Here is a 72,089-nt window from a genome sequence, read left to right as displayed (position 1 = left end):
TTTTCACAGTTGCATGTTTTTTGATGTAAGGTTTTCATACAAAATAATAGAAAATCTACATTAGGAAAATTTAATCCTAAATCAGATGAAGGAAATTTTCTTGGATACTATAGTGTTGAAAAATATTATAAAGTATTTAACAAAAGAACATTGATAATTGAGGAGACCACACATATTGTATTTGATTAATCTAGAATTTTGGAAGAACCAAATTTGGAAGAGGATGAAATATAAAATAACTCCCAAAGGATTGAGAAAGTTAATTTGAAAGAAAAGTTGGAGTTAGAAATCCCGTTTCCTAGAGATTTGAGATTTTCTAAAAATCACCCTAAGGAATTGATTTTAGGTGAACCTAGAGAAAGTGTTAGGACTAGGCATGAACTAAATAAAGAAGTCAATCATTATGCATTTATTTCAATGATAGAACCCACAAATATAATTCAAGCAGTTTAAGATGAATTTTGGATTTTGGCAATGCAAGAAGAATTAAACTAATTTGTGAGAAATAATGTTTGAGAATTGATTGCAAGGCCAAAGGATCAAAGTCTAGTTGGAACTAAGTGGGTATTCAAAAATAAAATGAATGACTCAAGAGTTTTCGTTAGAAATAAGACTAAATTGGGGGCTAAGGGGTATAATGAGATTGAAGGGATTGATTTTGAGAAGACTTTTGCCCCTGTAGCAAAAGTTGAAGCAATTAGGGTTTTTTTAGCCTTTTTCTATTTTAGAGGATTCAAATTATTTGAAATGGATGTTAAAAGTGCCTTTTTAATGGGGTGATTCAAGAGGATATTTATGTTGAACAACCTTTAGGTTTTGAAAATTCAAAATGCCCAAATCATATTTTTAAATTAAAAAAGGCATTATATGAATTGAAACAAGCACCTAGGGTTTGGTATGAAAGGTTAAGCACTTTCCTACTTGAGATATCTTTTGAAAATGGAAGTGTGGACACCACTCTCTTTTTGAAAAAATTGAGAGATGATATACTCATTGTACAAATTTATGTTGATGATATCATCTTTAGATCTACAAATAAAATTCTTTATGATGATTTTTCTAAAATAATGAGTAGTGAATTGAGATGAGTATAATAAGATATTTGAGTTACTTTCTAGGTTTTATCATTAAGTAAATTGAGGAAGGAATATTTCTTAATCTATCGAAGTATATTAAGGATATCCTCAAAAAATATAAAATAGATAATGCTAAACCTGTTAGTACATATATGAGTTCCTTAATTCAGTTGGATAAAGACCCAAAGAGAAAATCTCTTGATCAAAAGAAATTTAGGAGAATAAATAGATCTTTGATTTACTTGACAGCTAACAGACCTGATATTATGTTCAATTTTTGTTTGTGTGCTAGATTTCAATCAGATCTAACAAATCATATTTAATAGTAATAAAAAGGATTTTGAGATATATCTTGGGAACTTAGAACTTAGGGATTTTGTATCCTAAGTTTAGCTCTTCTTTTGAAATAATTGGATATTCAGATTTGAACTTTACAAGTTGTATGGTTGATAGAAATAGTACTTCTGAAACTTATCAATTTATAAGAAATTCTTTAGCTTCTTGGTCTAGTAGAAAATAAAATTTCGTAGCCCTATCTACTACTGAAGCTGAATACATTACCTTAGGAGGTTGTGTGGCATAAGTTCTTTGGTTGAAACAATAGTTGATTGACTTAGGATTTATAATAGTCACAGTTCCAATTTATAATGGTAACACTAGAGCCATTTGTATTTCAAAAAATCCTATTCAACATTCTAGAACCAAACATATAGACATAAGGTATCATTTCATAAGCGATCATATATCCAAAGGAGAAATTGAACTGAACCATGTCTCAACTGAAAATCAACTTGTAGATATTTTTACAAAACGACTAGCCTTTGATACTTTTAGCAGATTAAGAATAAGGCTTGCTGTGATTGATCTTAATGCTTAATTAAATTTTTCTGCAAACTTGATATGTGTTTTTGTTTTTGATTTTCTGTTTTCTTATTTTTTATTTTTGTTTTTGTGTGTTTTGGTCATGTTATTTTTCACATCGAATTTCCTATTTCTAAATGATCATGATGATTTTCTAAGTGTTCTATTTGTACTATACTAAATTACTTTCATCATGTACGAATTCTGTAGCATGTCGATTGTTGTTTTAAACTGATTGTGTAAAGTTTTTAATTTTCCAATACCTATATTATTGTACAATATTTATATCATCCTGGATGATTTGTATTACTTCGTCTATACGCATGCAGACGATTATACGAGCAGAATCAGTTATTATAGCTGATCATAAATACGAACCTGTAGTTTGTACATACAAACCACATGTCATTCGCTGTAGGGGATGAATCTAACCATCATTAAAATAAACTTGAATAATCGATCATCCCGAGCGAACACCTGTTCATCTTTACGATCGTTTGGTCAAAAAGACTATATGAAAGGATGCCTCGTAACTTGCGTGATTACAAAAAGTTATTTCATTTCGAATATATTCATTCGTACATTCAAAATTTATTTTGTCATGTACGAACCATCAATCGTATAATATGAACCCATTTTTGTATGTATGAAAGATTGTTTTTCTTTAAATAGGAGGGCTTTGGAATTCATTTTCATTCACTTTAATAGCCTTTTTTAATCCTTCAAATCTTAGCAATGGCTAGTTCTAGCAAGAGGGATATACTCAGTAAGGGACCATCTTCTAGGGGTAGAGATGATAACTTTCTATCTAGGTCTAATGAGGATTCTTTTATTAGGTTTGTTTCTGCCAAGATTACTCTTTATAGAATCCAACTTCAAGAGGATATCCGCTTCCAAGTGATGCCTCTTTTCGCTACCACTCAATTTATTTTTATCCTTACCTTGATTCATGCCTATAACAAAGAAACATTTCACTACTTTATGAAAAACATGTCATTTAGTGAGGATGAGAGTAGGATCAGATCTTTTATTTTTAAGAAGAGGGTAGAAATAACTAAGGAATATTTGAGAACCTTTTTGAATTTAAGACCTAAAGGAGTTAGAGCCCACACTTTCTTCTAAATCTGATTTTAACTAGATTGAAATAAATAAAGTTATTAGAGGGATTGAACAAGTATGTTATTTGCCTAGGGTCTACTCCTTAAACCAAAATGCAAGGGTCATTCAACATGTCCTTAGAACCTCTGTTTTTCCTAAAGCTGGTGACCGAATTAACATTACTCCTCTTCTATCCACTATTACTTACCTTATCATGACTGGTCAACCTATAGATGAAGCCCAACTTATTAATGATTATATTCATGGCCTTTCTGAAATTGGACATGTTTTTCATAAGAGGAAGAAGAATATTTCTTTAGGACACCTAGTGACATCCTTGAGAAGAAATACAATCTTGTTCATCCTGATCCTCTACTTGAATTACATATCTACTTCACTGATGCCTCATTTTTAACACTTTTTAAAGGTGATAATATAAGTAAGGATTCTAAGGGAGAAGGGGGAACACCAGCTCCTGCATGAGCACCAGCACCTACACCTATGCTTGCTCATGGACCTGACTTCTAGGAGATGGTCCAGCGCTTTGACCGCTAGAGAGCCATTTTGATTAATGCTTTGATCAAATTCAGACTCATCTAAATTAGTAGGATGCACAATGCCGACATGATATGGGTTAGATTCGAGGTTAGTTTGACTTGGTGAACACCAACGTGGCTATGATGAATAACTATTTTTTTATCTTCGACCAGCCACCTCCTCTAGACCAAGGCCCCTCATATTTATAGATGTACTTCTTGTGTATTGTCTTTGTCAGTCTTTAGATATGTGATGTGATGATTTCTATAGTTTCAGTACTTGTGTTTGTTTAGTATTTTCTGTACTTGTCTTGTTTTAGATCTTTGATGTTGTTATGTTTTTTTTTTTTTTATGAATTGAGATAAATATATTGATATCAAATGTGCTTTATTGTATCACTTCTTAAATTGATATCAATAAAAAATATCTTGTTTTGTTTAGTTGTTTTTGTTCTTTGTTTGAAATATTAGTTTGCCTATATGATAATCCTGACTTAATTGATCTAAAAAGTCTTATAATATGAACAACAATACAAAAATTAATTTCATTTGGAAATCTATTTTTTCAAAATTGTAAGTTAATTTATTACTCAATCAAGTTAAGGCTATCAATCTCATGTTCTTTTTAGACATACATAATTTTAGTATTATTATTGCAATTTTGATGTCTTGTTATTTTTTATTTTTCTTTTCAATATAATTATCTTTGTACTTAGAGAAGTTTAAGTTTTTAGATTATTGATTTTGAAAAGATCCATTAAAAAAATGGAGAAATATACAAGTGTACAAAAATCAAAAGAATGCTAATTATTGACAAATTGAAAAGAGGCACAAAATTAGCCCAAATACAAAAAGATCAAAGTGTGCCACAAATATTTAAAAAGATGTGCAATGTCACCAAACAATGTATTGATAATGTTCTTTCCTCTGTCTTTTAATCTTCAATTTCAAACCAATCTAATATTCAATTATATTTTGTATTGGAAATTGACTTAAATTAATTTTCATTTTGTCACTTTTGCAATAATTCTCCTTATCTATTTGTCTAGATTATTTCATGAATTTGATATATTTATCTTGTCTATGTTATATTTTAATTTAAATGTTATGAATCTGTATTTTTCTCTAATGAACATTAATCTTGTTATTGTAATTATAATTCAATCTCTTTCATGATCAATTATCAAAGGTTTCTTATTTGACGTCTTTCATTTCTTTGGTTTTCTTTTTCTTTATTTTTGTTATTGTTAAAAAGGGGGAGAAATATTATTTGTTTGCTTTTGATTTTTCATTTTAGTTTTCGTTAAAGTTGTTCTATTTTTTCCATTTGAAGTGTTTTGTGAGTTTATACCAAATTTTAAAAAATTGATTTGTTTCTTAATAGAAATTCCCTTAAATTCACATGCTTATTCATTTAGGGGGAAGTTAAGTGAAAATTTAGGATTTTCAATTTTATTCAAACAATAATTATTTTGTCATCATCAAAAAAGGGGGAGATTGTTGGGATAGTTGCTACTTACTTTTGCATGTTTGATATTCTTGCAACTTGTATGTTTTTAATGATTCCAAATATTATTGATTTGATTATTATTTCTCTTAACGTATTTTGGAATAATTATTTTGCTCTTGTGTGTACTAACATTTCATAGAAATTATACTCTAAAATATTAAAAACTTCAAATCAAGATCAGTTTAGAGTTTATTGTAATTGAAGTCTGTATTTTTATTTTATTAAGTCTGAGAGAGTGTGATTGTAATTAAGTAACTGAGCACACACACATCAGGGGAGAGTTTAAAATTCATATTTTTTAAACTGATCATACTGTATGATATTACTTCGTATGGGATGATCTAGTCAGTTAATTTTTCCATCGAGTAGTCGAACAAATAGAAATGAATTTTTTTTTTAAGTATGGATCGTACATGATGATCCCAGTTTATATATGGTTTCACGAGTACAAACGTCTCGGGTTTTTTCAAGTTGCAAAAATTTAATTTTTTTAAGTATGGATCGTACTGTACGAACCTAGTTCGTACATGCTTTCACGAGTACAAACGTCTTAGGTCCATCCTCACTCAAAAAATTTTATCTAAGTATGGATCGTATGAGACGAACCTAGTTCGTACATGCTTTCACGAGTATGAATGTCTCGGTTCCGTCCTCGCTCAAATTTTTTTTCTAAGTATGGATCATACGGAATAAACACAATTCGACATGCTTTTGTGAGTAAGATCTTCTCGGGTCCTAGGTTGCACAAAAATAGTTTTTCTAAGTATGGATCATACTGTACGAACCTAATTCGTACATGCTTTCATGAGTACATCTTCTCGAGTTCCAGGTTGTCGCATAAAAATAATTTTTCTAAGTATGGATCATACTGTACGAACCTACTTCGTACATGCTTTCATGAGTATGATCTTCGCGGGTTCCATTTCATCCTGACGTTTCATATAGACGAATTTTGAAATTTTCTAATTATTCATCCCGGATAAACTTGGTTCGTATCAGACGATGATCGGGTACAAAATGATTTCATATCAATTCACAACATGTTCGTATGCAGCATTATTTGAACTGTCATTTGTATGAAACACGATCGTACTGTACGATTGTGTATGCTCAAAATTGAAATATTCAATTTTTTGGACGATTTTTCGTGTCTTTTGTATAAAAGGTCCATAAAAAACTAACGTAAAAAATTTTTTACTTCGTGATTTTTCATGGGAATTTAAAGGAGAGAGTATGAGAGAGTGTTTGAGAGAGATTTTTTGCTAGTGGAGTGTGAAAGATTCATAAGGTTACTCAAAGGTAATGATTTATGTGTGATTTTTGTTTTTCACTCTTCCTCTTATCTTTCTAGATTGCTCGTTAGAAGATCTTTGGAGAAAAATTTAGTTCTCTACCGACACTTGGAGAGTGTGAACATCAGACGGTTCTCTATCAACACTTCGAGAGTGTGAACAGCTGACGGTTCTATGCTGACAATTAAAGAGTGTGAACAGTTGAAGGTACTCTGCCTACACTTATAGGGTTTGAAAGGATGAAGGTCCTCTGCCTATACTTAAAGGGTATTGAAGGATGAAGGTTCTTTATCTACACTTAGAGGGTGAACAGCTGACGGTTCTCTGCTTACAATTAAAGAGTGTGAACAGTTGAAGGTACTCTGCCTACTCTTATAGGGTTTGAAAGGATGAGGTCCTCTGCCTATACTTAAAGGGTATTGAAGGATGAAGGTTCTTTACCTACACTTAGAGGGTATGAAAGGACGAAGATTCTCTACCTACACTTAGAGGGTGTGAGAGGATGAAGGTTCTCTGCCTACACTTGGAGGGTGTGAAAGGATGATGGTTCTCTGCCACACCGATGATTGGTGGATGAGAGTTTTTGTAAAGGTTTCTCTGCCTTGCTGTGGGGGCAAAAGGAGAGTCACTTTTGGTAATAGTGCAATACCTGAAGAGGGAGTCTTCAAGGAGTGGATGTAGGTCGTGTTTCACCGAACTACTATAAATCTTTATGTCATTTAAATTTTCGCTAGTTAATACAAGTTTTTAATTCTATGGTTGAAAAGTTTTATTTTTAAACTTTAATTAACTTATTTTGTGAATCAATCAATTTCAAATTTTAAAATAGAAGAGAATTTAAAAAATTACCAATTCACCTCCTCCCCCCCCCCCCCCCCCCCCCCCCCCCCCCCCCCCTCTTGGTTAGCCTTGGGACATAAGCTTAGGTTTAACAACCTATTCAAGATTAAACAAGAATCAACACACAAAATAAACCAAAGTATCATAGAATTAGGAGAAAGCAGTAGCAGGCACAATAATGTTTGTTATCTTTAAAATCATAATGTTTGGATCAAGTTTATAATAATCTCTCCCTTTTTTATGATAGTAAACATTATTGTTTTTTTTATTTTCAAAAAGTTTCTTTCCTCTAAACTCTCCCTTAGATGAAAATCAATTATAACAAAAAGGTGTATAACTTTTTAAAATTTTAAATTGTATGCCAACAACAACAACAACAACAACAACAAAATAATAAAATAATACTCCCCCTTTTGACATCATAAAAAGAGGGAAAATAATAGGAATAAAAAATAGAAAACATAAATAAGAAATGCATAAAACAAACAGACAAAAAATGACTAGCAACTCAAGGAAAGGAATGAAACATCACAGACATGAGAACTCTCATGGGCATTTTTCAAAATGTAATAAACTTATTCTACAAACATAAAATACCAAATAAGATAAGTGTTGACTTTATTGTAACCAAAGGATTTGGATTCTAGAGTTTGCACACCCAACTTACATCTTCATAGGCTAAAATCATTTATTTAAACATAAATTTTATTCAATAATTATAATTAGAAAGAAAATTTTAAACTTTTCAGACTGATATTATGAAATATATCAAATAGAATATTACTATAAAAGTGATTAATGAAGAACCATAATTTTTTAAAATCATGTATTAAACATATTATGAAACAGAAGAATTTTTTAAGATTTAAAGTTTGCCATAAAGAAAAGCTAATTTATGTTAGGCTCATTTTGTGCCTCTTTTATCAATTTTCGGCGTACATTATGCATCTTTTATTTTTGATACTCTTAGTGCATCTTTACCTTTGGTGTCATTGTGCATCTTTTGATTCTGAGCTCATTTTATACCTCTTTTAAATTTTTTGCAAATTACTTCCTTTCTAAATCTTTAAGAATCTCAATGTAAAGATTATCTCCCAAATAGAAGAGAAGAGTAACTCACTCTCTTATATAGGGAGAAATAATCTATAAAGAAGACCCAATATTTCTAATAGAAATAAATAACTTGATTTATTAAAAATAATGAATCTTATTTATCAAATTACATAATATATTAATGATATAAAAAAATGTTGTAGATTGAAAATGTTTTTATTTCAAGCATCTCAACTTCAATTCAATTTAGATTTTTAAGTTCACACAAGGAATTAACATGTTAATGAAATAAGAAAGGATATGTCAAATCATAAATTTTTATCATTTTAGTTTTAATCATGTCAGCAATTTCTTATCTAACCTTTAAGCAAGAGTAGAAGTAATTTTATTACAACGAGAAAAGAGCATTGTAGTAAGAGTTCATTTGTATAGTATGATATAAGCCACACTATATGATTTAGTTTCTATAGTACAAGTATAATTCATAAAGTATGATCAACAGAAACAATATGTTACTTGACTGAAAATTTCTCAAGTAAAGGACAGAAAATAACCCAACATTTAAAGAAATACAAGAGCCTACTTGAAAGAAAAATAAATATCACTTGAAAGTGAAGAAATAAAAACAAAGTAAAAAATATATATTTTTTTAAATTTAAAAGGATAACAACATAAGAGGTGTTGGAAAGAAAAATGCGATACATAAACAAATTTATAAAACACAAAAGGAAAATATATACTTAAAAAAGAAAAGTATAAACACGAATAAACTAGAACAAAGGTGGATCCTGATCAGAAGATGGATGTGGAGGTAGTTGAATGAACTGGCTAAAGCTGTCATACTGCTGTTGGATGGAGGTGATGAACTATTGTTGAATATTTCCAAATTGTTCCCTAAACAAACCCACGTCATTACCATGTTGGGTTTGTTATTTTTCCAAGCAAGTCTAAAGTCAATCAAACCTCTGAATCAACTCCTCATATGAGTAACGGTGAGGAGGTGGTGTGGGTGCAGGATCAGCTGTAGGGGTAGCATCCCCTTATTCATCAAGTGGAGGGTCTTCTAGCTCTAATTCTCAAGAAGAAGATTGGAGTGTGGTCAAGACGAGCAGGATATGTGATGTTATATATCTTATCCAAGATATACCCAATCACATATCCTAAAGCAATGTTTTGCTTTCTCATAGTAGCTGGGAGTCAAATGGAAGTAAGATTTTGGATGTAATCAATTAGAATTTAGGCTTCATCCATTTAGGTATTTAACATTATGAGGTAGGTCATAATTGAAAATAGGGGAGTGATGTTTACCTAGTCTCCAACTTTAGTGATGATAGATATTATCAAAATATGGTGAATAACCCTAGCATTCTGATTTAGAGTGTGAACCAAGGGTTGGTGGTAGTTAAGAGAAGCATTTCTTAGCAGGAGATTTATATCACTCCAATTAAAATTGGATTTGGAGGCCATAGCAAGGGGTCTGTTTTCGTTGCTGTTTAATTGAAGATGGATTGCTATGTCCTCCTTGATTATTATAACATTCTGACAACAAATACAAGAAGATATAATAATGGCATCCTCACTTATCCTATGATTTGCGAGGAACTCGTTTAGGCTTTTAGAGTGGAAGGGATAGGCCAAAATTAGAAGAAATTGAAGTGCAATGGAATTGAAGAGGTTCATTATAGAAAAGTTTAAAGCCTATTGATTAAGAAGTTTGGAAGGTGTCATCTTGCCTTCTTTGTATTTATGGTAGGCAGCTTCATCAGAAGCCATTAGAAATCAATCATCGGTAGGGTTGTAAGAGGAGGAAGCACCTTGGGTTTGATGACTATGCTTTTCACTGTAAGCCATTGCACATATTAGATTGAAAAAAAGGAGGATTAGAATGGTTGTGTAAAGAATTTGAATGAATTGGGGCTACTTAAATAAAATTTCAATGGATCACATAATATGATCATGAGATCATACATGATGATCGTGAGCAATCAGTTCAACCAAAGGATTAGTCAAAAAGATTGTTTGATCATACAATATGATCAGACATTATATGGGATGATTAGAGATAGGGAGATCATCCCGAGGAGTTAGGCAGTATGACTTTGACAAAAAGGTTTGTATAGTACGAACAGGTGTTCTTATAGTATAATCAACAATAAATATCATACCAACCAAAATGAATTCATCCCAATCTAGATTGACACGTGGATATTCCAAATGAATAGGTATCCATACAGTACGATTGTCAATCATAGATTTAATCTTGCTCATCCATTGAGTTAAGGGTTGTGATCAAAGCAATGATGTGCAGATCATATAGTACAAAGATGGTTCATACAATATGATAGAGGATAATTTTTTTAGCAGGAAAAAATAGTGAGGTTCAAAAAAGTGGTTTGTGTGATGATCATGATACAATCATAAAGAATGACAACAACAAAGATAAAAGAACAAAAAATAAGAATAAAAATAAAATCATCAACAAAAATAAATTAAGAACTAAAAAGAAAACTTAAATAAAGTCACAAATAAATAAAATTACAAGATAAAACACATACGTTGAGAAGCTCATGAATACTGATTTCAAGTGATAGGAATTAAATATCAAGCCCAAAAATCACATGCTCCCACTAGGTATTTTGTGAGATCCCTTAAATATAAAGATCATGGAAGAACAGTTTTGGGAGCCCAATTGAGTTTGGGCCCCTTCTTAAATTTGGATAAATCATCAAAATGCATGCCATGCTGTATTTGAAACAACTTTGGTCTCCACACCAAGTGTGTTCTATGGTGAATAATGCAAGTGTGGTTAATATGTCCTAGCATGCTTCAACAATAACATCTAACCTCAGGAAAAGGGTTATGATTCATACAGTAAGGCGGAGAAGCCTGTATAAACCTCCTTTCCACCGACACCAGTGAGGTAGAGAACCCAACTCCTTTTGCTTCCTCATAAAGCAGGTAGAGAACCTGGCTCCTTTTGCTTCCTCCTGAAGCAGGCAGAGAACCTCGATTAATTACTGAAGTAGACCTCTCTTGAACCACCAAGGAATAAGGGATGATGACCGGAGAAGATGACTTGGATCCTTACTTGGAAAAACCTTTGTGAAACCCCTCATAAACTCCCCCTCATAAGATCCTCTCTTTCTCCCCCTTACTCTCCCTCTCCTCTTGGCTCTCTCAGGTTAAGACAGCAGCAAGAGATACAATCATGAGTAAACAAGAGGTCTTAAATAGAAGAACTCCAAATTTGCTCTTAATTACAACAAATTGACTTTATCATCCAAGATAATCGAATGATCGTCTTGTACGATTAGTTCAAATCATTGAGAATCATCCAAAACATCACCCTGAATGCATGTCTCGATGATGGAAAAGTAAACTAATTATCCAGGATGATTTAACGATCAGCCCAGATGATTAGTTTAAAATGACAAATATCGTCCAACACACTGCCTTGATTGCATGTCTGGATAATGAAAAAAATAAATGATCGTCCAGGATAATTTGGGATCATCCCGGATGATTAGTTAAAAAATAATGCACATCATCCAAAATATCGTGTTGGTCGTCTAAAAAGAAACTAAGGTTTGTTTAACTGATTGTCCAGGATAATCCTGCGATAATCTAGGACGATATGATTGTGCAATCAAACCTTAATTGTTTTTCTTAATTAACACACTAATTTAGACATAATTGCACTGTATCTTCCAGGATAATGTCCTAAAGGATGTCAAAAAATAAAATAACATAAATATATAGCGGCTTATTCTTTCTAATTTGAACCTATCATCCCAGATGATGCTAATATCGTCCAGGATGATTTGCTTAATTGTGACTACCTTAATTAGGATGCCCTAATTAGGGTTTCTATTTTTAATTAATCATCCAGGATGATTTTGGATTGTCCAGGATGATATAATCAAAAATAGAAAACTCTAAAAATAGATAGAATTTCTTCCCCGAGTGTGTGTGCAAGGTTACTTAGCATCAGGACCCACATCGATACAATTGACTCAAAAAAAAGATAAAAGTCACTTGACGTACATTACAAACTGACTCATCCCCAATCTTGAGCTGGTTTGATTTGCAATTTGATCGTATGGACCTAAAATGTTAGTAGGCAAGGCAGTCGAGAAATTAGAATTATTATAAATGTTTTCTTTCATCAAAATTATAATTTTTGAAACCAGATTCGTAATAATCTCCTCCTTTTTTATGATGACAAACAAAAACAATTTAAGCAGTTTGACACCAAAATTTAAATTTTACTAAAAGGCAAACTAATGGTACAAACAAAAACTAAATAGAAATAATAAAATGAAAATAACATAAAACACTAAAATGCTACCACTACTCCCCCTTTTGACATCTAAAAAAGTAGGAGAGAATTATAAAAGAAAAAACATAATAGAAACTAAAAAGGAGAGAAACTACATCATAGAAAAAATAACACAAGAAAACAAAGTAAAAGATAAAGAAAAATGAAAAAAAAAAGACAAAAGGAACAAAAATAAGGTTTTTTTTTATCAAAGCATGAATATAATAAATTCTTCATGTGATTGAATTAAAAATTTGTATGAATCAATCAGTTAACATCGTCGAAATCTGAATAACGGTAGGATAGCCGATCCTGTTAGCCATAGCTCGGACTTCACTCAGGGAAACTTATCTTTTGAAAATAAAGATCTAACTCAGAAAAACTAATTGGATAAGAAAAGAGATTTGTTCAAAACTTGGTTCCAAAAAAATATCTTATAAAATAATATATCAAAGTAATTAGTCTCTATCATGAATTTTGAGCACAAGCCTTTAAAAATATTAAGTGATACATGAATTTTTCTAAGATTTAAAGGTTTGAAAGAGAAAGAAGCTTACTTTTTATGAGCTCATTTTATGTCACTTATCAATTGATTGGTGCACTTTACGCATCTTTTGATTTTTGATATGCTGTGTGTATCTTTCAATTTTTTGGCGGTTATTGCGCATCTTTTCAATTTTTCTTCTTTTTGGGCTTATTTTATGCCATTGTCTTTTCTTTTTCTTATAAGCTAGATCCCTTTTGAAACTTAAATACTCTCAGTTGTACATGAGTGTATCTTTCAGATATTAGAGAAAAAAACTCACACTCTAATTTTAAGAAGAATAAATCATAAAATAGAATCAAATTCATATGATAAATGCAACGATAAGATTACAAAAATTTGGCAGTAATATAAAGACTTTAAACATTATATATATAATATAGATTAATGTAGCAACATAAATGAAAAAAAAAACACGAAAAATAATTGCAAGTAAAAAGTGAAGCAAACAAGTCTGAAATAAACAAGCATAAAATTCAAAATTCAGTAAACATCAAGTTCAAGCATTTATGTTTATCATACCCAATCTGGTCCGTAAGATGCTAAAAGTGTTAAAAGCCAATTTTTTAGTACAAATGTCAGCCAATTGATTGTCAATTGTAATATGGTATAGCTCAATGTCTCCTTTGGTCACATGGTCTCTAATAAAGTGATGTCTTATATCAATGCTTTTGGTTATTGAATGTTGGATAGGATTCGTAGAGATGCAGATGGCACTAATATTGTCACAAAGGATTGAAATTGTGCCTATAGGTAATCCTAAATCGAGAATTTATTGCTTCAACTAAAGGACTTGGACCACACAACTTCCTAAGGCAATGTACTCAGCTTCAGTAGTGGAAAGTGCAACAGAGTTTTGTTTTATATTGGATCAGGAAAATGAAGATTGTCCAATGAATTTGTAAGTTCTAAAAGTGTTCTTTCTATCTACCCTACATCCTATAAAATCAGAATCAGAATATCCAATAATCTCAAAAGAAGTGTTATGCCTCAGATACCAGATTCTTAAGTTTTGGGTCCCTAAGAGATATCTAAGGATTATCTTCACTATAGTCAGTTGGGATTCTTTAGGATCAGCTTGAAATCTAGCATATAGATAAACACTAAACACTATATCAGGTCGGCTCATAGTCAGGTAAAGTAAAGATCCAATCATCCCTATGTACTTCTTTTGATCAACATATTTTCTATTTGAGTCCTTATCCAACTGAACACTTAAAGTCATGGGAGTATTTATTGGCTTAGATTTATCCATTTCATATTTCTTCAATATGTCCTTTATGTACTTAGATTGATTTAAAAAGGTTCCATCATCCAATTGTTTTATGCTATACCCTAAAAAGTAGGACAACTCTCCTATCATACTCATCTCAAATTCCTTACTCATTATTTTAGAAAAGTCATCATATAACCTTTTATCAGAAGATCCGAAAAGTATATCATCAACATAGATCTGAACATGAGTAACAAATCTCCTACTTTCCTCAAAAAAAGGGTGGTGTCTATGTTCCCCTTAACAAACTCCCTCTCTAATAAGAATATGTTAAGCCTCTCATACCAAGCTATGGGTGCCTGTTTTAGTCCATATAAGACCTTTTTTAATTTGTAAATATGATTTAGAAATTAGGAACTCTCAAAACCTTGAGGTTACTCTACAGACACATCCTCTTTTATTATCCCATTTAAAAGACACTCTTGATGTCCATTTAGAAAAGCTTAAATTCCTTATAACAGGCAAATGCTAGTAGCACTCTAATGGCTTTCAATTTAGCTACAGGGGCAAAAGGTCTCCTCAAAATCAATCCCTTATATTTTTTTGTACCCCCTAGCCACTAATCTCGCCTTATTCCTAACCACCACACCATAATTATTCATCTTATTCTTAAAGACCCATTTGGTACCAACTATACTTTATCCTTTTGATCTTTCTACAAGCTCCCAAACATCATTCCTAATAAATTGATTTAATTCCTCTTGCATGGCTAAAACTCATCAGACATGGCTTGGTTGATATTGGTAGGTTCAGTCACTGAGATAAAGGCAGAGTGATTCACTTCCATCCTAAGTCAATGCCTAGTTCTAATACCTTTAGAAGGGTCTCCTAAGATCAGTTCTTTAGGAAGACTTGAATAATATCTCCAATCTCTAGGCAAGGTGTGTGTAGGTTCTACCCTTTCCTCCAAATTTGCATTTTCTACTCATTGGATAATCTCACCTACTCCTTTAGTGTTTTGGGGTTCTACCATCTTCTCCAAATTTTTAACTCCTTGGATAATCTCTCTAACTTCATCTTCATCCTCAACTCTAGACTTCTTAGGATTAGATTCATCAAACACTACATGATTAGTCTCCTCTACCACCAATATCCCTTTATTAAACACCCCAAAGGATTTCACCATACTTGAATATCCTAAAAAATTCCTTTATCAGATTTTGGGTCAAATTTTCCTAAGTGTGACTTCCTATTATTAAGAATAAAAACCTTAAAACCAAATATATAGAGGTGGGAAAGGTTGGGTGTCCTATCCTTAAGAATCTCATAGAGTGTCTTATCTAGTTTGATTCTAACATTCACCCTATTTAACACATAATAAGCTATGTTTATCACTTCAGCTTTAAAGTATTTTGGAAGTGAATACTCAGCAAGCATGGCTCTAGTGGCCTCAACTAAGGTCTTGTTCTTCCTTTCAACTATCCTATTCTGCTAAGGGGTCCTAGGAGCTGAGAAGTTGTGATTAATCCCTTTATTCTCATAAAAGTCTCCAAAATCTCTCATTTTCAAACTCTCCATCATGATCACTATGTATGATCAAGATTTCATAACTTAGCTTTTTCTGAATCTAAGTAAAGAAGGATCTAAACTCATCAAAAGACTCACTCTTATGTGACAAAAATTTAATCAAAGTGAACCTCGAGCAATCATCGACAATCTCAAATTCGTAGACTTTCCCCCCTAAGCTCTCAGTGCTAATGGGTCCAAACAAATCTATGTGAAGTACTTCTAAATATTTAGTGGTGCTAATGTCCTTAATGGAATGGAAAGAGAATTGGACTTGCTTCCCTAGTTGGCAGGCATCACAAATGTGGTCTTTGGTGAACTTAAGCTTTGGGACGCCTCTAATTATGTCTTTTTGGGTCACTCTCCTGAGGGTTTTTATACTGGCACGACATAACCTCCAGTTCCATAACATGACTCATCAGCGAAAATTTTTAAGCAAAATAAAGCAGCACATTCAATGTGATTTAAATTTAGCATGTAAACGTTGTTAATCAACTTTCCCTATAAAATAGTGTTGTTATTCAAACTAATAATGCATGTATTTGATAAAACATTATGATGAAGCTCTTAACATACAACTAACTGATGCTTACCAAGTTGTGTTTCAGTCCATTTACAAGCAAAATATTTTTAATCAAATGGTTTTTGGAGTTTTTGATTATACTTGTGCCCACCACTTTTCTAGTGGTGTTGTCTCCAAGAGTGACTTCGGCTCCAGCCTTGGCCTCCAGCAAAATGAAATGGTTGGCATCTCCAGTCATGTGTCATGAGCATCCGCTGTCCAGGTACCACATGCTCTCATGAGGCCTTTTGTGAGAGCAAGCCTACAAATCATCAAATATCATATTTAAGAACCTAAACAAGTTTGGGTCTCTTCTTATGAAAATAAGAATGCAATGCATGTGTGTTATGTTATAAATCATACAATTTAGGTTTCCACACCCAATGTGTATTACGGTGAATAGTGAAAGTGTGTGAAATGTGTCCTAACATGCCACATGAAAAACATCTAACACCAGAAAAAGGGTTACTAATCTACTCGAATGGTGATGCTTCTTCTTAAAGTTATGTGATGCATATAATATTGGTTTATCATTTTCAAATTCTTTGAGTTTTTTTAATTTTTTAAACTCTTTTTCTAACTCAACATGAGATGACTTCAAGGAATCATGTGCATCTAATAATTCAATATGCTTTTTATTTAATGCATCAAACTCATCAAGTAATGACATGTGATTGCCATCAATTGTAGAGCGATCTTTAAGTAAAATTTCACGCTCTTTTTGTAAATTTAAAAACTTCAATTTTAAACTAGCATGTGATTTCTTAAGTTTCTTATATGATGCAAGAATTTGTTCAAAAAATTTAAGTAATTGTTTGTAGGTTAGTTCACATACCTCTTCTTGGTTAGATTGACCAAGATGATTGTCTGCCATCAAGCACAAGTTTGTAGTCTCCTCTTCAGCTTCATTCTCAGAGGAGTCAGATGCATAATCCATCCAAAAATCTTTTTGGGATTTCTTCCTATCCTAGTCCTTTTTGAACTTGGGTTTCTCCTCACCCTTCTCCTTGCTTGGGTGAGTCTTAAGTGTAGGACAATCATCTTTAACATATCCTAACTTCCTGCATTCAAAATAAATCGTATTAGTAAAACTTTTAAAATTATTGCTGCCCTTACCTTCATTCCACTTATGATGATGTTTTTGCTTCTTTCTTAGAAAGCTTTTGAATTGCCTAGTGATTAAGGAAACATCATCGGTTTCAGACCTGGAAGAATCAGTGTTTGCGTCATTTTCCTTTAGCGCCACAGTTTTCTCCTTCTTTTTCTCACCTGCATTAAGTTGTCTTTGGTTCACCCCTTACTCGTAAGTAATGAGTGATCCAAGTAAGTTATCAATAGAATAAGTATTCAAATCCTTAGATTTAGTAATTATAATAATCTTTGCATCAAAGAAAGAAGATAAGCTTCTCAAAATTCTATTCACATTTATATAGTTAGTTAGCTCTCTTCCTAAGGCATGCAATGAAGTGATAATTTGAGTAAACCTACTATACATGTCAAAAATCGACTCAGTAGGTTTCATACAAAAAGTTTGTAGTCATGAAATAAAATATTCAACTTAGATTGCTTAACTTCATTTGTTCCTTCATAAGTAATAAACAATTTATCCTAAATTTTTTTATCAGTAGCACAAGTTAAAACATGCATGTAATCTTATAATTTCAAAGCACAGAAAAAATAGTTCAACCATTTTGCATTAAGTTATGCTAAATCCCTATAATCAAAAGTCAATTTAGTAAAAGGAAGTCAGTTTTAATGCCATTAATTTCACGAGATGGAGGTGAATAATCTTCTTTAACAAGCATCCACATACAATAGTCAATCGATTGTAAAAATATTAACATGCAAGTTTTACAAAAATTAAAAGGAATATTATCAAACAAAGGTGGCCGGGTAATAGAATACCCTTATGCAGTATTATGATTACCAGAGTTAGCCATGGATCAAAATTTAAAAGTTTTCAAAAACTTGATTTTATAAATCCCGCTCTAATACCACTTAAATGTTCATTAGGGATGTTAATCCCTTGTGAACTAGCCCAAAGCTAACCAAGAGGGGGGTGAAAGGGGGGGGGGGGGGGGGGGGGGGGAAGAGGGAATTAGTATTTTAAAAGTTTCTCAATAAAAAACATAATCTTAAATTAAACCAAAATTCACCATAAGAAAATTGAAGTACGGAAATTAAATGCAAAAAATAGTAAGAAGGAATACATAGAGATTTACAGTGGTTAGGTCAACTTGACCTACGTGCACTCCCTGGAGCATGTCCTCTGCGTATTACACTAAACTCAGTGATATATATATATATATATATATCTCCCCCCTTACTCTCCCTCTCCTCTTAGCTCTCTCAGGTCAAGACATCAATAAGAGATACAATCTTGGGTAAATAAGAGGTCTTAAATAGAATAGGTCCAAATTTGCTCTTAATTATAACAAATCAACTTTATCGTCTAAGATGATCAAATGAACATATTGTATGATTAGTTCAAATCATTATAAATCATCTAGAACATCGCCCTGAATGCATGTTAGGATAATGGAAAAGTAAATTGATCATCCAAGATGATTTAATAATCAGCTTGGATGATTAGTTCAAAATGACAAATATTATCTAAAATAACTGATTGTATAGGATAATTTGGGATCATCCTAGATGATTAAGCAAAAATAATGTATATTATCCAGAACATCGTTCTGGTCGTCTAGGAAGAAACTAAGGTTTGTTTAACTGATCATCCTGGATATGATCGTGCAATCAAACCTTAATTACTTTCCTTAATTACCACACTAATTTAAACATAATTGTACTGCATCGTCCAGGATGATATTTAAAAATAAAACCTGCCTAAATAAATATGGTGGTTGATTCTTTCAGATTTGAGCCTATCATCCCGGACGATGCTAATATCGTATAGGATGATTTACTTAATTGTGGCTTCATTAACCAGGATGCTCTAATTAGAGTTTTTATTTTTAATTGAGCATCCAGGATGATTTGGGATCATCCCGGACAATGTGATAAAAAATAGAAAACTCTAAAAATAGACAAAATTTCTCCCACTAGTGTGTGTGTGTACAAGGTTACTTAGCTACAGGACCCACATCGATATAATTGATTCAAGAAAAGGTAAAAGACATTTGACATACATTACAAACTGACTCAGTCCCAATCTTGAGCTGGTTTGATTTATAATTTGATCTTGTGGGCTTGAAACATTAGTAAGCAAGACAGTCAAAAAAATAGAAGTGTCAAAAATATTTGCTATCATAAAAATTATAATCTTGAAACCAGATTCACAACACTAAAATATTAACAAATGCTTCTTACTCTTTAAATAATTTTTCTAATTCAAGATGTAATACTTTTAAAGAATCATGTGCTTCAGATAAAGTAGTTAATTTCTTATTCAATTCATCAAACTCATCCAGTAAAGCCATATGATATTTATCAAAATCAAAACTATCTTTTTTAGTATTTCATTTTCTTTTTGTTGAAGTGAGCATTCAATTTTCTAGCCAGTGTGATTCTTTTTTAGTTTCTTGTATAAATCATGAATCTTTTCTGAAACACTAAGTAATTCATTATATGAAAGTTGGCATACCTCATATTGATCATACTAATCAAGATAGTTATTTTCCATTAAGCATAGATTTGTCACTTCCTCTTCTGCTTCTATTCCGGATGAATCTGAAGTAGAGTAGGCTAAAAAGGCGCTTTCTAAGATCTTCATATTCCTTTATAGTACTTTACTTTTTCTTTAACATTCTCTTTGCTTTAATGACCTTTGAGATTTGGGCAATCAATTTTAACATGCTCTATTCTTTCATTCAAAATAGACAATATCATTAGAAGCTTTAGAATTTTTATAATTTTTACCTTTGCTCTATTGATGATGATTTTTTTACTTTTTCCTTAGGAAGCTTATGAATTGTTGAGTCATCAGTGCAATCTCTTCCTCTCCTCCATCATTGGAACTGTCTGAATCATTATCCTTTAATGCTACAATTTTCTCCTTCTTTCTTTCTCCTGCTTCAAATTATATTTGGCTCACTCCTTGCTCATAGGTAATGAGCGATCCAAGTAAGTTATTAATAGAATAAACAATAAGATCCTTGGATTTAGTAATAGAAATAATTTTTACATCATAGGAAGAAGGTAAACACCACATAGTCTTATTTACTTTTTTCAGAATTTGATGATTCTTTACCTAAAACATATAGGGATGTGATGATTTGTGTGAACCTAGTATACATTTCATATATGGATTCACTAGGTTTCATGCAAAAGAGTTCATATTTATGAAGCATACAATTTAACATAGATTATTTCACTTTACTTGCTCATTCATAAATAATGCATAATCTGTCCCAAATTTCTTTACTAGTAGTACATGTAGATACATGTAAGTAATCTCCACATTTCAAATCACAAAAGAAATAATTAGGCATTTAGTATTCAGTTGGGCTAAATCTCTATCATCAATACTCCATTAAAAAAAGTGTTCCAGTTTTAACGTCGTTTACTAAACATGAAGGTGCAGAGTATCCTTCCTGAATATCCACATATGATAATCAATTAATTGCATGAAGGTAGATATAGAAATTTTCTAAAAACCAAATGGTATATTATCAAATAGATGTAGTCATGTAATTGAATATCCTTCTATAGTATTTCTATTTCCAAAGTTAGCCATGATCATTTTTTAAAAATTTTGCTATTATATCACTTAACAGCTCATGATGGTTGTGAAACCCAAAAGAACCAGCCCGAGGTTAACTAAGAGGGGGAGGGGGTTAATTGGTTATTTTAAAAATTCTTTAGTGAAAAAAAAAACTTCTTTAAAAAATTTTTCATACCCACATATGATAATCAATATAGTAGATATGAAAAAATTAAATTTCATAATAACGAGATAAAACATATTTTTTAACCACACATATAATTACAAAAAATAAACTATAAGAAATAATTAGAATGAACACACCTAAATTTAGCATGGTTCAGTTAACCTAACCTACGTCCACTCCTTGAAGACTCCCTCTCCAAGTATTGCACTAAATAGAAGTGACTCTCCTTTTGCTCCCACAGTAAGTTGGAGAAGTATGTACATATGCTGTTTCACCTCCCCGGTGTGGCAAAGAGCTGTGACTATTTTACAGACAGAGAATCTCAACTCTATTTTAACCCTCCTGGTGATGGTCAAAGAAGCACAACTATATTTTCACCATCCTAGTGATGGCCAGAGAACCATGATCTTTGCTGAAGATTTTCTTCTCCGGAGCCACAAAGAATGTAGACAGACACTTATAGATACTAAGCAAGATTCTTTCTTGGAGCAACCTTTTGAATCCCCTCACAACTTCTCCCTCACAAAATCTCCCTCTTATCTCACAAATCTCTCTTTCTTTTCTCCCTCAAGGCTCTCTCTCCTGACCTCTTAAAAGCCAAAGAGATTTTTTATGTCGTGGGCTTAAAAAAACCCTAATTTTCATAAGATTTGTCTTCTATTCATACAATATGATACACATAACATATAGTACGATTAATGTAATTCAGACTCATTCAATAATATCATTCAGATGAACTATTTAACTTTTATAACATTTCATACAGTATGATTAAAACATCGTATGGTATTAACTGTAAAAATTCCTTTTGTTCATTTCAAACGATCCTTCGGATGACAAAAATTTGTATACTATCGATCGTCTAGGACTGTGGACATCATATAATACGATCAGTTTAAAAATCATGGATTTTGTTTGATATGATCTCTTCGTACACGGGTAATCATAGAGTATGATTTGGTTACAATAATTATTCTTAACTTGATTATTTGATATCAATGGATTAATTGAGAAAGATTTTAATTAGGGTGTACAATATAAACCAATTCGTATTATATGATCATCACATAATTAGTATCTTTTTTAACCTTTGGCGGCTAGGGTTTTGATAGAGCACAATAGATCATACCGTATGAATTAAAATTATACAATACGAAACAAGGTCGTACAATATAAAGCCAAAATCGTACATTAAGATTTACTTAAAAAATTTTCTCTCAAAAATATTTTTCTCTATCCCCCTATGTGTGTGCAAGATTACTTAGTAAAGATATTAACCCAATTACATGATATGACTCAAGAAAGAAAAAAATACATAATAAAATAAAAATAGACTATAACCCTAGTCAGTCTTGAGTTAATCAGAATTATAAGTGAATAGTGGGTTGATTTCCTGAAATGTTATTACACAAAAAAACTAAAATATCATAGAATTAGGAGAACGTAGTACTAGACACAAATATTTGTTATCATCAAAATCATAGTGTTTGAATCAGCTTTGTAGCATAATTTTCATTGCTCATATGAGATAATACTAGCAGTGTAAGTGAGTAAAGGTGATTCGTGAGCCAGATTGGGCTTGGCTTAATGAATGGCTCATGAACCAAGCTCAATGAGCTAACGAGCCAAGCTTAAGCTAGCACTGATTCAACTCGTTAGCTCACGAGCATGCTTGTTTAAAAAATATTAATATAAAATATACTTAAAATATATTAACATTTATAATTTTTAGTATAAAGTTGTTAAAAATATTTTAAGATTTTGTCTCATTTCTTTATTAAGTTACTATTTCTTATTTTTGTTCTACTTTCTCATTTTTACCATTTTATTATAATAATTATTGGAATCATAATTATTTTATATCTTTCTTGCTAAATGAGTTGGTTTGTGAGTGGGCACGAATTCATAAAATAAAGCTCGAGCTTGACCTCAAACTCGATTAGTTAATCTAGATCAAGCTCAGGCCAAAGGTGACTCAAGCTCAACTCAACTCATTTATACCCTTAGAAAACATTATTCATATTGACTATCATATGTTTTTGTAGTTACAAGTTCATACTCATATTGATTGTATGATATCATGCATGCTACATCTATTGCCTTGAATTGATTGCATTTGTAAGTTCTGATAATCTACTAAGTTGTTAGCTCATTTTTTTTATTTTTTATAGATTTTCAAGAAGGGGTAAAGATCTAATGGAGTAAGATTGATCAAGCTTTTATAGGTTTTCTTTTATTATCTATCTTATGGTGTATTCTTTTATAGTAAGGAATCAAGAGTGATAGATGATGTATTGATTGACCTCCTAAAATTGTATATGAATTTTGGGAAATCAAAAAATTGTAAATTGAAGAAAAAAATAGATATTCCTTCCACTGATTTCTACTTATTGAATAGAACAAAATCTGTAATAGGAATGACTGACAAATATAATATAAAGACCTTTCTTTATACTCTCTCTTCTTCCTCTCTTTTAATTTCTTCATCTCCAAGTAATCAAGTGAGGGAGTTGGTGGAGTGAGGCAGACACACACACACACACACATATACTATTCATCAACTTGCATCGTAGTGCTCATCAAATCAGTTCCAAAGCTCTCTTCTTCAGAATTTTATATTTTTAAATAACTTTATTTCAAATATTTTAATTATTACACCTTTAGAGTTTAGTTGGACCTCTATCAATATGAAAACAAATATATGAAGATTTTATGAGGATGGAGTAGTGGAATAATATAGTGATGCAATATAAAGTAAAGTTTGCTGCATTGGCCAAGTATGCTCCTTAACTGGTCAGTGCTGCTAGGAGAACTGTTTCAAGTTCTTAAGTGGATTAAAGGATGAGTTAAGACACCCACTTGTACCACTAAGGATTTAGAAGTTTTCAAAGTTAGTGGAGAGATCCAAATTAGTAGAAAATGATTTGGTTATTCCCTCATTCAGATAAGATATGAGTAGGAAGAGAGTATGCGAAGAGGTGATAAGAGGAAAAAGTAATGAGAAGAGAAGCAGATTTGCTGATATTAGGAGAGGACCCATGATATTAGCTGGTAATGTGCAAGAGTGTCCTTGATATTGTAGGAGGCATACATTATAAAGTTACTTGATCAAAAGATAATGTTTTGGATGTGTTCAGTATGAACTTAGAATGATATATCGCCCAAAGAGAGGATTATGAGGGAGATTCAAATCCAGGATAAATCAATCATGGCAAGCATATGGGTAAAGTATTGCAGGGTCTTGTATGTCTAGTTAAGCTCCAATAAGCAGGACTGATATTATGAAAGAGAGTATGAGTGTGAGTTAGAGGTTGCTAATAAATTCAATAATGACATCACCCATATAACCAAGACTATATATCTTGAGTCAGCAGGAAGTGAGACTTACATCAAAAAGGTCCACTAGTATGGTTATATGTTATAGATGTTAATTTTATTATTTAATAAATTACACAACATGCATGCTTGATCTATATGCATATTGATTGACATGTATACATATGGGAATGAATAAATATAATATTTAATAGATAATTAATTAATGATTGATATAACCAGTGATCAGTGATTTTGTTCTACTAGTTGGTTGTCCTTGGCGGGAAATATCAAGGATAATGTTTTTCTAAGGTGGGAATATTGCAATAACCTTAAATTTGGTTTTCCTAAATTCTTGAATTTTGGTGTTGGGTGGATAACGTCGTAGCATTGAGCTCTATAAAAAATTTGTAGAAAAATGAACTAAAGCTACAATACTAGTTTGATTTTATATATATATATATATATATATATAACTATCTAAACCATTTTGTTAAAACCCTTTCTACACCCCTATCCTCTTCTCATTCATTTATGTTGGGTGAGAGAAGAGAGAGAGAAAGTGAGAGAAAAGAAGAGATAAAGGAGAAAAGAGGTTGATATTTTTCATTGCTCCAAATGGGAAAAGTATTATAATCATAGTAGGTAACCCTAACCTTATATTTATTTTCGATGATTTCGTGTTTTGGTTATTTATGTCCCTTCTAAAATTGATAAAATGATAATATCTCTCATTTTGATGATTTTCCATCACGTAATTTTTTATATGTAATAGATATCATTATCTTGAGTATTTTGACTAGTTAATATTAAAATTTCATTAAGTGGTTTTATTTATATATCACTTTTTAAAAAATGGGCTATATAATATTGAATATAAAATGATTAGGTTCTATTATATTGCACTTGGATATGAAATATATGATGTGTATAAATTTACTATTCATTTAGTCAAACATTTATTTTTGGCATATTACATGCGTACTAATGAGTATAATGATAATTGTATTGATTGCATATGATGTTTGCTATTATAAGAAAGGGTGGTTAGAAATATTTCATCGATTCAAGTTGACTGGAGATATGTTATCTTGTACAGGAGGGTGGGTCCATAGGATTTCCTTTAAATAAGGTTTATGGTGTAATCCTCTATGATACAAAAAGAAAACTATAAGGACATTGACTAATATGATATGATACACCAACGCGATATGTAAGAAAGCTATAAGGACATTGGTGTAATATTGTTTCTTAAAATTTAAATATTTCTAATGAGATAAACTTTTTGAAATTGATCATTGAAATGAGATATACATTATTTTGCTTTATAAATTAATTTCCTTACAAAATCTAATCTTTCAAAAATTTAAATTTAAATTATAACTAGGTTTAGATAAGGAGATCAATTTCATATTCTTTTAAACAAACATATCTGAAACATAATTGTTGTAATATTGATGTCTTATTATTTTTTTATTTTTTTCAATATGCTTATTTTTGTTATTAGTGAAATTTGAATTTAGATTACTGATATTGGAAAGACCCAAAGAGTAAATAAAAAAATGCACAATATGTGCAAAAATAGAAAAGATGTGCAATGATTTACAAAGTGAAAATAGGCACAAAATTAGCCCAAATAGAAAAGATACACAAAATGTGGCACAAATTTTTAAAAATATGCTCAATGTCACGAGTTGAAATTTTTTTTTATAGTCTTCTTTCCACTATCATTTAATCTCTAATCTAAATCCATCTAATTAACAATTATATTCCATATTGAATTTGAAGTTAACAAATCTTCATTTCATCATTTTTGCACTAATTATCTTTATTTAAATTGTCTAGCATGAGTAATGACTTTGATTGACTTTTCTTATCTTAGTTGTTCTTTGATTTAAAATTTTGAATTTTTCCTTTTTAGTATTATGAAATTAATATTGTATTTGCAATTGGTTTAAAACCCTTTTCTCTTCAATTCTTTTGGTTTATCTATTGAAACCTCTCATTTCAACTTGTACTTCCCTTTTTGTTATTGTCAAAAGGGGGAGTTATAATATTATTTGATTGATTGATAATTATTGTTTGACGATTTATGTGCGTGTATGTGTATGTTTTGTATATGTATGTTTTGAATGCATGTGTGAATGTTGTTTGAATTGTTTGAATGTTCGTTCGTGTTCGTGTTTTTGTTTGAATTGTTTTTTGTATGTTTTATATGTGTATGTTTTGTATGTGTATGTTTTGAATGCATGTGTGATTGTTGTTTGAATGTTTGAATGTCCGTTCGTGTTCGTGTTTTTGTTCGAATTATTTTTGATTTGGGGTCTTTTTTTTCAAGGATTTGTTGTTATTGATCTTCATGAGAATCTCTTATTTCTTAATTGGTCATTTAGGGGGAGAAAAGGAAAAAATTGTTTAGAATGTTAACTCAAACAATAATTATTTTATCATCATAAAAAATGAGGAGATTGTTGCAACTTGGTTTTCATAACTATGTTTTCATACCATGTGTGTTTTGATGATTCCAAAATATTATTGTATTGATTACTATTTCTCCTAATATATATTGAAAATATTACTTTTATTATTTGTGCGTATTAACGTTTCAGGAAAATCATAGTCCAGACAGTTGAAGACTTCAAGACAGATTAGACTGGGATTAATTGTATCTGAAGTCTATATGTTTTATACTTTTCTTGAGTCTGAGAGAGTGCGATTGTAATTGGGTAACCGTGTACACACACAATGGGGGAGTATAAAAATTTGTAACTTTTTAAAACTAATCGTATTATACAATTTTAGATCGTACTGGATGATTTGGCATGAGTGTTCCTCTAGAAGTAGTAAATCAAATCATGGATGGAAAATTTTCTAAGTATTGTTCATGCTGTACGAAGTTGCCTTCATACAAACAACGTACAGAGTACGAAATTGATGCGTACATTTTCGTTCATACGAACATGTAAATTTTTTTAACTGTTCGTCCAGGATGAACTTGGGTTCATACATACGATGTCTATAGTACAAAATTGATGCATACATTTTCGTCCATACGAACAGGTAAATTTTTTAAATTTTTTGTCTGGGATGAACTTGGGTTCATACAAACGACGTCTAGAGTACAAAATTGATGGGTATATTTTTGCCCATACGAAATATGGTTTGATTAAAGAAGCTCGTATTGTACGATGTAAGTTCATACAGACAACTTTCGTTGTACAAATTTGGTTCATATAAGATCGTACGGTCAAATTTTAAAATGTTCGTATATACGATCGTCGATCGTATTGTACAATCATGGACGTTCATACTTGATTTTTTTTTTTTGACAGTTTTTGGTGTCTTTTATATATAAAGTCTTAAAAAATTACTAAGGAGATATACTTCTTTATTTTATCTTTGAGAGCAAATGTGAGAGTGATTTGGTAAGTGTTTGAGAGAGAGTTCTTGCAAGCGGAGTGTGAAGGGCTCGCAAGGTTACCCAATAGTGAGAAACTCTAATTTAGTGTTTGAAATCTCTTCCTCACTTATTTGAAGATGCTTGAGAGAAGATCTTTGAAGAAGATCCGGTTCTCTACTAACACTTGGAGAATGTGAAAGGACGCCGGTTCTATGCCGACACTTGGAGAGTGTGAAAGGATGTCGATTCTCTACCGACACTTGGAGAGTGTGAAAGAACGATGATTCTCTGCCGACACTTGGAGGGTGTGAAATGACAACAGTACTCTGTCGCACTAGGGATTGATGGAAGAGAGGGTAATTGTAAAGGCTTCTCCGTCTTGCTGTGGGAGAGTCACTTTGGTAATAGTGCAATACCTGAAGAGGGAGTCTTCAAGGAGTGGACGTAGGTCTTGTTTGACCAAACCACTATAAAATTCTGTGGTTTGATTATTTTTTTCGCATTTTTATTTTTTGGAATTTTAATTTTGTGGTTGAAAATTTTTCTTTGTACAAAAATATATAACGGTTTTCTAAAATTTCCAAGAGATTTTTTTAAATAACCAATTCACCCCCCTCTTGGTTAGCATTGAGACAATTGTTATAAGTCTAACAACTTATAGGACTTTCAGGCCCAACCTGCCTCCTTTCCTACTTAGGAAGCTGATCTTAGTTAGGAACTCATCTTGTTCGCTCTCCTATTCAGGGCTTTCAAATCTAGGACTATAGGTACTGATAGAGATGTTAATTGTAGCTCTATGATAGTGTATCTTCAACTTTATCTTGATGATAAAATATCACCCTAACAAATAGGATCACCACTTTTGGATGGCTAAGATAATATCCATCAATTTTAAAGATAATCCTGCATGAGGACTTTCCTATTCCATATCCTGATGCATCCATCTCCAACAAAAATGGTCTGCTAAAGTTTGGTGGTGCTAATACTGACACACTAGTCATGGATTTTCCTTAACTGCTCAAAGGCCTACATCAATATTTTTATTGAAACGGTCCTTCTTCAACTTCTCAGTCTACCATACCCTCGCACAAACTTTCACTAGTACTCGATGAGGCCTAAGAACCCGCTCAATTCCATTAGGTTCTTAGGTAAAGGCCAATCCAATATAGCCTAAATCTTTGATTGGCCTATTGCTACCTTTACTTTGCTCAGCATATACCCTAGCTACTCCACCTTTGGTTGTGCAAAGGAACATTTATTTAGGCTAGTATATAGGTGTTGCTCCCTTAAAGTCTCTAGTACATTCCTCAAGGGATCCACATGATCTTCCTCCATACGACTGTAAATCCATAAAAAATACCAAAATGAACTTTTTGATTTAGGGTAGGAAAACCCAGTTCATGAGGGATTGAAAAGTGGTTGAACCATTGGTAAGGCCAAAAGGCATCACCAAAAATTCATAGTGACCGTCATAAGTCCTAAAAGTTATCTTGTGCACATCCCCCGACTACATTTTGATTTGATGGTACCCTAACTTTTGGGTCAATCTTTGAGAAGATGATCACACCAAAAAGCTTATACAATAGCTCATCGAACATGAGATAGAAAACTTATTCAATACAATTTCCTTATTCATGGCTTTGCAATCCACGCAAAGACTCTAATTGTCATCCTTTCTCATCATTATAATATGGTTTAAAAAGGGGCTCACACTAGGCCTGATAATTCCATCCTCAACCATCTCCCTAATGAGCTTTTTTATCTCATCCTTCAAAATCGAGAGGTACCAGTATAGTTTAACATTGATATAAGAAGTTCCCTCATTCAAGGTGATGGCATACTCGTACTCCCTAGGTGGAGGTAATATGCTAGACTGCTAAAAAAAAGCTCAGGAAACTACTGTAGAAGCTAATGTACACACTCAGAAATCTCCTCCTGCTCTAAATCTAGGACCTCCTCTAAACTCTCCAGCTCCACCAAGTAGCCCAACCCTACCCCTTATATTTCTTTGACCTTGGTTTTGAATGAAACCATGGTTCTACCTAGGATGGCATCTCATCGCATCACCACCTTCTTCCCCTCCACATGAATCTCCATAGTCAAGGATTTTCAGTCAACCTTTGCTTCCCTTATCATTTGTAACAATTTTATCCCTAGGATCACATCAATGCTTCACAAATCCAAAGGAAGAACATCCTTCACTATTTGTAGGCCTTGAAGAGTCAGCATCAACCTCCTCTAAATCCCTTACTTATTTTCATCTTTCCAGTTTCCATTATGACTCCAAAGCTTGTTATTTCGTCAATACTAATCCTAATTTGTCCATAACTTGATTTGATATGAAGTTATAGGTAGCCTCGTTATCCACCAAAAATCACCACTGGCCACTCCCTAATCTGTCTCCTCACCTTCACGCTTTGATTTGTAGTAAATCCCACTACCGAGTTAAGGGTAACATTCGCCACATCAAGTTCTAGGTTCTGTCTTCCCTCTTATGCTTCATCCATCATATCCTTACTATTGGTTTCCTCCTCATCACATACCATAGTAGCCTGAAGTGTGTAGTCCTTGCACTGATGGCATGGTGCATACTTCTCATCATAATGAAAGCATAGACCCTTCACTCCCTTGTCCTATACATCTACTTTTGTGAGGCACTTGAAGTTGGCCCAGGGGAAAACTCCTCCACTCTTTTTGCTAGGGGGCCTCTCACTGAAATGACACTGTATGATTTATCTGTGCTAATGAAGTCGAGGTACTTCTGTAAGAGCCTTCTGCTACTCCGCTCTTACGAATCCCCTCCATCTATCTTTGATCCTCTACCATCTGGGCTAGCTCCATCATCTCCTTCAACCACCGTAGTCTCAACAATCAGAGGTCCCCTCATATGTTGGGCTTCAGGCCCTTCATGAAATTTTCCTCCAATACCTACTCCAAAATTACCCTCAACTGCCTCGATAATAACTCAAATATCTCCTTATACTCCATGACGGTCCTCTCCTGAGTTAAGGCCAAAACATGCTCTTGTAGGTACACTTACAAATGGCTCAAAAATATTCTAACAAGTAATCCTTAAACTCTTACCACGCACGAATCAGAAATCTACCCTCCTGCGAGGGCTTTCCCCTCTAGACATAGCCCTATGGTTGTAGGCTTATCCTCCTCTCTCAATCCATTCACTATGAAATACATCTACACCCGGTATACCCACCCATGGGCCTCTTACCCTTCGAATACCGACATCTTCAGCTTCCTCACCCCAACATCTACACCCTAACTTTCCCAACCCCCATGTATCGAGGGTGGGAATCACATCTTTCTTCCATATGCCTCACATGACCCAATCCCCATTGCTTGCCCCCCCCCACTCCTATGGTCGTCTACTTCCCTTGCCTAAAAGACCTCACATAGTGGTCGACCACTCCTCCATAAAACTCCCTTCTTGTCATTCGCCAATATGGAATCGATAATCCACCCCTTATCGAAAGCACTAGGAGGTGATTTTTTATGAAAGAAACTCTCCTTTACCAAACTCTTCCCACCTGATTTCTTCTCCCTTAAATTCAACCAAGGGAACCTCGGTCAATTCCGAGAAAGGGTTAGCAATCGGAACAACCATTGGAAATTTAGATTACATCTCAATGAGCTTCCTTATCATCTCCTCCGCCCCTCCAAATTGATTTTCCATAGATGAAAACCTTCCTTCCATGAATTAAATTTTTCTTCAATGGTTAAGAAGTTCTTCTCCATCCCGAATTTGATTTGATCCACTTCGCCTTCTAATGCATCCACTTTCTTTACTGTCATCCCTCCAATAAACTTGCTTTAATACCAATTTGATGCATCTTGAAAAAAATAAAAAAACAAACAAGATAAGAAAAGCATAAGAACACAAAGATAATGGTTATTTTTTATTTCTCCTTTAAAAATAATGTAAGATACGATTGATCTAATGTTCGAGAGATGAACCAGCTCTCCCACAAACCCTAGATGCCGCTAGAAAAATCACAAAGAAAACTACAACAAAATACAAATTGCATGAAGCCCAAAATAACAACATTGTTAGCCTTAAATAGGCTCTCCTAATTCTCTCCCAAATCTATCATTTTACTTAATTAATTTCCTCTCATATTTGAATTCAAAATTAGAACTTGATTTCTCCTTGTTACTTAATGAATCATATCTTTTCTTGGCCCCACAAAGGGGCCGAAATCTCCCTTCGCTAATTCCCAATTTCTGCATAGCCAAGATCCTTGATTCAGCTCCTACTGGACCGACTGGATGGGTTGGCCCAGCCTACCCCCCTTCCTGCTAAGGAAGTCGTATCAAAATCATGATTGCAAGTTACGATGAAGTGACATTAATTATGATGTTGACCATGTGGATCCTTGGAGCCAGAAGCATCATAACAACTCAACAATAATCTTGTGAATCACAAGGCTCACAAGCTAACATCTTTTAATAAGTTCCCATCTAGTTTTTCCCCGCAACATATCAATCTTTATAATTTTTCTCAACATTGCAAATCTCTAGGGATCCCCTTCCCAATTTCCAGTTCCTAGCAGCTTATCTTCCATTCATATTCATGAGTTGATAATCTCCTGAGCAGCAGTCTATATACTGCACACATTGTAAAAACTGCCATATGTCAGTCATTCAGACTCTCATACATTGCTGGTCACACGAAAAATGTCAGAATTGAACTGTTACAAATAAGAGGCCTGCATGCAACACAATGAACAACCAAAACAAAATACAGCTATCCATCCTCCTTTTACTCTTTTAACCAAGTGATGCATCAAATATTTGATAAGAAGACCTGATATGTTTAACGACTTATCCATCAGTCGGCTCACAGATCCTTTACTTGCTGCTCCACTATCTACATGGACGATAGTGTACTACCGGGATGGACACCGCTTGATCTCTGCAACTTAACCTTAGCCGTTGATGGCTAACGACCTGTTCATCTTTATATAAGTCTTCACTGTAGATGGAATATGCAGATGAGTAATACAGACTTTCCTTTATGCTTGCTCTGTTCTTAATTCCTCTAGTTGTGATGTTCTGTTTCATGTATCATCACACACTCTCGATTCTCTTCATGGTATCAGAGCTTTAGGTTCTATTTTCGATCTCACTTCTTATGGCGTCTTCATCTACCACCACTCCGATGGAGATCTCTGAGTCTAGCACCACTGTTAGCGCTCTAGCTATCCCAGCTCAGCTCAAATTCTTTATGTATAATGTTAAGACAATGGTGACCGTTCAACTCACGTCGGAGAATCACCTCATATGGAAGTCTCAAATGCTAAAGTTGTTCACGGCTAAAAACTTTGAAGGTCACCTCACTGGAGCTACAGTAAAACCGGCGAAGCAGATAATAGCTACTGATGGAAGCAGCTCTCTCAATCCTTTATGCTCAACTTACATGTTGATTGATCAACATCTCTCCTCAGCCATTTATTCCACGGTATCACCGTCGTTGTTCCCATATATTCTAAATCTAGACTCCACACATGAAATCTGGGTAACGCTAGAGCGACGTCTACAATCTTCAAACCGCTTAAGGCTTCTTCACCTTAAAGGGGAGCTCCATCAGCTAAAGCTTGGTGATAAAACCATGTTTCAGCACCTCACAAATATCAAAACCAAAATCGATGCCATCGCAGCAGCTGGTTCGTCGGTAGATCCAGAATACATCATACACTACACATTAAACGATCTACCTACAACATATCAATCTTTTAAAAACTCTATCCGCACTCATCCAGGTCCTTTGCCTCTGGATGATTTTTATGCGTTGCTTTGTAGTGAAGAGCTACATTTACAGGCTGACATTAGTCGGGATTCTATCTCTTCCTCTGTTGCTGATCCGAACTTCGCACTCTCCGTCACTCGCGGCTCCATCCGGGGACGCCCACCTTATCGCGGCAGAGGTCGTGGATCACTCTCTGGACAAACTGGCTCTGACAGATCCCCGTCTGGAACATTTAATCCTGCCGCAAACTGTGGAGGTCGTCGACAGCGCTCCAACATTGAATGCAAGATATGTGGAAAATCTAGACACTCTGCTGTGAACTGTTGGTATAGACATGATCCTGCTTACTCTGCTTCGCCTCAAGCCTACATTACAACATATACACCTCAAACTGCAGAGTGGTACTTAGACTCGGGAGCTACGGAACACCTTACTTCCAATGCCACTCAGCTACAGAATATGCAACCATATGTCGGGACATCTCATGTTCAAGTTGGAAATGGACAGCAACTCTCAATTGCTTATACCGGACAAGGGCTCTTACCCACGCCTCATCGTAAGCTTCATTTATCCAGAATCCTTCATGTTCCTCAACTCTCTCACAATCTTATCTCTATTCACAAGCTAACCACTGATAATCCGTGTTTTGTTCTTTTCAACTGCTGCATCATCTACCACTTCTTGTCCTTCTACTATAGCATTAACTACTACCACTAGTAACCCCTCTTTGTGGCATTAGCGGCTTGGTCATCCATCGCCCACCACTCAGCAGTTCATCCCCACAATTTTTCCCAACAATTCTGCTGCCAGCCAGCTCTTCCATTGTAGTGCTTGTGCTCGTTCTAAGAGCACTCGCTTACCATTTACATTATCGTCTAGTAGATCTACTAAATGTTTAGAAATTATACATAGTGATGTTTGGGGTCCATCACCAACTGTTTCTATGCAATCCTATCGTTACTATATAATTTTTGTTGATGACTTCAGTCATTAGACTTGGGTATTTCCATTGCATTTAAAATCGAATGTGTGTTCAATCTTTTTAACATTTAAAAAGCTTGTTGAAACTCAATTTCAACAACAAATTAAAATTCTCCGCACGGATTGTGGTGGTGAATATCTTAATGCCAACATTCAACAACATTTAAAACAATTTGGCATTATACATCAAACAACTTGCCCATATAAACCCAACAGAATGGCATCTCTGAACGAAAGCATCAGCATGTTGTGGAAACTGTTCGAGCACTATTGTTCGATGCGCATCTCCCTCAACAATTCTGGGCTGACGCTCTCCTTACAGCAGTATACCTTATTAATCGGCTACCATATTCCTCCACAAACTACAAATCTCCCTACGAATGTCTATTTCAGCAACCACCTTAATATTCTCATTTAAAAACTTTCGGTTGCTTAGCTTATCCTTGGCTACCTACTCAACTTTCTCATAAACTAGCACCAAGATCACAACCATGTATATTTCTTGGTTATCAGAGTAATACTAAAGGGTATAGATGCTATGACTTCAATAATTCTAAATTGTATATTTCCAGGCATGTACAGTTTTATGAGCATATTTTTTCATTTCAATCTTACGACTCAACTTCACTGCTACCGACTCCTATACCATCGCCCACACCTATTCCTGCTACTCTCATTCCAACTCAGCTCTATCTCCTAGTTTATCTTCACTCCAGCAATCTGTTGACTTATCTCAAAGAAACTCAGCCTCAACTACTTCCCCATCTAACACTGCAACTCCCTCCACATCATCTTTTCCTAGTACTGCTTCTGAGGCTACTCCTTAACCATCCAAACATCACATGGTTACTAGAGCTCAAACCGGTAAACTCAAGCCAAAACAGATCCTGGATCTTCAACATCAGCTTATACCAACACAACCCACTGGCTTCACTCAAGCTGCCAAATACCCTGTTTGGAAAAATGCCATGAGTGCTGAATTTGAGGCATTACAACATCAAGGTACATGGACTCTTGTTCCATATGATCCTAGTCAGAATCTCTTGGGTTGTAAATGGTTATTCAAAACCAAATACAACGCCGATGGCACTATTGCTCGCTACAAAGCGAGGCTGGTTACTCAGGGCTTCAAACAAGAGCATGGTCTTGACTATCATGAGACCTTTAGCCCGGTAGCGAAATTTTCTACAATCCGGATCTTCATCACATTTGCTGTCAACAATTGTTGGCCAATTCTCCAATTAGATGTATCTAATGCCTTTTTGCATGGCACATTAAATGAGACCATACAAATGAAACAACCGGCTAGATTTGTTGATCCACAGTTCCCTAATCATGTATGCTTGTTAAAAAAATCTATTTATGGGCTGAAGCAGTCTCCGAGACAATGTTTTGCAAAATTGTCCTCCTATATGCTCACATATGTTTTTAAAACCAGCACTGCTGATCCGTCCCTCTTACTGCTGCATAAGGACTCCATTCAGCTATACATGATAGTCTATGTTGATGACATTCTGTTGACAGGTAATTCTCAACGTGAGATTAATAAGCTGATCGCAGCCCTTCAATCTGTCTTCTCCCTTCGCAATCTCGAGCACCTGCATCAGTTCCTCGGTCTGCAAGCAACTCAAACAGCCTACTGGCTGCATTTGAATCAATCATAGTACGCCAAAGATATCCTACAAAGAGCAGCAATGTCTCACTGCAAACCGGTATCTACACCTCTTCCGACTACCCTTCCTACAGCAGAACCGAATGATGCAGTGTATGATCGTCTGGAGTTCTACCGCAAGCTGGTTGGCTCATTGCAGTATTTAACAATCACCCACCCAGATTTACTCTTTGTTGTTAACTATCTGTCTCAAAATATGCATCAGCCATACAATACGCATTTCCTAGTATTGAAACGAGTACTGCGGTATGTACATGGATCGCTTACTCTTGGCTTACCTATCATCAAATCCAATATGTAGTTAACAGCATTTGCCGATTCAGACTGGGCAACAGATAAAGCTGATCAACGATCTGTTACCGGCTACTGTGCCTTCCTAGGTGATACACTTATTTCATGGACCGTAAAAAAACAATCCTCAGTTGCCCGATCCTCAACAAAAGCAGAGTATCGTGCCCTCTCAACTGCAGCATGTGACATTATCTGGCTTCGCCGCATTCTTACTGAATTTCAAGTGGAGCTCGCCAACCCTACAAAACTCTTATGTGATAATGTCTCAGCATTAGCATTAGCCAGTAATCCCATTTTTCATGCTTGTACTAAACATATCGAGATAGATTTTCACTTTATCAGGGATTGCATTCGGTCCAACTATATCTCAGTTCATCACATCTCCACAATTGATCAACCAGCCGATATATTTACAAAATCCCTTGGAGCACCCCGCTTTGATTTTCTTAGAGACAAGTTAATTGTCTGCTCATCGACAGTTAACTTGAGGGGGGATGATAAGAAGACCTGATATGTTTGACGACTTATCCATCAGTCAGCTCACATATCCTTTACTTGATGCTCCACTATCTACATGGACGACAGTGTACTACCGGGCTGGACACCGCTTGATCTCTGCAACTTAATCTTAGCCGTTGATGACTAACGACCTGTTCATCTTTATATAAGTCTTCACTGTAGATGGAATATGCATACGAGTAATACAGACTTTCCTTTATGCTTGCTCTGTTCTTAATTCCTCTAGTTGCGATGTTCTGTTTCAGGTATCATCACACACTCTCGATTCTCTTCAATATTAGCAAGGCCTCCAATCATTCTCTTTGTTGAAGAAAATAACACAACAATACTATATCATGAGGCAACATACAAAGATGAGGAAATAAATATGCAATCCTGATGCAAATTTAGATAAATAAAGACAAGGCAAATAAGTAAAAATCACATTTGATCAGAGATACAAAATATTTATGTAACAACTACAATACAACTATTTTATACTACAAAATCATTTTTTATCCTAAGATAAAAATACTTCATGTTATAATTTTGATCAAATGGCCCTTTTAATCATGCCTCACACCACAGAAGCAAATTTGCATCAGAACCAACTACAAAATGGCATTCAAATTCATTTCTTTTTTTATCCTAAAAGATAAAAGCATGTGATCTAAAAAAACAAGCAATGATGTCATCTTACATCTTTGATCAAAATGACCTCTCTCAATCATGCCTTACAACCCAGATGCAAATCTGCATCAAAATCAAGGCCATAGCCTCAAAAAGCATCAGTCAAGCCATGCAATTTTAAAACGGTAAGAGCATGCCAAGAAAAAGAGTAACCTATCTTCTGTGTTCATTCAATACAATGCTGCAAGAGCCAACATAGCTCTTTTTCTTACTCCTTCAGTCTTCTAAAAATGTTTAAAATGCACAAAAAAGAAGGTAGTTTTCTTTCTTTCCTATCCATAGTTCATTTTGTTTTGCTTTTATGCTTCTTAAGTTTTCATATTCCTAAAACGGTTTAATCGCTCGTCATGGGATGAGAAATACACCATCTGAAGCGTGCCCGTCGAACGGAAGTAGCCAACTCAGTCTGCACAACCTCGAGCATCTTGACTACTTCTCCAAATGGTGGGCGGACATCAGGGTTAGCATCCCAGCACTGAGTCATGATTACTCCAAGCGAAGGAGGGCAGTCACTTGGTATAATTGGCCGAGCACCTTTGTTTACAACAGCAAAAGCTGCCTGCACAGCCGTCATGTTCTGGAATGGAACCATGCCAGTTATGAGCTCCCACAGCACAATTCCAAAGCTATAGACATCAACCTTTTGAGTATAAGGTCTGCGCTGGATCATCTCTCTGCAGGTCAAAGGAATTCCTCATGTTTATCCAAACTGGTGGTGAACGTCAAGTAGCAAATGACAAGTGAAAGTGCACAAGACATGAAATAATTGAAATCTGTTATAACCACAATTGAGAATCCATATATGAATTTGCAATGGAGCCTAACAAAATTACTTATCCCAACAATGGGCATAATTTAAGAGTCCAGATCTAATTAACTGATTTATAAACCCTATATGCCAATATTGGACAAGAATTGTTAATCTTTAATATCTGGAATTCAGAAGGGGAACCTACCTGCTGGTCTAGAAATGTGTGCAGAATAAAGCGAGAGGGCAATGTTGAAAGGGGGATTTGAGTAATGGAAAGAGATGGATGCAAATCAATTTGTGTGTGAAATTGAGAGGGCAGGGTTGAAGTTTGGGATGGTGGCGTTGCATGAGAATGAAGCGACTCAATAAGCAAAAGTAAACTCCTGTAAGGTCCCAGATAATATCATATAGATAATATCTGGAATAAATCTTAATTTCTGCCTCTGTAGCCGAATAGATTGTTATGTGTATGCATACATTGGACCTGTCATAAAGCATTTTGGTTTGAACGCACCTTATAAGCCCATCACCTGGAGTAAGATTTTGTCATATGATACGATGGCCCTAACATAAGGTAGGTATGTTTCATTATCATACCTTACAGTAAATCCTAACTAAGAAAATATACATGTGCAGTCTTGCACAACTTCAGAAAAAATTAGAAGAAGAAAAAAAAACTAAGAAAATATAGCTTGGAAACTTTTTCATACCATACAATTATCTCCATCATAAAGAACAATTAATAGAACGTATTAGCAAGGGAATAATCATATAATACATTCTTCTTAATTCTACAAATTGTTCTCAAACTAACAAACTTAAAATAACTCAAAAACGTTATAAAATAGAAAAATTGATGCAATGAAACGGGATGCAACAGGATTGTTTATCAGATAACAACTGTATGCATTGAACTTTTTATCACATGATCACTTTTAGTGGACGTGCGCAGATCTGCATGCATGTAGGGTGACTATGAAGTACTCCAGCCACACATTTACCTCTAAATATTTCATTAATCGTAGAGCTGATAATGGTACTCCAGCCACACAGTGACCTCTGCAATGCTTCCTCAATCATAAAGGTTTCTGTCTTTCTGAAACCAACTGGAGATAATTTGGAGGGTGTTGAAAATTTTTGGCAGTTTACAACTACGAAGGACAGGCCGGGTAACTCGCATGAGCCATTAGTAGCGCATAGGTTGTGCTTGCTGCTATATGCAGGCCCATGCAAACTGAACATGTCATGGTTGCATTTTACTGTCCATACACCATGCAATAATTAGCAGAAGGTAAGTCAAGCCATCAGCTCCATGCCAGTCAAGTGATAGTTGTAAGAACCAAAAATTTCAGGTATTGTTTTAAATAAATAGGTATTATTAAGATTTATGTTATATGCTAGTTTAACTAATATTATAATATAATAAATTAACTCAAAATCTGAAGGGAAGCATTCCAAAGCAGCCTTTGGAATGGGACGGTTTGGGATTTGGGCAGTTAGATGATGGCTGGGGCCCACTATCCAATAGTGTGTAAACCGTGGATAATTCCTATTGTTCTAGTGTTTCGCTGGGAGAAAAAGGGCTGGAGAGGAAGCACTTCCGCAAGCAATTCCCTAGTCACTGGAGAAGGTTGAGGCCGCATACAGGAAGGAATATAGGGAATTTGGTTCGGCCAGAACAAGTTTCTGCAGCGGTAACTGGAAGGAAATAGGGAGACTTTCAGCATAGTTGTTGAAGGGAAGGACTTGATTTCTGTAAAGGAAGATTTATGCATTTTTTTTTTTAAAGGAAGGATAGTGAAAGCAGTGTAATTCTGGTTCTGTGAAATACATTGAAGTAAGTAAACTTGCAACTCATTATAACCACATTTGTTAAGATTTAAGAATGATTAATATGACATTTCTTGATCAATTCTAGTTTGATATCAGGGTGAGTATGAATTGATGATATGGTGAAGAAAGTTTAAGAGAGGAAATTTAAAAGATAGAAAAATGTAAGAATCCTACATTTCCCTTATCTTTTATATTAGTTCTTTTAAGTAAAGTTCTTATGTAAATTATAATTTAGAGTGATATTGATTATATAGTCTTATGCAAAGAGGAGGCTTTGAAGTGACTTATAATAGAAGAAGAATAAAAAGTGAAGGTTTGGAAGAAGCAACCCGTCTAGAAGGTAAGTAATGCAAAATAAAGTTTTAAATGTAATTCTTGTTAATTTCTACCTTGTATGTTGGTATTCGCATGAATGCAAGAAAAATATGCATTACAAGAAATTTTCTGTTAAAGGATGTTCATAACCTAGTTTTCATATAGGAAAGACCACTTCTATATTTGAATCATGAGACTATAAAATAAGAGTTGTTATGTTGCATTAAAGATTTTTCTAGTTGGAAGTATTTTGAAAAGAATCTTCATTTTTAACTTATAGTATACCTTTTCATTTCACAATTAAGTAGAATATAAAGACCTTATGAAAGCAATAATATGAGTATGAATTATGTTATATATGTGTATGTAATATCAATTCAACATAAAGTTTGGTTGTCTATATGATGTATGACTTACAAGAATAGTTGAGATAAAAGGGTTCTCAATATGTAACTACCTTGTAAATGGAGCAAAAGGGACCTCTATAGAATTCAATGACGATAATGCCAGATTTTTCTGGGCTCCATTGAATGTGTATGAAAGAATAGCCAAATTTTTTAATGAATAAAATTGATATTCAATATGGATCTAAGAGAACAATTAAGAGTAATGTCAAGTGAGATGTTTTGTTGTTTCTCTAGTAGTTTAAATTTGTTACTCATGTTTTAATGTTCTTAAACTGTTTACATACAAGTTTAATACTAATTATAACTGCATAACTTATTGAGCCTTGCTGTTGTTACAAGAAAAGAAAAAGAAAAGATGGTTGCTGACTAGGTTCAAGTATTTCTGTCATAGATGTTAATTGTATTTATGTTTGTAAACTAAACTAGAGGAATGTGAATATTCTCATGAAGTGTTTGTTTGGATTTTTCCTTAGTGGCTTTGTAATCATATTATATGGATATTTAAAAACTTTTAAATGCTTCTGTTGTTGTACCAGTTGAGGTTATGATATATTTTTATGTAAACATTCAAATGATGAATTGTTTCACTCTACAATACTATTCATGGGTATTGTGGGTTGTTACAATAGTTAACAGCATTCTACCAGCACATTAATCCTTGTTATGTTTCTATTAATAGTACATCAAGAATACTTAACGGAATTTGGGAGGTGTGGGAAAATTTGGAATTTTAGTATTGCGTTCCTAAGGAAAAATTTAAAGGCCCGTTCATTGTAGAATGAATAAAACAGTAACACATAAAAGGAAACCTAGGGACAATAGCAAAGGACATTAACTTTTGAAATAAGGCATAAGACTCGAACGTAGGCTCAAGCTTCAGTAGCTATTCCAAGGGATAATGCCAATGCCAAGTCCCAATTCCTGGATGAGAAAAGTGGAGGGTTGCGTTAGGTAGTCGACAACCAATGTAAAATTTGTCAAATAATCATGACATGAATCATTTGATAAATTGTGTTAATGCTAAGACGTTCCCTGGAAGTGACACGTTATATGACCTGAATATAGTGAGAATTGTGCAAGGACAGCCGCATCGGCGCCCGGATGCAGTATTAAATAGGCAAGGGTTCACACTTCATGGACGGATGTGGGTAAAGAAGCTAGTCCATGAAACTAAAATTAGATTATGATCTTGGAATGTAGGTTCCCTTACAAGCAAATTAATGAAATTAATTGATATTATGATTCATAGGAAGATAAATATTTTATGCATTCAAAAAACTAAATGGGTGGGAGAGAAGGCTAAGGAGCTTGATAGTTTAGGATTTAAACTTTAATATTATGGTAGGAATCATATTAGAAATAGTGTTGGTATGATAATAGATAAGAGTTTGAAAGATAATGTTATAAAAATTGATAGAATTATACTTTTGAAGATTATTGTTGATGATAAAATTATTAAAATTATAAGTGCTTATGCTCCTCAAATAAGTTTGAATATGTGTTCAAAATTAAAATTTTATAATGACTTGGAAGAATTAATACAAAATATACCTCTTTAAGAAAAAAAAATTATTGGGGAGATTTAAATAGATATGTTTGTAGAGATGTAGAGGATTTCAAAAGCATTCATGGAGGTATGGGTTTAGAGCGACTAATGAAGGTGGTAAAACTATATTAGATTTTTCTCTAGCTTATGATTTTGTAATTCTTAATACTTTATTTAAGAAAATAGATGAACATCTCATCACTTATAAAAATGGATATAATAAATCTCAGATTGATTATTTTCTCGTAAATAGATTTTTTTTATTGGCGTATTACTAAAATTGAAATTAGAGAGGCTTTAAAGAAAATAAAGTGGGGTAAAATGGTTGGACCTGATGATATTCCAAAAGAGGTGTGGAAATGCTTAGGAGATGAAGGAATTTCTTGGCTTACTAAACTTTTTAATATTATTTTGAAGATTAAAAAGATGCCAGATGTGTGGAGACTGAGTGTGTTGATTCCTATTTTTAAGAATAAAGGTGATGCACAAGATTGTGCGAATTATAGAGGAATTAAGTTGATGTGTCATACTTTAAAGCTATGGGAGAGAGTTATGGAGCATAGGTTACGACGTGATACTAATATTTCTCAAAATCAATTTGGATTCATGTCGGGTAGGCCTACTATGGAAGCATACATTTATTGAGAGGTTTAATGAAGAAAGAGAAATTAAGGAGGATCTTCATATGATATTTATTGATTTAGAGAAAGCATATGATAATGTTCCAAAAGAAGTGCTATGGAAAGTTCTAAAAAAAGAAAGAGGTTAATAACGCTTATATTCAAGTCATTAGGGATATGTGTTATTTGTGTTCAAACACAAGGTGGTTTGACCGAGTATTTTCCAATTTTAGCCGGATTACATCAAGGATCATCCTAAAGCCCATATCATTTTGCTTTAGTTATGGATGTTCTTATTAGAGATTTACAAGAGGATGTTACCTAGTGTATGCTTTTTGTTGACGATATTCTTCTTGTTGATAAGACTAAAGAGGGAGTTGAAGGTAAACTTGAATTATGGAGGTCAAACTTAGAGTCTAAAGGTTTTCATTTGAGTAGATCTAAAACTGAATACATGGAGTGTAATTTTAATAGTAATAGATCTAGTGGGGGATTTGTGACTTTGAGCAATCAAGTCATTAATAAGAGTACACGTTTTAGATATCTTGGGTCTATTGTTCAGAGTGATGGTGAAATAGATGTGGATATTATTAGCAAAATTCAAGTTGGATGGTTGAAGTGGAGGAATGCATCGGGCTTGTTGTGTGATAGAAAAGTATTACTCAAATTTAAGGAAAATTTTATAAGATGGTGGTTAAACCTACAATGCTTTATGGCGCAAAATGTTTGCCATTAAAAGAGAAGCATAATATTAAGTTAAGTGTTGCAAAGATGAGGATGCTTAGGTGGATGAGTGACTATACATTTAGAGACTTGATACGAAATGAGCATATATGTGAAAAAGTTGGAGTAGCTCCTGTGGCAGATAAGATTAGAGTGAGTCACCTTAGATGGTTTGGTCACATAAAATGGCGGCCTTCCGATGACCCGGTTAGGAGAGTAGATATATTAGATTTGAACTATGTTAAGAAAGATAGAGGTAGACCTAAAAAGATTTAGTCAGAAAATATTAAAAATGATATTTCTTTATTAGATATAAATGAGAATTTCACTCTTAACAAGACACAATAAAGAAAAAGGATTCATGTAGCCAACCCCACATAGTGGGATAAAGGCTTGATGTTATTATTGTTGTTGTTATATTTCACTTGATTCATATTAGAGTTTGGCAATTAGATGTACTTCCCTCCATACAAAGAAATTCTTGCTATTTAAGAAAGTTTTGTATTGGCATCTACGTATATAAAATATATGAAACCCCCTTTCCACTTCATGTAAATATTGGAAGTGCATATTACAAAACATGGCCAAAAGTGGTGTACTACTTGAAATTACATTTGTCAACTCTCAGTCTATCTTGACAAATCAACAAATTCATATAAAAAATTAGAGACTTTCAAATCACAGTGATATTAAGAGGTAATTGAGGCTTAAGCATAAATACTCAAGGATTTGTGCATGCCAGATAGTGAAACGTAATTAGTGGCATTTGTCACCAAAGCTTTATGCTAACATCTATTCCATTGAACATCTCTAATAAAAAAAAATATTTGCAAGACTTGTGTTCCACTCCAATAAAGTCTCCCTCCTGGAAACATTATCAATATAATACTAACAACAGCCTAAAAATTAACCCAATTAATTCACAAATATATGCAATTTCCCTCCTCAAAGATAATTCCATTAATCCTTTTAACCCATTTTGTTATCTGCAAGAGATTCTAAGAAAACCTTGATCTGCAACAAGTTCAGCCATCATACAGTCTGATGTTGGTTACTGTCCTCTTAACTTAATTATTTTATCCTCAAGTCACTAGATTCAGGTTGAAAAGTTGGATTTTTTAAACCACCTAATTTATAAAAGATTACAGGAAATTTAACCTGTACTATTAAAAGTCGCCTATACTTAAACTATATGCAAGAGCTATTTGTTGTAGGCTAGTGATCAAGACAAAAGTTCATGGGCCTAGTAACGAGTTGGCAGACAGGAGACCATAGAATCCAACAAAGTCAGGTATTATTGTTAAGTATAGAATTTGAGATGGAACAAAAATGCTGGTTAGGTTGTTGATAAGAAATACTTGAGTTCGCAAGTAACCCTAATGGGAAATACTTGAGTTCGCAAACAAACCTAACAATAATTGGTAAAAACAACGAGAAAAATGCAAGAACTTCGGTGAAAACAATCCAGAACAGTAAATTGTATTACATAAATCAAATCAAAGCAAGCACAAAGCAAAGATACAATTGATCCTCGATTCGAGAGGAGGATCGTTCCCTCTCAATATCTAGACGATGAATCTAGAGTCCAAGAAATCAAAGAAAACTCTAAGAGAAACAATAATCAAGCATAACCCTAACCCTAGCCTCTCATGCCTATTTAGTGCAATAATTTCTAATTCAAAAACTCCCTCCCAAGTAATAGCCACCCCCTCCTTGCTATAATTAGGTTAATTCAATTTGTGGGCCCCCTTTGTTTGGGTGGCAACCATACATGAAGCGGTATGATTCCGCCTCCTATAGAACCGAACCAGCTCAACAAGGGCCGGTTGGGCCGGTTCCACCTGAACCGGCCTAACATTACCGTCCTCCCAAAGAATCACCTTGTCCTCAAGGTGAAAAGAGGGAAACTGATACTTTACCCTCTCACAAGGCTCCCATATCGCCTCATAATATGGAAGATCCTTCCACTTGATCAACACCAGTTTTTCCCTTCCCACCTCCTGGTGCACCCCCTTATAGCTCAAAGGGTTCTAACATTACCTCCAAATCCTCGGTTAATGTTGTTTATAATTCAGAACTTGCTGCATGATCTCCAATGACTCTCCTCAGCTGGGATACATGGAACACAGGATGTGTGGTCGCCATTGGTGGTAGTTTCAGCTGATATGCCACTACTCCAATCAATGGCGACAGTTTCAGCTGATATGCCACTGCTCCAATCTTTTCATGTACCTCATAAGGTCCAAAGTACATTGGGGCAAGTTTCTCATTTCTCCTGTTGGCGACGATCTTTTGCATGTATGGTCGAAGCTTTAAGAACACCTCCCCTACTTCGAACTGAATGTCCTTTTTATGCCCATATGCTTGTTTTTTCATAATATGTTGATCTCTCAACAGATGTCTTTTCAACTCTTCCAACACTCTGTCCTTTTCCTCCAAATACTCCACTGAAGAAACTGGAGTGATGCTATGCCCAAAGTGCACAAGGTGAGGTGGATCCTTTCTATACAACACCTTGAAGGGTGTCATCTGAGAAGCCGAATGATAAGAGGAATTGTACCAATACTCCGCCCATGTTATCCACTTGGCGCATAACTCTTGGGTGTCTCCGACACAAAATATCTAAGGTAGGTCTCCAAGCTCCTGTTGACTACTTCTGTTTGGTCATTTGTCTGTGGGTGATAGGCGATGCTCCTTATCAATATTGTCCCCTGTAGTCTGAACAACTCCCTCCAAAAGTGGCTGAGGAACATCTTATCTCTGTCAGATACTATAGCCTCTGGTACTCCATGCAAACTGACCACCTCTCTGATGAACGTTGATGCCACTGTCACTGTGATATATGGATGGAGAATGAAATGGGCATACTTGATCAAGTGGTCTACCACCACTAAAATCACTGTGAACCATTCTGATTGGGGAAGCCCTTTTATGAAATCCATGAAGATCTCCTCTCATACTCGACCTGGTAAAGCCAACGACTGTAGTAATCCTCCTGGAGACATGGTCAAATACTTGTTTCTCTAGCATACCTCGCATTTGGCTACCATCTCCTTCACATCCTTATGCATCCCCTTCCAGTACAGCTCTGAAGATAGCCTTCAGTATATCTTTTGCACCCCTGAGTGATCCCCAACAGCACTCCCATGGAACTCCTGGAGTAAGTGTGGAATGTGGACTGATGTCTGGGGCATCAAAAACCTCTATTGATACAGCAATCTGTCCCCCTCTAATGAGTATCCCGAATGGCTACTCTCTTCCCTCAATAAATCGACCTTGATCTTTCCCAATTTCTCATCCTTGACACTCTCCTCCTTGATAGCCTCCCAATTTAACATCAAAGAAATTGATACTGTCATCGCATGCAACTCCCCAATGCACCTGGACAAAGCATCTGCCACCTTATTCTCCACTCTGGGCCTATATTGAATTTCAAAATCATACCCCAGCAATTTGTACAGCCACCTCTGATGCTCCTTTGTCACCATCCTTTGTTCCAATAAATACTTCAGGCTCCACTAGTCTGTTTTGACAATGAAATACCTACCTAGCAGGTAAGACTGCCAATTCTGGATGGCAAGACGATGACCATCAACTCCCGTTCATATACTGATTTCATTTTGATTCTAGCTATCAACACCTGGCCGTAATAGGCAATTAGTCGGCGACTCTGCATGAGTATTGCTCCCAGTCCATACTCTGAAGCATCTGTCTCTACTACGAAGACCTAAAAGAAGTCTGGTAAGGCTAAGACTGACACAGAAGTCATATCTCTCTTCAGCCACTCAAAGGCTATTGTGGCCTCTTCGCCCCATAGGAAGCCATCCTTCTTCAGCTATTCGGTCAGTGGCCATGCTATCGTGCTATACCCTTTCACGAATCTCCTATAGTACCCCGCTAGTCCTAAGAAACCTCACAACTCCTTCAAATTCTTTGGTAATGGCCATCTCAACATAGCCTCAATCTTTGACCGATCGACTGCCAGCCCCTCCTTAGCCATAATATGACCCAAATACTCCACACTCGTCTGGGCAAAGCAGCACTTCTTCAGGTTGGCCCTCAACTGATGCTCCTGTAATAGCTCTAACACCCTCCTCAAATGCTCCCAAAGCTCCTCCTATGTCTTGTTTTAAACTTGGATATCATCAAAAAACAACAAGACAAATCGCCAAAGATAAGGTTTGAAGACCTTATTCATAAGTGATTGGAATGTGGCTGGAGCGTTAGTGAGGCCAAAGAGCATCACTAGGAACTCATAATGCCCCTCATAAGTTCTGAAGGCAATTTTTGGCACATCTTCATTCTTCATTCTGATATGATGATATCCTAATTTTAGATCTATCTTAGTGAACAACACCGCCCCACTAAATTCATCCAATAGTTCATCAATCACTGGTATAGGAAACTTGTCTGGCATAGTTTCCTTATTAATCACCCTGTAGTCAACACAAAACCTCTAGCTATCAATTTTTTTTCTTCACTAGTAACACAGGGCAAGAAAAATGACTGACACTGGGTCTGATAGTAACAGCCTCCAGTATCTCTTTGATCAACTTCTCAATCTCATCGTTTTGAAATTGAGGATATCAGTAGGGCCTGACGTTGATGGGTGACACACCCTCTTTTAGAGTGATAACGTGCTTCTGCTCTCTCGGTGGTGGCAATCCTTGAGGCGGCTGAAACACCTCCTAGAATTGCTGTATCAACAATTATATGGAGAGGGGTATCTCACCTCCCTCCTCTAATCTAACTCCCTCTAACCTGTGCAGCTCCACCAAATAGCCTTCCCCCACCTCTTTGATATTCCTTACCATGGTTTTGAGAGACACTATGGATTTGGATAACCCTGCATCTCCCATAATCATTACCTTCCTTCCATCCACCATCAACTCCATCGTGAGGGCTCCCTAATTGAACTTGGTGTCCCCCAAGGTCTGTAGCTGTTTCATCCACAAGATGACGTTTGTACTCCCTAGCTCTAGTGAGTGAAAGTTCTCTCTCACCTGAATGCACTAGATGGTCAACACCACTCCTCTATAGATCTCCTGGCTCTATAGATCTCCTGGCCTTTCTCCACCTTCCGTCTCCATCATCACCCCATAACTGGTGTCCACCAAATTCACTCCCAGTTGTTCGACGACCTGAGTGGAAAGGAAATTGTGGGTAGCCACAATCTCAATCAGAACCACCACCTATTTGCCCTCAATTTCTCCCTTCACCTTCATTGTATAATTCATAGTGAATCCTACCATAGTGTTCAAGGAAACCTCCACCAGATTTAGATGCAGTTTCTTCTCCTCTTCCTTCTTTAACTCCCCTTTGCCTCCCTCCTCAATTTCCTTATCATCACAGACAGTTAGAAACTGGAGAGTTTGATCCCTACACCTATGCCCTCTTCTCTTGCATCTCCTTCTCTGCCAGCCTCTTAAAATTGCTCCCATTTTCACCTCCTATTGTCTACTCCCTAGGGGACTCACGAACCCATCCTGCTATAGGAGCCTTGGGTGCTAAGTAAGTAGTCGTCATCCGATATGTGCATCCTGAACTGCTGGGCCTAGCTCCCCTCTCTAAATTCTTTTAATTTTCTACCAGCTGGGCTAACTTCATGGCCTCTCCCAAGTCACAAGGTATCATGACTTTCACCACTATTCTGATTTCTGGCTTGAGCCCCTTCATGAAATTCCCCTCCAAATCAAATTATGATAATCACTCCATCGGATTGGCTAAGTGCTCAAATTGATCTTGGTAGTCTGCCACTGATCCATTTTGCACTAGTGCGAAAAAACTGCTCATAGAAGTTTCCTCCCCCGTCAGATTGGAAACCTTCTAATAAACAGTCTTTGAACGCTCTCCAGCTCTGTATAGGCCTCATCTGGTCCCTCCATTGGTACAATGACAATGGCTTTCCTTCCAAACGTAGGTCCGCTGCTGCCTTTTTTTTCTCATCCGTCAACCCATTGACGGCAAAATACCTTTCCATATTGTAGATCCATTCATAAGCATCATCTCCTTCAAAAATTGACATCTTCAGCTTCCTTACCATCAGATCTTTCTCGTTTCCCCGTATTCCTCCATAGTTTTTCCTTTTCCAAGTGCTTTTCTCTCTCCATGTCTCCCGGCCTTCCCTTACATATTCATCTTCAAACCCCCCCCCCCCAATCACTTTCTTCCCTCTTCTCTCCAAAATCAGCACCCCTCCTATAATTGACCACTTTTTTCTCCCAATCAACCCCCCTTACTCTATGTTCCCTATTCCCACGTCTCTCTACATATCTCCCCCCTTTCTCCACCATGATTTATCCATCGCTTTCCCTTCTACGAAAATCAAAATTCGTAGTTCTTCCCATCGGTCCCTTTGCCTTCGATGCTATCGTTTGAATTAGATTGTCCAAGATCTTCCTCATTATTAGATGAAGAACGGAGAATGTTTTCCATTGACGACATCTTTTCTTCCACGGATGAAACCGAGAGTCAATTTTCCATCGTGGCTTTTATTTGGCTCATTTCCCCTTCAAATCGTTCTTCCAAAACATCAACTTTCTTAGCCGCCATAAGAAATTCTGGATATTAGATCCAAAATTCAGTAAGATCCCTCCTTCCAATCAGAAATTCACCTCTTAATTTTTAGAAAAATCAGCCGACAATGATCCAGAAATTACTCTGATACCAATTTGATAGGAAATACTTGAGTTCACAAGTAACACTAATGGGAAATACTTGAGTTCGCAAGCAAACCTAACAATAATTGGTAAACATAGCGAGAAAAATGGAAGAACTGTGAAAACAATCCAAAATAGTAGATTGTGTTATAGGAATCAAATCAAAGTAAGTACCAAACAAAGATACAATTGATCCTCAATTCAAGAGGAGGATCATTCTCTCCTAATATCTAAACGATGAATCAAGAGCCCAAGACACCAAAGAGAACTCCAAGAGAAACAATAATCATGTATATAACCCTAACCCTAGCCTCTCATGCCTATTTGGTGCAATAATTTCTAATTCAAAAATTCCCTCCCAAGGATTAGCCGCCGTCCTCCTTGCTATAATTAGGTTAATTCAATTTGTGGGCCCCCTTGTTTAGGCAGAAACCATACAGAAGGCAGTATGATTCCGCCTTCTATAGAACCAAACTGGCCCAGCAAGGGCTGGTTGGGCCGGTTCCACCTGAACCGGCCTAACAGTTGTCAGGGGCAGATGTCTAAGATTCACATTATTTATAATGCAACATATTTCAATCACCTGAGGAATACTTGTACGCTAGAATGCGATCCAACACCATATTTTTTGTTTAGTTAGCAGAAGGAAAATTAGAAGCAAGCAAAAGAAAAAGTGAGATCACCAAAAATTTATCTAAAACCAAAGGAAAGGAATTCTACATATTGCAATGCATCAGGTGCCAAAAAAGACAGGATCGAAAAATAGGAGAGGAAGACCTATGGAAGAGAGGATTTAGATTATATGAGATAGAATGAATCTTTAGTTTATCATCCAACTGAAAGTACAAGTACTGGATATCCTATTAGAGGGAAACGAATTACAGGATCAGATGAATTAAATTAAACTTAAATAAAAACCTTTCTACTTATATAAAATTTGAAATTCAAACTGAATATTATTAAAAAAAAAAAAAACTTATTCCAATTTCAAACTATAATAAATCTTAAAACCTAAAAAAGTGAAAATAAGTCTATACCAAGTTTCCTATGCTACTTAGATCTACTTGGCACAAGGAGCAAACAACAATTGACAATGTTCACAGTAAAATACACAAGAATTAAAATTTAAATTACAAAATTATGGGTGTGGTTCACCATTAAAATAGATGACTAGTAAAAATAGGTGTTGCACTGCAATGAATATGGAAGAGAATAAGATAAATAATCTAGAAGAAAAAAATAAAAAAGGTCACAATGCGTAATGTTGATGAAAGAAGAGAGTGTAGATAGAGCGAGGTGAAAAACAAGAAGTAATAAAAAGGGATGATCGATGGAAATGACATGAAGCATTTTTTTCTGGAAGTATCAAAAAGTTACTGTTGAGAAAGTTCAAAGTAAGATTTTTTTTTTTACTACTTTATTTCCCTTCCCTTCTTTTAAATAGCATAAAAAGTTAAATTGGCCTTTCAAAATTTAATAAAAATTAAAGAATAAGCTTTCATGCTTAAAAATGCATGTGAAGCATACGCTTAATTCCACAAATATTTTAATTGTCACACATTAGATTAATTTGGGAGTGCATTACTTTAAAATACACTTTTTTATGCTTTAAATCATATTTTTTCAACACTTATCACCATAATGAATGTATTATCTTCTCAAGCCTCCGTCTCATAATAGCCTACCTAAACTCTAAAACTTCAAGTCAAAACCATGCAAAAAATCTCCCCAAGTGTTACAAACATATCCTTTCAGTTCGTCTCTTTCACTGCAAGCATGTTGTTCAACTATCACCATGTAGAGACCGACTCAGTCTTTTCATACTAAAAATCCTCCAACTCCTTTCCAAATTTGAAATCCTAACTAATCATTAAAAAAATCACATATAAGCCCCTTTTTTAGCTAACTCTTCCTAAAATTATTTAATAACAATTTCCATAAAATTCTCTCAGAATAAATGATTATTTAAATTAATTTAAAATTCTTTTTTTCATATCTAAAAACAAATAGAAGCCATAACTATCACATTTCAAATCATCCATAAACCTAATTTAACTATTTCATTCATACTTTACCTATCTGTAATACTTTCAATTCCTCCAAAATCCTGATAAAATGATCATAAATATGATCCCACCTTTTTCTCTCTCTTATCCAAACCTTAACCTTTTTTCTCTCTCCAAGAAAATGAAAGCTCTTTCTCCACTAAAAATCCCCAGATCAACTACAAATAAAAATAAATAAAACCCTAAATCCAAACAAAAATAAAACTAAAGCCATTAAAATCTAAGCCCTAAATTCTAATCCTAGCAATGGGCCACAACGAAAAAAAAAAAAATGGTACAAGTATCCTTGCCATTTACCCAACAATTATAAGTTAGAGAGAATTGTTCAAAGATCATATAATTTGATTAAAAAATCTTATAGAATAAAGATCACTCTTTTAAAAATGTTTTGTTGTTCCAAAAAAATTGGTAGTTAGAAGCTTTTAATGAATAGGTTACATATAATGATGTTTATCCCTTTCATCTCCTCCTAATGGGAAGTAGCCCATTCATCTTTTTTTTTTCTTATAGATGAGTTTTATTTGTTTATTTTTTCTCAAGATGTGTTCCCAATGAGATGAATTCCACTAGTTTGACACTCAACAGAAGACCATTGAGTTATTCGAAAAAAATTCAAACTCTTTCAAGGTAAAGTTCTATGCACCCCAAAGGATTGATATAAGAAAAACATGAATTGTGTCATGTCTTGATATTTTAGTTGAATTATTATTATATATTTGTTATTATTTTATTATTCTGTATATTAATTATCACGGGTAATATAATAAAATTTTAAATTTAAGACAAGTTTGATTATTGATCATATTTTGAATAATCTTTTATTATATATGTCCAAGGGTCATGTAAAAGCTATGTTGCACCGATACACCTATTTATGAAGGCGTGCTGTATCCGATACACCGATACACGGATACGCCTCCGATACTCCACCGATATGTTTCGGATACGCCAAAGCCGTATCCAATTAAAATACTATTTAATTTCAAAAGGACAGGCGTATCTGATACGCGTGTCCGTTGAAAAAAAAAAAGAAATAAAAAAAGACGTGTCGTATTTACTTCCGCGGTTGCGAGCAAGATTCTCTTATTTCTGAGATGGATTTGAGTCTCTTGATGATATGAAAATATTAAAAATTATTAATCTTTCACTTGATGAGCCTAAATTAGAAGCTATGATATTTATTGAAGATGATCTGGAAGTTCAAAGACAAACTAATGAAGAAGATAATTATATCATTCCTTCTATTGAATAGTTGAAACTTCTTGTGATAGATAATTTATGTTTATGCTTTTGTTGTTGTACTAGACATTTAATACTTTCTTATATTTTGATATTATAAGCTACAATGCTACAAATGATGTTGTTGCCATTTTTTTGTAATTTCAAATATTATGTTTTGATTGCTTTCTTAATTTTTATGTATGATTTATAAATTATAATGCATTGCCGCGCCGTACCCGTATCCTGTATTTTTAAGAATTGACGTGTCCCGTATCCGTATCGTATCGTATCCGTGTCGCCGTATCCGTATCGGTGCAACATAGTGTAATAGTTGCTATGATTAATTGAATGAAAATTATGCTTAGCTAGTTAGCTTGCTTCCCCCTTCTCTTAAGCTAAGTGCTTGATTCTTCTTCTTCCCTCTTCCTACTTCCTCAACTTATTTAAGGCTTTAGCAAAACTTCCACTATCCCACTCTTCAGCACCTCATCACAACTTGCCATTCCTTATTCTACATTTGTCAGCTATATCAAATGAGGACATCACCGCTTGCAAGAACCAACCACACCTTCTCTCTCTCTCTCTCTCTCTCTCTCTCTCTCTCTCTCTCTCTCTCTCTCTCTCTCTCTCTCTCAATCCTAGGCAGTCTACATCCTTTTCTCTCTAAAATACATTTTCCCTTTCTAACTTATCCAACAAAGAACTCCATGTAAAAATGGAAACTTAGGAGAAATAAAGAAGTAGCGAGGAGGAAATCAATGAAAAAGGAAGAAGAAAACAAATCCGAGGAAAATTAAAACAATGAGATCAAAAGTCTTCAATTTCTACAAATCTACAAAGGCATTTCTTTGGGCTCTTTGGGCTCTTATTATATGAGTTTCTCCTTATTTTATCATCTCAAGTCAACCATCTTATTTATTTTTACTAGAGTTGCAAACGAATCGAGCATTCGACATTTAGACGAGCTACTCGTGGCTCGACTCGATTAAAATGCATTCATGATCTTTTAATTAAATAAGAAACAAGCTTGATTATTTTTTAAAATATTTAATGCTTAAATAAATAAGTTTGAACAATTATACATTTGACTCATTTATGTTCACGAACAACATCATTTAAAGCTCATGATCAAGCTCAACATCAATCTCGATAAGAAGCTCATTAAAAACTTGATTAATATTTGATTATATTAATAAACATACCTAATATAAATATTTTATATAAACTATAATTTAAAGATACAATAAATATTAATAATTAAATTTTAAAATTAATTAAATATTATAATATATATTAATTAAAACAAATTATAAATATATATTAAATTAATATTATATAATTTAATTATAATTATTTTTATTTTATAATATTATTTAGTTATATGCAATGTTTAAAATTACGTATTCGGGTATTGAGGCATTTTTCGTTTGTGAGGCGAGGCGTAAGCCTCAAGGCGTTTTGAGGCGTAAGCCTCAAAATCAAAAGATTGCGTAAACATAAAATGATAAATTTTTTATATACTAATGAGTGAATAATATAAAACACAAAAAAACATAAAATATGAAGTGAAATCAAAATATCCCAATAATAAGACAACATGAAATATAGTTCAACTCAAAATTCTATCTTTTCCAAATCCCAGTATTCTTGTCATTAACATATAATTCCAATTTCCAAAAATAAATAGCAATGACATATCACATAAGAACTCATAAGTCATCAGCACTGTCATCACTAAGGGGTTCTTCATTTGAATTATCATTATGATGAATTGCTCTCTCCCCTTCCTCCTCTCCTATAGAGTCCAATGTCCGGCATTTACTTCAAGATTTATGTACGTTTTAATATATATAGCGTGAGGCGTAAGCCTTATGTCAGTGAGGCGAGGCGGGCCTCAACCAAGTTGAGGCGCAAGCCTCATAAAAAAAACTCGAGGCGTAAGCATCAAGGCGTTTTTTACTGGAATTGCGCAAAGGCGAGCCTCATATTGTGCAATTTTAAACCATGGTTATATGTAATAAAAATGATTCTTATTTTATAAATGTTCGTGTTTACTAGATTATTTGTTTAAAATGTTTATGAACAAATATGTTTATAAGAAAAATCATAGCTCGATTTTTCGTAAACGAGCTCAACCGATAGTTCGAAAACACAAGCTAGATATGTTCGTGAACGGACTCATTTGATAGACTGAAAACACTCATTAGATATGTTTGTGAACGGGCTTGTTTAATGGTTCGAAATCCTCACTAGATATATTCGTGAAGAGGGTTATTTGGCAACTTGGAAATGCTCGCAAGATATATTTGTGAACAGGTTTGTTTGGTAGTTCGAAAACAGTCACTAGATATGTTTGTGAATAGGCTTGATATAATTGTTTGTTAGTAGGCTTGATAAGACTCATTTGTTAAGCTAATGAAGATCTAGAGTAAAATTCGTTTTTAGCTCGATAATGCTAGTTTGTTTAAAGATTTATAAGCACGAAATGAACCGAAACGAACCAAACACAAATCAAACTTGAACAATCATTAAGTTAAACAAACCAAGCTTGAACGCAAACAGAAAAGTTCGAATCGAGATCGAACTGAATTTTAACAAGCTGATAATAAACGAACTCAAACATGAACAAACACCTATTGATTAGGCTCAGTTCGCTTGCAACCCTACATGTTACACAACACCCATACCGAAATCCCAATATACCATTTAAGGAATACTTCACATGCATAATCCTATAAGTATCATCATTTCTAAAATCAACAGTAACACCGTAACCTTAATTAACTCCTATTAATATTTTAAAGACCAAGGCTGCCCAAAACCAAGGTTTGAAAAGGAAGGATGACCATTCTCATCATCCACAATCATAGATCCATTGTTTAGGATCTCATAACAAACCATTACAAGAATCGGATTGCTGAATTAATGTTGATAATAGTAACAGGAGTACAAGGTTTGCTTAATGTTGGCTCTTAACAACTTGCTTTAGCCTTCTTCCAAAGATGTATGTTTTTCCATCTCTTTTGTGTGTTTATATTCTTGGTTAGTTTCACTTAATGAGGGACGGGCCTCTTTTTCTTTTTTCCTTGTTCTATCATCAAGGGATAGAAGATTATAAAATCATCAAAATTTTCTATGACGATGTACAATGAGACAACTTCACAATCAAACCATTTGTCATTAAAACTTTTTATTAAGCGTACATATAAGCTAGACATGGAATTGAAGCTAATAACATTCCATACTATAATGAGTATCCTTGAATATGAACATCATGACAATTGGTGGTGCCATTATATATTATTATTAATTAAAAAATAAAAAAAAAAGAAAAAATATAAAAGATTAGCATTTCCTTAAACGTATTATATTAATAAATAACAAAAAATATAACATAAAAATATAGTTAATATTTTCTAACCTTATTTTGGGTGTTGGGGATGTCAAGCCCCAAAATCTAAATTAGAAAGAATTGTATATTTTTATAACAACAACCAGCCAGTACCCAGTCAAACACCCATACTCATTCACAGTGTTTGAATTAATAATATAATCATATTAAAATATCAAAATCACCATTATGTGCAATATGTACAAAAATACAATAACTATAAATTTAACTGGTAAAATTATGAAACTAACTAGTCAAAATATCCAGAATAATTAGTACTATGATATACAAAAAGTTGCGGGATAAAAGTTCATTACAACCAAAGAAAATACAATAAAATCAATTTGGAAAAAATCAAATGGTCGAAAGAAAAATCATTGAAAATAGAAATGGGATAAAAGTCACATGCTGCGATCTAAAAAATTTTCTTAAAAGCGGAGGAACGAACTGATGGTTAGAAACCCAATTTCCTCTTTCTTCCTTTCCTTCTCCTCTCCTCCTTTCCATTCTTACCCGAAAAAAACCAAAAACGAGAGAGGGTAGCTGAGTAGAGAGAAAAATATATATAAAAACTCATTTTAATATATGATGCCGCGACGCCCAAGTGACCCAACGCCACTACGCCATGTGCGATGCCAGAGTTATGGCACCAAGGCGCCACTATTTGAAGCTTCTCAGCGCCACTACGCCCGAAAGAATAGCACATCAACACTCCATGTAGCTTTCTAAAAAAAATCTAAAAATTTATATTATTCAAAATTAGGGTTGTTACAAGGAGTGTCCAATAGCTAATAAGAGCTTGAGACATTAATAATGGTTATATTCATTGGAGACATACCAAATAAATTATTGAACAAACAATCAATATGCATATCAATGTAAAACATTGAGCTAAGGGATAGAATGAATGAAAAATAAGAGGAATTGAATAATTTCCTACCCTGACAATTTTTGAAGGTAGTTGCTAAGATTTTTCATTATCGCAAAAATTTAGAATGCTTTTCAAAATATGAATGGAAGAGCGAAGAGCATGCCACATGTTTTCTTACATAAAAAAGATCATAGAAATTGCGAAATTATTAGGCCCAACCTGAACCGGTCCTAATTGGATCAGTTTGCTATAGGAGGCGGGCCTTAAAGGGGGCTGAAATAGGAAGGGAGGGCAGCACATGAGTGTGGCCCAAGCATTAATGCATGAATTGATGGGAGCTTGGATTTGGGATTCAACATTAAATATTTGTATTGTGCTTTAATTATGCTCCTTTTGGCTAGGATGAGGGTCATCTTGAATTTGAAAAGCAATTTGAAATCTAGGATTTGTGTTCTTGGTTTCTAGACTTGGCTAGAGATTTGGAGAGTTGTTTCTTCCTCTCGAATTGAAGAAACTTGTATCATTTGCTGTTTTCTTTCATCTATTAGTAGATTTCATCATTGCTTCTCTCAGTTTTCCCGGTTTTCCTAAGAAACTCTGCTGTTATTTGTTGTTTGACTGCTGTAAACAGCAATTTTCTTCACTGTTTTCCACCCAATGTTAGTAGGTTTACTTGCAAACTCAAGTATTACCTTTGGGATTACTTGCGAACTCAAGTACTTCCTATCAAATTGGTATCAGAGCATTGTCTTGGGACCATCGGTAGCTGAAATCCAAAAATTTCAGCAAGGAATTTTCATCCGCAAGAAGGTTCTTTTGTAAATCGTGGGAAGGAAATAGCCGGAAGGAAAGTTGAAGTATTTGAGGGAGAAATATGTCAATTAATGATCTATTTTGAGAAAAAAAAACCGTTGATTTTCATAATCAATTTGCTTCAATCCATGAAAAGATGGATGGAAGGTTCACCACCTTAGAAGACATGATGAAGAAGATGCTTGAAGGCAAACAAAATCCGATGACATCGGAAGCAGACCATCGGCGATAATGGGAGATGCAAAAATTCGAACCCATTTAGGGAGAAGGGGAATCCGGAAGTGGAGATCCTTGAGGGACATGATGGAATGCCTCTTCTAGAATCACTTTTTAGGAAGGAGATGAGTATGGGTATGAAAGGAGGGGTGCTAATTTTGTTGGGAGAATGGATGAATTTTATCGCCGGGGTGCTAAATATGAAAGGAGAAGAGGGAAATATGAGAAAAGGCTCGGGTATGATAGCCGGAGGGAAGATCGTGACCATTGGGGAAAACCTCCTCTTCGAGGAATGAGAGGTTATGGAGGGGTTAGGGGAAATGGGGGTGACCCGAGGGTAAGGAAACTGAAGATGCCCATCTTTGAAAGTGAGGATGCATATGGCTGGATCTACAAGGTGGAGCGGTACTTTGTAGTTAATGGGTTGACTGAGGAGGAGAAATTGACAGTAGCTGGATTGTGCTTGGAAGGAAAAGGGCTGGCATGGTATCAGTGGAGGGACATGAGGCGGCCCATCCGAAGTTCGAGAGAGTTCAAGGATTGCGTACTAGAACGTTTCTGAACCAGTAGGAGAGGGGACTTCTATGAGCAGTTCTTCGCCCTAACGCAAGAGGGGATCGTGGCAGAGTATCGTGATCGGTTTGAGGACCTAGCTAGTAGGCTAGATATGCTTTTTAAGACATTGTTAGAGGGGAACTTCATGAAGGGACTCAAACCAGATATTAGAGCAGCCGTAAGAGTAGTGTTGACTATTCAAGAAATCCATGTGAGGGAGGACTTTCTCCCATTAGAGTTGGAAAGCACGGATGTCATCCTGAGGATGAAGTGGCTATAAACCTTTGGGGATATCAAGGTCAATTGGGGAGCACTGCGGATAGAGCTGGTGGTAGGGGGAATGAGGATGGTGATTCAGGGCGACGCTAGACTGTCTAAAGCTGGGGTATGTCTCAAGTCTTTGATCAGAACCATACAGGAAGTGGGAGGAAGATTTTTAGTGAAATTGTAGTGCTTGGAAGGGGTCAAACATGAGGATGTGGAGGGTATTCTTCCTTCAATTCAGCCGCTCATACAAGATTTCAGTGAGGTCTTTTAATCTCCCCATGGCTTACCACCATAGAGAGAGCTGGAGCATGCCATTACCTTGAAGAAAGGGGTGTCACTGATTAGTGTTTGACTATAACGCTATCCCTTGATTAAGAAGGATGAGATTGAAAAGTTGATCCGTGAGATGTTGGATGCGGGAATCATCAGGCCAAGTGTGAGTCCTTTCTCTAGCTCAGTATTACTAATCAAGAAGAAGGATGGGAGTTGGAGATTTTGTGTGGATTATAGGGCTATGAACAAGGGAACAGTGCCGGATAAGTTCCCTATTCCTGTGATTGATGAGCTCTTAGATGAACTGCATGGAGCAGTGGTATTCTCCAAGTTGGATTTGAAGTCAGGTTACCATTAAATCAGAATGAAGGAGACAGATGTTCAGAAGACAGTCTTTAGGACACATGAGGGGCACTACAAGTTTCTAGTGATGCCATTTGGGCTAACTAACGCCTCTACTACTTTCCAGTCCTTAATGAACAGGATGTTCCGATCGTACCTTCGAAAGTTTGTTTTGGTTTTCTTTGATGACATACTGGTGTACAGTAAGACCGAAGAGGAGCATTTGAAGCACTTGAGGGTGGTTTTAGGAGTTCTACAGGAGCATCAGTTGAAGGACAACCTAATGAAGTGCAGCTTCACACAAGCTAGTGTGGAGTACTTGGGGCATGTGGTGTCGAAAGAGGGAGTGGCGGCCGATTAAACCAAAATTGAGGCAATGCAAAAGTGGCATTTGCCTAGGAACTTAAGAGACTTGAGAGGATTCCTAGGATTGACTGGTTACTACCGAAGATTTATGAGGGGATACAGTACTATAGCTTAGCCCTTGACTGAGCAACTAAAAAAGGATAGCTTCTTCTGGGGAGAGACAGTGACACAGGCTTTTGAGAGACTGAAGAATCTATGACTACAGTTCCAGATTTAGCTCTCCCAGGTTTCAGTTAGGTTTTGATGGTGGAGATCGATGCATCCGGATATGGGTTGGGGGCCATACTCATTCAGAATCACAGGCCTATAGCATACTACAATCAAGTACTATCTACCAGAGCTAGGCTGAAATCAGTATATGAGAGGGAACTGATGGTGATTGTGTTGGTTATTCTGAAGTGGCGCCCTTACCTGTTGGGTCGTCATTTCATTATCATGACAGATCAGAGGAGCTTGAAATACTTATTAGAGCAAAGGATGGTGACTGAGGAAGCATCAGAGGTGGTTGTCCAAATTGCTAGGCTATGATTTTGAGATCCAGTACAGGCTAGGTTAGAAAAATAAAGCAACTGATGATTTATCAAGATGTGCTGGGGGGTTCCAGGAGATGGCAATTTCAATACCACTTATGGTAGATTGGGGGGCTATCAAAGAAGAGAGTATGCAAGATGAGGAGTTGAGGAAGATTGAAAGATACGAGTAGTCATCCAGGGTACTTACTTGAGGTGGAGAGGCTCTTACATCAAGCGAGGTTTGTGATGACGCGAACTTCCATCCATATTCCCCACCTACTACAGGAGTTCCATGAGAGTGTAGTTGGAGGTCATTATGGGATACAAAAGACATACAAGAGTCTGGTTGTTGAGTTGTACTGGAAGGGGATGCATAAGGATATGGAAGAGATGGTGATAAAGTGTGAGGTGTGTCAAAGGAACAAGTACATGGCTATGGCTCCAGGAAGGTTACTCTAACCTTTAGCATTTCCAAATAGGGTATGTGAGGAAGTGTCCATGGATTTTATAGATGGACTAAAACGATCAGAGGGATTCACAATCATTATAGTGGTGGTGGACAGGCTGAGTAAGTATGCACATTTCATCCCCTTACGACACCTCAACACCACAGTGACAGTGGCAGCAACATTCATCAGGGAGGTGGTTAGACTACATAGGATTCCTGAATCTATTGTTTCTGATCGAGACAAGGTGTTTCTCAGCCAGTTTTGGAGGGAGTTGTTCAAGGTATAGGGAACAATTCTTAAGAGAAGCACTGCTTACCACCCGCAGATGGACGAACAAACGGAGGTTGTCAACAGAAGCCTGGGGACTTACTTGAGGTGCTTTGCTTCGGAAACACCATGGATGTGGACCAAATGGTTAGCCTGGGCCGAATATTGGTACAATATCTCGTACGACTCAGCATCTCAGATGACCCTTTCAAAGACCTATAGGAAGGGACCCCCCACATTTAGTACACTTTGGGAAAGGAGGCATACCAGTTTCATCAATAGAGCAATACTTGGAGAAAAGGGATAGGGTGTTGGAGGATTCGAAGAAACATTTATTGAGGGCACAACAAATCATGAAGAAGCAGGCAGATGCACACAGAAGAAACATTCAATTTGAAGTGGGAGAGAAGATGTTCTTAAAACTGCGGCCCTATAGACAGAGGATAGTGGCCAATAAAAGATATAAGAAATTATCCCCGAGGTACTTTGGCCCCTATGAGATATTAGACAAGATTGGAGCAGTGGCATACCATTTGAAATTACCCACATCCACCACCATACACCCAGTCTTCCATGTGTCATAGTTGAGGAGAGCTCTTAGGGAGCATGCAATTAGTGCAGATTTACCAACAACTCTGACAGAGGAATTGGAAGTGGTCCTTGAACCACTTGAGCTAAAAGGGGTGCGATCAGATAAAAAGGGGAACAAAGAAAAGCTTATTAAATGGAGGGACCTTCCTGACTTCGATGCTTGGGAACCATATAAGAGAGTGAAGCATTAATTTCTCTCATTTCACTTTGAGGACAAGGTGAGCCTTTGGATGGTGGGTAATGTTAGGGCCCAACCTGAACCGATCCTTATTGGACCAGTTTGCTACAGGAGGCTAAAATGGGAAGGGAGGGCAGCACATGGTTAAGGCCCAAGCAATAATACATGTATTGATGGGAGCTTGGGTTTGGAGAGGAAAATTCAAATGTGGAGGGTTGTTTAGGGATTCAACATTAAATATTTGTATTGTGCTTTAAGTATGCTCTTTTTGGGTAGGATGAGGGTCATCTTGAATTTGAAAAGCAATTTGAGATCTAGGTTTTGTATTTTTGGGCTCTAGGCTTGGCTAGAGATTTGGAAAGTTGTTTCTTCCTCTCGAATTAAAGAAACCTATTTCATTTGCTATTTTCTTTCATCTATTAGTGGATTTCCTTATTGTTTCTCTAAGTTTTCCCTGTTTTCCTAAGAAAATCTACTGTTATTTGTTGTTTGACTGCTGTAAACAGCAATTTTCTTCACTGTTTTCAACTCAATCTTGCTAGGTTTACTTGCGAACTCAAGTATTACCCTTGGGGTTACTTGCAAACTCAAGTACTTCCTCTCAGAAACCTTATACAAGTCTTAATAAATATATTTGTTGAAAATAGAAAATTATAAGTAAAATAATTTAAGCGGCATAGTCTAAGCAGATCTATACAAATAATCAACCAAGCAACTACCAAACATGACTATAAGCTCCATGGCATAGACCATATCTAAACAAATAACCAAAACAATGGGTGATTTAGGGGGGCCATGGGGGCACAGTTCCCCTCCCACCCAAAAAAAAAAACGTAAACCAGCAAATTAATTTTCATAGGCCCCAAACATCGTCCTATATTTATTTTCATCTTGTTCACATACGATTGCAGGGGTCTTTTCTATTAGTGTTAATGTCATGCCCTAATCGTTCAATCTCATCATCGCTGGTAGAGTGTTGAGCGAAGGATATTGAAGCCTCTTTTACAAAAATAAACAACGAAGAGTGCTGGTTGATATGGACGATGGCGAGTTTGACGACTTCACCAACTGAAATTTGAGTGCATAGCTTTATGAAAGGAGTTGTTAAACTAACTATAAAATCCAATGAGACTGCAACCTTCGTTGTCGCAATCAGCATCAACTCCATCCTCATCGTCTGCCAATTAGTCAGGTTCCAAGCAATCAAATATCTTCTATGAATAATAGGCGCTATAAATTATATATTTTTTTATTATCTTATATTTAATATTTAAATAAATAATAAAAATTCAATAAAATATTTTTTTTTAAATTGACAATACCAATCCCAAACATGGACGAGAAAACCTTAGTATTTAAAAACATTAATTAAGGCTCTGACTAGAAAAAATGTATGACTCTGCCAATAACCAAAACCCTAGCTGAACCTAATTATGTGATTTTACCAAAGACAACAAAAGTCATTTATGTACTGTTAATGATAAATATCCATAATCCCATCTCTCCACAAAGAATTGAGGCGCAATCATGCTATGGTTCTTTAAATCTAAAATGTGGTGGTTTGGGATGCGTGGATCTAAGCTCGATAATATACATAATGGCGCTACTAGTACAACACAAGTACGTAAACCCTAAATTGCAAGGACAAATTTTATAAATTAGCAGTATATTAAAAATAAAGAGCAGTATATTAAATTATTTTAGGACTATAAGTGTACTGAGGCAGAAATTTAAGGATAGGCAAACGTGATTCAGTTTTCCGGTTTCTGAGAAACTGTGAAATGAAATTTTGGTTTTGTAGAAACCTAAAAAAGAAATTCCAGTTTCTACCTAAACCCAATTTATTTTTTTCTTTGGAAAATGGGTTTCAAAGAAACTAAAAACATAATTCCGATTTCAAAGAAACTAGAAAATGGATGTTCAGTTTCTGAAACTGAAAATTTTAATTAATTTTCTCACTTAATTATTTTTTTAAAATCAATTTTTAATTCAGTTTGTATGCCAACTGAATTTCAATTATTAAATTTTGTGCATTAAATTATGTGCAACTTTAATATCTTTAATAACCATTAAAAACCATTATATTATTAAATTATGTGCATCTTTATTTATTTATTTATTTTTAATTAATAATTAAATAGTGGAATGCATAATTATTTAATTATAGATTAATGTAAATTTTTTATGATTATTGATTAAAATTGACATCAACATATAATTAAATAATTAAGCACTCTCCAATTTAATAATTAATTTAAAAAAAAAAAGAGGCATAGAATTTAATAATATAAGTTATTAAAAATATTAAAGTTGAGCAAAATTTAATGCACCAAATTTATAAATTAAAATTTGGTTGGCATACAAACCGAATTAAGAAAAATGATTAAAAAAAAATAAGTTAGAAATCGGAATTGTATTTTCTAGATTCAGAAACAGGAATTCCATTTACCGGTTTCGTTGAAACTAGAATTATGTTTTCCAGTTTTTTTTAAGCCCATGTCCAAAAATAAATAAATAAATTGGGTTTAGGAAGAAACCAAAATTTCATTTTCCGGTTTCTAATAAACCGGAAAACAGAATCATGGTTTTGCTTATTCTTAAATTTTCTGCTTTTGTACGCTTATAATCCTAAAAAATTTAATATACTGCTCATTTATAAAATGTATCCAAATGGCAATAGAAACCAAAGGTATTATTATAGACTTATAGTGATCAATTCCCATCATGCACAAAGATGCACTACTGAATCACCAATTGATATAATCAAGATGTTGTGTGTTGTTTGGAATTCCTTAGGTGTTGTGTGTGCTATTTGGAATTTCCAAATAGTTTGTCTAGGCTGATTTTTGGTCTTTGTGTTCATTGCTTGCTGTGTTTTCCCCTTGGCAGCTATCCCTTCGGTTTCTGTGCCAATTGGCTACTATTTTGATGCTTTGTTTTCCCCTTAGTTGTTGTCCCTTCGATTCTTATTTGTTGCAGATTTTGAGGGCTTTCTAGTGGCAATTTGAGTAGTGCGTTAACTCCAAGCATTAATTATTTTTTCCTTTTTTTTTCTCCCCTATAAATGGGGTTGTTTTGTGACAGTTTCTGAGATATGTGATGATTTTTGTAATGTAAAACCAGCGGGTTTGTTCTAGCTTGCGAGCTAGCCTCCTTTCCCTTTCCCCTCTACTATTTCGTCTCGGTTTTCTACCTCCTTTTCTCTATCCACGGTTCCCGTTCAATCTATATCTTTCTTCTCTTAATTAATATAAGTTGTAAGGTGTTATGTTCTACTATTGTTATATTATATAAGTGTTTGTCTATGTTTATAGTAAGGAAGACTTTAAGTTTCAATCCTAATGTAATTTTTTTATTGCACCAATTTTTTATCAGAGCCCAAGTCATGTGAGTTTTCCTTTCTTTTAAAAATCAAAAACAAAATATAAATATTTCAATTAATCAAAAAGTCAAAGTTTCAAATCATGATGCAAAAGAGTCTCAAGATGAATTTGATCCTGCAAATTTTGAAAGTCGACCTTCTTTTTCATTTATTCCAGATGAAAAAATTCCAACAACTAAATGAGTTTCGCCATAATGATGTTCTACTGATCCACTTCAAAATGAGCTTTACAAAATACAAGAGAAAATGTATTTTTGTGCCGAATGATATAAAAATAGGAAGCTTCAACTTTTGTTCGAATTTGAGCAAGAAAAGGAAATCATTCGAAGAAAGTATGTGTTAATTCAGAAAATGGAAATGACACATCTTCAAAATTTTGAGATGATCTCATTAAAAGATTAGAATTCTCCACCAAGGGAGAATTGATGCAATTAGGTGTTGTGTGTGCTGTTTGGATTCCCTAGATGTTGTGTGTGCTGATTCAAATTTCCAAACAATGTCTGAACATCTCTAGACTGATTTTCGGTTTATGTGTTCATTGGTTGCTGTGTTTTCCCCTTGGTAATTGTTCCTTCGGTTTGGGCTACTGTCCCTTCAGTTTCTGTGCCCATTGGCTGCTATTCTGATGCTTTGTTTTTCCCTTGGTTGTTGTCCATTCGGTCCCTGTTTGTTACAGATTTTGAGAAGTTTCTAGTGGCTATATGCCTATATGTGTGGTGCTTTAACTCCATGCATTAATTATTTTTTCCTTTTTTTCTCCCTTATAAATGGGCTGTTTTGTGACAGTTTTTGAGATATGTGATGATTTTTGGAATTTAAAACCCGCGGGTTTGTTCTAGCTTGCGAGCTAGCCTCCTTTCCCCTTCCCCTCAACTATTTCGTCTCGATTTTCTACCTCTTCTTCTCTATTCACGGTTCCCACCCCATCTATACGTTTCTTCTCTTAATTAATATAAATTGTAAGGTGCTATGTTCTTGTATTGTTATATATATATATATATATATATATATAAAATCCCTTTCGCCAAAAAAAAAAACAAAGACCGTTATAAGATTGACAGTAAGAACTTAAGCAGGGAACAAAACATGATCTACTTACGGAGCCATCCACCTATAAGTCCCGGTCTCTGGTGTCATCCCTTCTGGGTGCACTTCAATCCTTGCCACTCCAAAGTCTGCAATTTTGATCGACCTATCAGCACAAATCAAAAGATTATCTGATTTCAAGTCCCGGTGGATACAGCCCAACCCATGAATATATGCCATTCCTCTGGCAACATCGAGTGCCTGTCTCACTGCAATATTCAGTGGAGCAGAACGGTTCTGCCTCCTACTAAGAAACTGTCTAACGGATCCACCCTTGGCATACTCGGTGACAATGCACCAAACCATTGGCTTTCTGCAAGCTCCTATGAACCTAACAATATTAGGATGCTTCAATGAAGCAAGCATCATCACCTCCTGCGCAAACTGCTGCTCCATGAACTGAGCTCTCTTGGGATCATTCTCAGGTCTCTCCAATAGCTTAATTGCTACATCTTCACCAATATAGGTTCCCCTGTACAGCTTTCCAAACGCTCCTTGGGCAAAGGGCTCGCCTATACTGAGCATCCTAAGATCAAGCGTCCACTCCTCATAATCGCAGAGGCCTTCGGTGGAAAAGCTCGGGTCAATCAGAGCCTGTGCTAGAGCATCACGGGTAAGGACATGGGTGACGCCACCAGAGCGGAAAACGCTGTGGCCTACGGAGTTACCAATGGTGCCAGCCGAGCCAGCAACTACCTGACGCGGACCGTTGAGGTGGAGGACTCCAGTGCGTGAATCATTAGACGCAACGCTGCTATTATCCAGCAACATCGCTACGGAACTACCGTAAGTCCCGGTCTGGATGCTATCCAGCGACATGCTTGTACCGTCGCCGAGCTTCGGGTAGTAACCCAGGTCGTAGTAGTTGGCCCCGCCCGTGGTACCGGAATTGCCAGCGGCCAATATTCCGGTGAATTTGGCGGCGTCCATCATCTTGCAGCCTTCCAGCTCACGTCGAAAGCCTAAAGTTTGATCTCAGAATTGAAGCGGCTGAACGATGCAAACCTCGGAATCAGCTCCCTCCACCTTGCACCTCCAAAATTCCAGCTGCATCAGCGACGAAATCCACAATGGAAAGGTTTGACCTTGCAAAACATGGAAAGAGTGAGCGGCACAATCGATATAAGCAGGAAAACGGATTGATCTGACAACAAAAAGCTCCTATTCTTACGATGCAGGACTCGTTTGACTACTCTCCTCAGCGATCTCGATTCAGGGATAGGAATCGGAATAATTGAGGCTTAGGGCTGAAGAAGTGAGAATCGTAAGCTGCTTTGGGAACAAGACCCTCCCTCGTTCTTGTGCGGCGAAGCAGGAGATTGACGGCCAGTGGGATCCGCATGCGTTTGTCTCTTCTTGGTTCGCTCTCCCTTTGCTTCTCTAATTGAATATTAGACAAGTTGCGAGGCAACGCACACTTGGCCACTACTGAGAGTGGAGGTAAAAAAAAACACCGGTTCGTTACTTAGGTTTTCCAGGTTTATGTCGGATAGCTTTTTAGCTGCTCTATTTTTCAGCTATTATTTTTTATAATTTTTTAAAAAATTATTATTAAAAGCTATTTTTATAATCAAATTAGTTAAGTCTTCATTTGTGGCATTTTTAATACTATTTTTTTTTTTAGAACACAACAACAATATTTTTGGCTGCTACTTTTCCTTTATTTAAAAAAAAATTTATACTAACAAGCTATTTTTTATAGCAAATTGAAAAAAAAAGTTCCTTTATAAAAGGTTGAAATCATCCTAAATGAATCTTACAACTTCATTTGGGATACGAAGGAGTGGAACCAAGATATGCCGAGGTTGGGACATTGCCTATCCTAAAATTAAATAAAATTACCTTTAGAATAAGAATAATTTGGTAATTTGTCCATCCTAAATTTCATGCCTCGCCTTTTTGCCATAACCGGCGGCGATCATGCGTCCAACAACTGTAAATCACAAGCAGCTCTCCCCTCCCGACTCCTTTTTTTGTGTGCAATTGTGAGCGGCTCTCCCCTCTTGGCTCCCTCTTCTTCATGCAATCATCCATCCGCGATCCAACAGTCTTCCTTGAGGATCGAAGCCACAAAGGGGAAAAATCAGTGTGCGAGAGATGATCTTTATGGTGAGATAAATCATCTTCTTTATCTTGCTCCTCTATCTCTCCTTTCTCTTCTTCTCTTACAAGTTTATTTTTTATTCACTTCAATGAAATCATTTATTATTTTTTAACATTGCCTTGCTGCTTTTTTGTCAAAATTTTCTAGGGAACTACGAGTTTAGAAAGCTTGCCATACACCAATTTTGTACATTTTCTTTCATTTTTTTTTAGTCAGGTTAGGAGATTCGAGCATGGATCAACGGAAGGATATATTATTCCATCAACCAAAAAGCCCCGTCATGATCCGCATATTATATAGTTTCTAAATCTCAGCTTTTATTTTGTAACTTGCCATGAATTTTCAGATTTCTATTCTGAGAATTCCGATTACTCCTCTTTGTCATTTCAATCTTATCTATCTGCTTCTATCAAGTAGAAATTTTACTTAGTCCAAGTTAAGTAAAATTTTAATTGTTGCAAGACCTTACAATTTTATTATTTCTCCAAATTGAACAATTTATGGACAAAAACACTTTAACAGAATTCTTTTGGATAATTATCTATATGTTTTAAAAATTTTCGTTTTATTCCTATGATTAGATAATATATTTTTTTTATTCCTCAGATTAGACAATATTTTTTAGAATGTTTCGTTTCATAGTGATTTTTATTTGTCACAAAAAATAATAATAAATAAATAAAAACAGTCCATATAATTTTAACTTTATTGTCTATCCATGTTGGGTTCGTGAAGAGAAAATAGTTAACATTCATTGAATTTTTGGTTTAGTCCCATATGAAGTGAATATAGCTAATATACATTTAAGTAATGTAGGAGATGAAATGAAATATGATTAATTGATATTTGTAGCTTGATTATGAATTTGCTGAAATTTTATGAGGTTCTTAAACTTTGTGTTATCCAATTCATTCCACTTAAATTCTATAAATGAGACTACAATACTGATAACTAATTGGCACAACATCTTCTTCTATTATATTCATCTTCTTCCTTCTCTGATCATTTCTTTCCAATGTGTAATGGTGAGATCAAGGCAAGAAGCACAATGGAGAATGCAAATACCTTCCAGTAGTAGGTCAGCTCATTTTGTTCTGAAAAAAAAAAAAGAGAGAAATTTTGGTGAACTAACATTCAATTATAAGGTTATGTAATGCAATACATGCAACCCAAATATCAATGATGGAGAAAATCACTATATTTTGTTGTATGATTTGATAGCTTGTTTTTCGTATGTATCCTTTAACAAATTTGATAGTGATTTTTTGAATTTTTTGTTATACCTATTTTCTAAGATTTATGATATGGATAGATATCTAACAAGGAAGGACACATTGAAGTTGATATTAACAATCTTCCTATAAATTCTAGGCTACAACCATCAATTTGGAGTTATGATGTTAATGAGAGGAATAAAATTTAGAGAGCATATTTGTTAAAGGGACCTCATCAACCCAAAAGTCATTATTTTTCCTAAATAATCATTAGAGATGTTGCATGCAAATTCAATTCAAAATGATTTCAAGACTATCCTGATTAATTAGAGTATAACATGTTGAAATACGCTGCATTTTGTCTTTACTGCTACATATTAAAACCCCAAGAGTAAATTATAACATGTCAAAGTGGCGGAGACTCGTTTTTTTATAACTAAAAAATTTTAAAATTTTTTTATCTATAATAATAAAAAAGGAGGAGACAGAAAAATAAAATTGGATTTTGAAGGTTGTAGAGCCGTTTTTATCCATCGGCCAAGATGGAAAAAAATTGTCTCGAGGTAGGTTATATTTTGCCTATTTCAGCTTTCAAAAATCTGATATTTTTGAAATTTTTCCAATCAAATTTGTTTTTTTTATTGTTACCGAAAAATATAGATAACTTTATTTTGATAAAACTTTCACCGTGTAATTTTTTATATATTATAGAGATTATGATATGGTGTGATAGAAAAGTCCCCCTCAAACTTAAGGAAAAATTCTATAAGATGGTGGTGAGACCTGTAATGCTTTATGGTGCCGAGTGTTGGCCATTAAAAGAGAAGCATAATACAAAGTTAAGTGTTGCAGAGATGATGATGCTTGGTTGGAGAGAACGGAGGAGAGAGAACGTCCGTAAAATCAGGTAGGAGATTTTGCAAATTTGAATTTCTTCCTTGGCGGTAACGGTCGTCTGGCGGATGGAGGAGGACGATCTCCGGCATATTGCCGGTGATTCTCCGATAAAGGTTTGTGGAAATTCTGGAAATGGATTAGGAAATACTACTTTTGCAAAGCGGCAAGGTGCTTTGGTGATCAGAGAAGGAGCTGTTCCATTGCATCAGAAGAAATTCTATGTGGAAGGGAAAGGTAAGGCTGTTTC

The 72,089-nt window shown here is 35.0% G+C and overlaps 1 protein-coding gene across 1 annotated transcript; it reads right to left on the bottom strand.

Annotated features, from left to right (window-relative positions):
* Positions 1-37,858: 37,858 nt before the first annotated feature.
* On the bottom strand, positions 37,859-69,039 carry LOC110109850 (serine/threonine-protein kinase STY13). The gene is made up of 3 exons (XM_020841055.2): positions 68,799-69,039; positions 67,641-68,712; positions 37,859-38,601 (listed from the first exon to the last, which is right to left on the bottom strand). Exons 2-3 carry the CDS (start codon positions 68,558-68,560, stop codon positions 38,262-38,264), a joined length of 1,260 nt encoding a protein of 419 aa, XP_020696714.1. The 5' UTR covers positions 68,561-68,712; positions 68,799-69,039; the 3' UTR covers positions 37,859-38,261.
* Positions 69,040-72,089: the final 3,050 nt, after the last annotated feature.

The sequence above is a fragment of the Dendrobium catenatum genome, unplaced genomic scaffold (assembly GCF_001605985.2).
Source record: "Dendrobium catenatum unplaced genomic scaffold, ASM160598v2 fragScaff_scaffold_315, whole genome shotgun sequence".
Classification (NCBI taxonomy): Eukaryota; Viridiplantae; Streptophyta; class Magnoliopsida; order Asparagales; family Orchidaceae; genus Dendrobium; species Dendrobium catenatum.
Note: the sequence above shows the minus strand (reverse complement) of the source record. Positions and strands in the feature narration are given on the sequence as shown.

Bases quoted from the DNA above. Each gene is read 5' to 3' on its own strand.
- LOC110109850 (XM_020841055.2), bottom strand. From the start codon at position 68,560: ATGATGGACGCCGCCAAATTCACCGGAATATTGGCCGCTGGCAATTCC. The intron at 38,602-67,640 runs GTAAGTAGATCA...TTTGACCTGCAG, and splicing joins ACTTATAGGTGGATGGCTCC to AGAGATGATCCAGCGCAGAC.